This window comes from Phocoena phocoena, chromosome 12 (genome assembly GCF_963924675.1).
Source record: "Phocoena phocoena chromosome 12, mPhoPho1.1, whole genome shotgun sequence".
Lineage (NCBI taxonomy): Eukaryota > Metazoa > Chordata > Mammalia > Artiodactyla > Phocoenidae > Phocoena > Phocoena phocoena.
Window position 1 is genome coordinate 76,026,298 of NC_089230.1, and position 62,867 is coordinate 76,089,164.

The following is a 62,867-nucleotide window of genomic DNA, read 5'->3' on the forward strand; positions in this document are numbered from 1 at the left end:
ATAAGCAACTATAGCAACACTGCAGGATACAAGGTTCATATATAAATGTCAATCATTTTCCTATATAACAGCAAAGAAGAAGTGGAATTTGAAATGAAAAACACAGTGCCATTTACATTAGCAGCCCCCAAAATGAAATACTCATGTACAGATCTAACAACGTATGTACAAGGTCTATATGAGAAAAGCTACAAAACTCTGAAGAATGAAATCAAGGAAGAACTAAATAAATGGAGAAATAGTCCATGTTCTTGGACAGGAAGACTCAATACTGTCAAGATGTCAGTTCTTCCCAATTTGATCTACAGTTGGGATTCAATATAATCCCAATCAAAATTCCAGCAAGTTACTTGGGGATATTGACAAACAGATTTTAACTCTATGTGAAATGGCAAAACCCCCCACTACTGAAGGAGAAGAACAAAGTTGGAGGATTGACACCACCTGACTTCCAGACTTACTGTAAAGTGACAGTAATCAAGACAGCGTGGTATTGGTGAAGGAAAAGCTAAATTGATCAATGGAACAGAATGGACGGCCCAGAAAGAGAACTCCATAAATATAGTTAACAGATCTTTGACAAAGAAGTAAAGATCTCACTAAAGAAGGTATCAGGTGGATGGCACGTAAGTATATGAAACAATGCTCCACACATCAGCTGTCATCAGGGAAATGCAAATTAAAACAACAATGAGGGGGCTTCCCTGGTGGCGCAGCGGTTCAGAGTCCGCCTGCCGATGCAGGGGACACGGGTTCGTGCCCCAGTCCGGGAAGATCCCACATGCCGCGGAGCGGCTGGGCCCGTGAGCCATGGCCGCTGAGCCTGCGCGTCCAGAGCCTGTGCTCTGCAACCGGAGAGGCCACAACAGTGAGAGGCCCACGTACTGCAGAAAACAAAAAACAATGAGATACCACAACACATCTACTAGAGTGACCCAAATCTGACAACACCAAATGCTGGCGAGGACGTGGAGCAACAGGAACGCTCACTCACTGCGGGAGAGAACGCACAACGGCACAGCCACTGTGCAAGACCGTTGGGCAGTTTCTTACAGAGCTAGACATACTCTTACCATATAATCCATCAGTCATGCTCCTTGGAAGTCAACTCCTCTGAAGCTGAACACCACACAAAGCCCTGCACACAGATGTTTACAGCAGCTTTATTCATAATTGCCAAAAACCGGAAGCAACCAAGATGTCCTTCGGGAGGTGAATGGATAAACTGTGGTCCATCCAGACAATGGAATACCACTAGGCACTAAAAAGAAATGAGCTCTCGAGCCATGAAAAGACATGGAGGTGCATGCTACTAAGTGCACATTGCTAAGTGAAAGAAGCTAATCTGAAAGGCTACGTACTGTATAATTCCAGCTGTATGACATTCTAGAAAGGGCAAAACTATGGAAACAGCAAAAAGATCAGTGGTTCTCGGGGGTTGGGGGTAGGGGAGGGATGAATAGGTGGAGCACAGTGAATTTTTCAGGCAGTGAAGATATTCTTACAGTAGTATAATGATGGGTACATGTTATTATACATTTGTCCAAACCCCTAGAACACGCGCCGCCAAGCGTGAACTAGGTATATGTATACTATAGGCTTCGGGTGATTATCACAGTGCGCCAACGTAGGTCCCTTCCGTGTAACTAAAGTACCACTCTGGTGGTATGGGGGAGGCTGTGCATGTGTGGGGCAGGGGTCAAATGGGAAATCTCTGCACCTTCCCCTCAATTTTGCTGAGACTCTAACACTGTTTTAAAAGCTAAAGAAAAAATTGGGGAAAAGAATACTACATGGTAATATCCTTAAGTAATCTGTTCGATTCAGACTCAGAAATTTTGGGACCACATTTGTAATTACTCATTACCAAGCAAGTCGTACAATTGAGGTCATGCCCTATACAGCCTACATCTTAGAATCCAGCATGATACTCTGAACACCCAAAACAATAGATATTATGAAGAATTAAACGGAGAATTAAGAGAGCCAAGTGAAGCCCTAAAATGCTGGAGTATTATCAGTGCCATAAAACAACTGGAAATCTATTTTAGAATTTGAACACTTCGGAATTTTTTTCCCCCAAAGTTAATTTACTAAGGTCTACTCTCATGTTTCCCCTTAATCCATTTTTATTAAGAATTCTGTTGCCTCACCAACAATATATTTGCTTGAAGAAAACAGTTCTACAACTTTGACATTTTAGTGTCATTTTATACTATACAAAGCCTATTTACATAGTTCTTCAGAAAATATTTCCACTTTTCACCCACTATTCCAAGTGTGAAAATGATACCAAATAGATTAGATTTACAGGGAAGCACAAAAGAAAAAACAATTCTACAATTTAATACATACAGTGTCACTAGTGGTTTTTTACAGTTGTCTTTTGAGGATAATCCACTGAATTTTTCTGCCAATGACATTTCAGAGTGAAGTTGTCTTCAGGAGTAGATTTCCACACAGAATCAAGAGTATAACAGTCCAATGTATTTTACAGGTGATACCTGACAGTTTATGAGCTGCAAATCATTTTTTTCCCCATTTTTTTTCCAAAGTCTTGGATGATGGACAGGAATCATGACTCTCACCACCACTATAGTGCTCATATAAAGTCTGAAATTAAAAACACACATCCGATGTATAACTTTTAAAATTCAATGTATTACCATATCAGATTAACAAAGGTTTAACTCCACATCTTCTAATATGTAACAAATTTCTCCCTTGTTCTTATAATTAGGAAATTATTTTATACACTATTGGAGATAATGAAAAATTTTTAAACAGCTGGCTTGGCCTAAGAATCAGCAATCATGCGATGCAGATCAATCTTTCTGTAAGAAAAATGTAACATAGCTATTTATAAGCATATATATGCATCCTCAAGGCCTTCTGAATCTCCCTTACTTTTTCTTTTTCTTCTCTGTTTCAACAAACCTCTTTTTAAATTGTTTATTTTTATTGAAGTATAGTTGATGTACAATATTGCATAGCAAAACTCTTTTTTTAAAAATTGAAGTACAGCTGATTTATAATATTGTGTTACTGTCTGGTGTAGAGCAAAGTGATTCAGATTATATCTATATCTATATCTGTATCTGTATTTGTATCTATCTATCCCTCTCTCTATATATTGTTTTTCATGTGCTTTTTCATTATAGGTTATTACAAGATACCTTACTTTTTCTTAAATAAAGCCAGTCTTAGATAAATTCCTATACTGTAAAATACACTCATCAGGAAATATACTTTCAGCTGATATTTAAACTAAAGAATGGAAGACATTAAAAAAAAAATACAACTGCTATACAAATAAGTATAATTAGCTATATTAAAATCTACATATTTAGTAAAGGACTTAAGGCTAAGCCAACATCTAATTTATGAAGATGAAAGATATCTTTGCCATCAAGGAACACATAACCTTAGTGATAAAGGTAACCCACCTCAGTTTTATTTATAAAAGGCTTTAAACAATACACTGGTAGAAATTTAAAACATAGAGATACGAAACATAGAGAAAAATTACAAAACAAATTTTGTCCAATTTCAATTCCTAAAGCCATTGATTTAGCTATCAGAACTTGAGAAAATTTAAGAAAAAATTTACCTTATATCATATGGATACAAATATAATGGTGAATATATAGTAAATTCCTCCAAAACTGTATCCAAGTTCTTAACATCTTAGATTGGTGTTATCCCTATCCATAGAGCTAACAGTGATTTTAGTTTAAGCTCCCATAATTCTACAATAATGTTATAACTGAAATATATAACTAGTAACTGAAGTCAGTAAGCATACCTAGTGTTCTGGAAATGACTAGGTGTTTGATGTCAGTGAGATCCAAAAAATTATGATATAAAGAGGCATTGGGAGACTAAAAGAGTTGAGACATTTGCTTTGAGAAATGTACTGACTGCTATATACAGCCTCACAGAAGTCATTACATGTGACAAGTACTGTGATTTCTCTACGATGGTTTAAAAATAAAGTTGGCTAGAAAAAAATGAATTCAAAAGCTGTGTTAAAAGTGGTGTCGATTTAAGATTCCTTATTGAATTTATTCCAGTTGAGACCCAACAGCAGTCTTCTCAGTGCACCCTATATGACAATCCATTTCCAATTGTGCTGTCTGCACAATAAGAATATAAATCAAATAAATCTATATTTGTCAAAAAGTACATGTTAAGTATCTAAATACAGAACCACACTTCATAGCTGATCTGATGATTGGGCCAACTTTCCTTTGCATTACCTGTTTAAGTGTCTAACTCACTAAATTATACAAAACGATTAAAATTAGTGTAGACAAAGAATAGACATACTTTAGCAGTTTTCAAAATGGAGTTAGGAGAATTCAGGCCAACAAGTTGGCCCAGAACATATTTCATTTCTTCAGTGGTTCCCTTAGCCATCTGGTTCCCTGTAAAATAATATATATAATCAATAGCACACTGGTATCAAATAAGAAAAATATAAGTTCATATATAAATATGTATTCTGTTTAAAAGCACAATAACTGGCATTCTTATAACTTATCACTGATCATAGCCCCTTACCTAGGATAGGTAAAAATGAATGCCAGCAGGTAGAGAAAGGTGATCTCATTTATTTTAGTATTTAGCATTAAGGAATATCCTTAAGGAAGGAGGCAGGCAGGAGGAGAGCAGCCAGAAGGCTGTTTATATTAGCAATCTGGTAATAAACTTATTTTTAAAGAAGTACCTGGATGAGTTTGAATCTGAACATATGGATGTGCCAGGAGCTCAGGAATGGAGATCCTCTGTTTAGGGTCCCTTATTAAACAACACTACAAAAATAAAGATAAATTTTTTAAAAGACGAAGCAAGTTTTCTTATGCAATACTGATACAGTATTTTCCCAGACTGCATCATATTACAGAAGTTGCTTTCTAGAGAGCCTACTTAGAAATGACAAAATTATTTTACACGTCATTTTTGCAAAATCTCCAAGTATTCACAAGTTTTAAAAACCTTCAAAGTGAACTTAACACATCTTTAAAAACTAACTCAGTAAGCAATTCCTCTCAATAGACCTCTCAGTTATATCTAAGCCAGTTACATAATTCCAATCATTTCAACTATTTCTTTTTCTTTCTTTTTTCTTTTCTGGGTGTGCCATGCGGCTTGTGGGATCTTAGTTCCCTGACCAGGGATTGAACCCGGGCCATGGCAGTGAAAGTGCTGAGTCCTAACCACTGGACTGCCAGAGAACTTCCTCAGCTATTTCTTTAAGTAAACAATTAAGTACTACATGAAATATAGTTCTTCTATATGTATATACTATTAATGTTACCTTTAACACATCTTGAAGATCTTTCTCTGGAATATCAGGAAATTCAATTTCATGATTAGGGTCAATTATGGCATGTAACTTAGAAATCTGATTAATGATATGCTGAAACGGTGTTTTCCCGTAAGTCATGTAGTACAAAATGCAACCTAAGGACCAAACATCACTTTTGGGGCTTATCTAAGTTAAAAAAAAAAAAGAAGAAGAAGAAGAAGTTATTGTTATTTTAACATAAAATTAAAATATTATACACACACACCCTAATATTTAAAAGCATAACTAAACCTCAATAAATGTCCAAGCATTAGACTATGTTCATGACAAAACATCCTCTTCTCATTTTGATTACACTTGGTTATTTTATCAAAAGAAATGAACTTCCGTTTAAATCTCTCAACAAACTCATAATCAAAATATTTCAACCGAAACAAAATATTACATTCTTGTCAGCCCGTGCAAACACAAAACTAAAAACCCTAAGTGCACATTTTAAATTTACATGTTTTCCCCAAAATTACTGAATTAAAATAAGTTTTTATATAAATTCATAATATATAAATACGTATAGATTTTAAAAAGGTTATTTAAGTTGAGCTATCTTAAACTTAAGAACACAAACTATAGAGCCAGACTGGGCTGGGCTGGGCTTGAATCCTGGTCTTATCACTAGCTAGTAATTCTACATGTCTCTGTTTCCTCATCTCTAAAACAGAAATAACAAAAGTACGTTGTCATGGGCCTTAAATGATGTAACCATGAGATATGGGTAGGCATAGAGAATAGTTTCTGATATAGTAAGTACTCAATAAGTATTACTTATTATTAAATATTCTTTGTATTAAATAATCTCATTAGAAATAATGTGATACTATAACATAATTATGCTTTTGACTTTTAAAAGAACATGATTAAGACCAAACGCAGAAGTGAGCATAATAAATGAGAATGGCTAAATTCCTCTTTTAAAAGATACTCAATATGCATTAAAACAAAATGTAACCACATGCTCTACACAAAGGATTAATCTAAACCTAATGACACAGAAAGGTACAAGGAAAAAAGAAATGGACATCTATAACCAAATGCAAGAAAGAAAGAAAAAAAGGAAACGAAAGCAGAGACAGCAACATTAATATTAGAAAAAGAGAACATGGAAACATGCTTCTAACAGAAGAGAGAAAGCCATTTTACAGTGATAAAAGGTACAATCAACCAAGAAGAGATGACAGTTATGAACTTCTATGCACTGAAACTACATTTAATAGAACTACATAAAGCAAAAATTGTATTAAATTCTTTGAAGGAGGGCAGATTTAAACATGCCATTCAGAACATGACAGATAGAACAGATCCCGTTATCTGAACACAAAGAAAACTGAAAATTAATAAAAAATAACCTCCTCTTCCTCCAATTTAACCACTTGGAAATATAAGTCCATTTCTAGATACTAAATCATGAATTAGAAAAAATTTCAGATTCTGGAAAAATGGCTGTGGCCGTGTAGTTTTCAAACTCTCCAAAGCCCCAGATAAGACAGACAGAGCAGCCTGGTAGCGAAACCGTAAACATATGGAAAATATTTAAAATAAAAGCGGAACGTGAATGGAGACAAACTACCCACAGCCACAGGTCGTGCGTGGTAGAGGCATTTGAAGCAGAGAGGAGAGAGGAGTAATGAATGGGCCCAGCAGACCTCAGAACAGGAGCCCCAGATGGCCAAGCCTGTTCACCGGAAAGCAATTCGAGAACAGAGTGAGACTGGGAGGGGCTTTGAACTCTTCCATAACAAGGATTACCTCCCATGTTGGGATAAAAATTTATCTTCTATTCAGAATCACTAGTTGAGATTGACCAATACTACCTATTTAAGAACTGAGTTGATAACTGAAAAGAATCTGAACACTACATGTAGTTCAAAGTAAATTTTATTTTAAAGTAACAAAGAATGAAACAATTTTAAAACTGAAATTAGAAATTTTGGAAATTAATGAAAATAAACACTACCATAAAAGCTAGAAGTAGCAGCTAAAGTAAAACTCAAAGTAAAATTCAGTTTTAATGTTTTAATTATAAGGAAGAATACTAAAATTAAATTAGCAATTATTTAAATGCAGAAGCTGGGAGGAGAAACCTAAAGGGAATATAAATAACAAAGATAAAAGCAGAAATTAATTAGAAGACAAATGAAAATAGAATTAATAAATGAAATGAAGACCTGGTTCTTTAAAATTAACAAAACCCTGGCAAGTCTAATCAAGAAAAAGAGAAAGACAAATCTAAGTATTAAAAGAAAAGGAGAAGCTAAAGAGGTATAAAAAGAATTTTTATAAGACTATTTGGCATAATTTTATGCCAGCTATTTGAAAAGATATTTAGAAGCCACAATTTCCTAGGAAGGAAAATATAATTTAGTAAATGAAAGCACATTTATTAAGCAATTGTTTCAAGCTGGACAATGCACTAAGTGCTCTATATTCTTTCTCATTTAATCCTCGATTACTTTTAAAATAGGTACTGTGTGCAAGCCTAACTTGCAGATGAAGAAACTAGGCAAGTTAAGTCACAAAGACAGTTGATAAAGAGGCAGATCTATGACTTGAACGCAGGTACTGCACAGCGGTGTGTGCTTGCATCCATTTGAAGACACTGGTATAGAGAAAGAAGGATTAGCTTGGGAGCCAGAGGCACCATGGCAGGCAGAATGGACCCAGCAAGGGGCACCAACGAGGCTAACACAAAAGCTCACAGAGGTGGTGAAATAAGAAAAGTGGGAAGGTACCTGGGAATATTACCTACTAGAGTTGTTCTTGGAAACAGAAAATTAACAAATGAAGAAATGGTAAATAAAATTTAAGAATCAGAAAGGAAACAAAGGTTATCAGTTCACTGCTATTTAATTTAAGGTGCCCGTATCAGAGCTAATTTAGTCTTATTTTTTTTCTTTACTTTTAAAACTCAAAAAACATCCTGTGTGCATTTCTTATAGGAGCACATTGTGAGGCATCACCATATTAAAAGCACAATATTAAAAGAACAATATCAAATCAATAAAGAAAAGTGAAACTGAATCCCATGACAGTTTGCTTAATAAAGCAAGGTCTCTGTAATGGCCTAAAAAGTTTTAGAACTTAAAGAAATAACTTTTCAGTTATCCGTTAATTTCATTCAGAGACTAGCCCATTCCCTATTTGCGCCAGAGAAATGGTATGTAAATAACCTTACAGTACCTTCGATTTGGATTTCCCATTTTCTCTTGAGGAAGACATATCTTTGATTGCTTCTGGTGGCATATAATTAACCGTACCAACCTACTTGCCAAATCACAGAAAACACAGAAATCAATGAAAATACTTCATTCTGCTTTAGATTTTTTAAAACACGAATGCCAGATTTTTGGCAACTTGGATAGTTACAGGTTTCAGTTAATATATTTGAGAAACTCTAATAACTGAGAAAAATATTAAGACATAAATTTCTTCACAATTCCAGCAAAATAAATTAGATTCATAATAAAAATAATTGACTCCTTACAGAATGCTGAGCTATTTCTTATGGTGGGCAGCAACCATAAATCTTTCCGGGATAAAATTATATTAATGGCCATAAACTTTGAAGGAATTGATCAGTTGCTCATTTCTGTGCTGGAATAGACCCAGAACACTTTTTTTTTTTTTTTTTAATTTATTTTTTTTGCGCTAAGTGGGCCTCTCACTGTTGTGGCCTCTCCCGTTGCGGAGCACAGGCTCCGGACGCCCAGGCTCAGCGGCCATGGCTCACGGGCCCAGCCGCTCCGCGGCATGTGGGATCTTCCCGGACCGGGGCACAAACCCGTGTCCCCTGCATCGGCAGGCGGACTCTCAACCACTGCGCCACCAGAGAAGCCCCAGAACACATTTTTAAATAAACCAAACAACCAACCAAAAATCTAGCTTTGTCTCCCTGGGCCCATGTCCAAATAGAGATGAGATGGGTGTCTGCATTATGCAAGATTTTCCACAGCAGGAGTATGCCAACCTTACACTGCATTCATTTTATTCTAAAATGATTCTGCTTTCAAACACAGAATACCTATACTTTAGAGCCTCACCATAGACGATATCGTCAAGCTGATTTACAACTAAATGTTCAGCCATATTTTTGATATAGAAAGAAGCGATTGTCAAATAGAATTGTTTGAAGGGCATGCTGCCCATCTACTCCTAAAAGAATCCAGTTTTACTGCTAGGATTAAGGAAGATCCACGTCAGCAATCTGTATACATGAAACACGCCGTCTTGGCCCCAAGCAGGATTATTTTTAGTCATTCTTTGGTTGTCATCACCTCAGTTTTTATGGGGACAAATTTATTAAGATTGCTATTGCATATCCTATTATAAAAACGCAGTGAGTATATTTATTATGGTGTCTCCAATATGAAGGCCCAATTAAGAATTTTCTTCCAAATGTAAGTGATAGGGAAAGCTTTACTTCTCTGGAAGAGTGAAATCATTCTACCTCATGGACAATGAAAAACATGAAACTGCAATTCTCTCTTTGGTTGCTACCAGGAAACTGAGACAAAGTTTCAGGTGAACTTTAGATAATGACCGAGATGATTTCCAAGGCAGGTGTCACTGCTTCTCTACCTCAGCTATAGGAAAATCATTCCAAATTGCCGGATATATTTCTACCGGATCTTGACTTTCTATACTAAAATTGTCTTAATCATGTGATTAATTTGTTCTTTATAGTTATAATATCTGTTCTTGTAAAAAGGCTTCAAACCCTTTGAAAAATGAAGTAGGGAAAAATAAAATCCTCGTTAGCAGAATAATACCTCAAAGGTGAAAAGGAATTGAACTCTACTGTGTGGTAACCAGCCATTCATTACCTGAGAGTCTTTAACAATACTTGTTGTATCTGGTTGCATTTGGTTTGCAATTCCAAAATCAATTAGCTTTAGCATTCCATCAACTATCAGAAAGTTAGCAGGTTTCAGATCACTGTGAACAATACCTTCAAAATAAAAATCCATGATAATATTAGACCATGCTAAACATCCTAAGTACAAAAAAATTTCACAATCTGCTGAGTTGATTCCTTTAATTAGTCAATCAAATTAAATATTCACTTTTAATGTATACTACAAACGTACAGCACTTGCTACGTGCCAGGCACTATTTGAAGTTTGTCGCTTGTATTGAATCATTGAACCCTCATACCAATGCTGAGGTTAAGTACTATTATTATCCCCACTTTTAGCTGAGGAAACTAAGGCAGAGTTTAAGCAATCTGTTCAAGGTCACACAGCCTAAGTAACAGTGTCATGAGTTGAACCCAGGCAGTCTGGCTTCAGAGTTTATCCTCTTAACAACCACTGTGATTTACTGCCCAAGAGAGAGCACTGTAAATTACACTGCCAGGTGGTAGGACCCTAATGCTCCTCACATATCCATCCCTACAGCCTGATCTTCAACACTGGTGAATTATCTTTTAACTTACAGCACGGGAGACACAAGGAGACGATTTACAATTACCTACATTATCAGTTATTTAAAATAAGGAAAAGGTAAAGGCAAAGAAGCCATAAAAAGAACCAAGGCCAAGTAAGGTGAAAGCCAACCCAGAATGTAGGGCTAACAGTTAAAAAAAAAAAAGTAAAACCAACTCCCATACAAGGTACACAATACAAAACAACTAGGAGAATAAGTGAAAAAAAATCTCAGATTTTTAGGATACCTGAACCCCAGTCTCATATCTGCTATAATCCAAGTATTTGGAGACCCAGGATTATGGACTATGTTAATACTGACAAAGATACATTTCCTATTATGCATGCTTTATGGATGTGGGGATTTGAGTTCATGCACTATATCCTCTCATTAACAGCATTTTTTTTTAATTAATTAATTTATTTTTGGCTGTGTTGGGTCTTCGTTGCTGCGCGCGGGCTTTCTCTAGTTGCCGCGAGCGGAGGCTACTCTTTGTTGCGGTGCGCGGGCTTCTCATTGCCGTGGCTTCTCTTGTTGCGGAGCATGGGCCCTAGAGCGCACGGGTTTTAGTAGTTGCGGCGTGTGGACTCAGTAGTTGTGGCGCACGGGCTCAGTTGTTCCGCAGCACGTGGGATCTTCCCGGACCAGGGCTGGAACCCATGTCCCCTGCATTGGCAGGCGATTCTCAACCACTGCGCCCCAAGGGAAGTCCCTGTTAACAGCATTGTAAAGAAATGGTTTTGTCCCTTCATCTTTATTAAACTTCCAAATATTTAGTTTATCTAGCCTAAAGGTGCCAATAACCAATACCTAAAAATTATAGGTGTATTTCTCTAAGATAGCACCACTAATGAATAGTTTAATTTTACATACGAAGAGATTTTAAAATACCATGTTGATGAATCGTGTGAGCTGCCTCCAACATATTTTTCCAGTAACTCTTGCGTTCCCATGGATTGATGGATTTTTTCTTTTTAAGCCAAGTATTAAGATCAATATTTCCACATTCCATTACCATGTAGATGTACTGATCTGTGATTTCACTGCCATTAAAAACAAACAAAAACAATAAAACAATAAATGGTTAGGTTATACTACTAAGATTTACAAAGTATTTATCTTAAGAATTAGAGCCAAAAAAAGTCTTCTTTTTAAATGAAAAAAAAAAATCTTACTAATCATAAAGTCGGATGATTTTATCACTGTGTTGTTGTAGTTTATTCAGATAAGCAATTTCATTCCGGTAACTATCAATTGTTTGGCTATCTGCTTCTTCTAAGTTCACATACTTTATAGCATGTATCTGTTTCTTTCCATTCAACACCTGAAATACCTATAAAGTAGAACAAATGAAAAAGGTTAGAATACACTATTTACATACTGCCACAATATTTCTACATTAATAGATAAAATCTTAGATTAAGGATTATTGATGTGAATAATTTAAAATGTCTGGGCTTATTTTGAGTATAGAAGGAAAAAAAGCATGTTAGGAGAGTAACAGTACATTCTCAACTCCCTATGACAATGGGCATAGGTAGTTGCCCTATCTACGTATAAGAAAGGTAATTTAAATTTCATATACATTCATAACACTCTGTTAGATGTTGCAACCAGAAAAAGACATTAAAAAATGCTAAGGAAGACTAAGGGCTGTAATAAAGATAATTCATTGCACAGATGGTGTTTATTCCATTGTGCCTGGAGTTGACAATTTCATTCACGTGGTCGAGAATATTTTAAAATAGGTACTAATTGTAAGCTATCAGTATACTCGGCTGTAAAAAGTAGATCAGGTCCAATTTTCAAAATCAAGTTGACAGGAACAAGATGCTCCTGTCAGCATATTGAGGTCCAGGTCAAATTGCTCTGGCTATAATGACAGTCAACTTCTAAGCAGTATTGATGAGGTAGATCGTACATTTCGAAAACACTTCTAATGTGTCTAACTTTCAGCAAACGTGCAACGGGGATGGGGCTTCTAAAATGCAAGAATTCAGATACAAAATGCTAGTGTAAGCAAGAAAAATTACATTCATTTATCTCCTTGCACCCACCGAAGTAAAACATCATTTATTTAAAAGCCATTAACCATGACTGTCCAGCAGATACTGGCAAGAAGTGAGAAAAGAGCCAAGGCGTAGATGAGGTTCATGCATTTCAAGTGCACTGTTAAGCAGAGTCTGTCAGGTACAGCTGAGTTACCTGCATTTTAAATACAAAACTCTAACAAAGTATTACTCGTTTTACTTGCACAGAAAGCAAATTAGAGGAGGAGGGGCATAAAACAGTGATAGGGCAAGAAGCGGCAGAAAGTAGCAAGGAAGAAAAGTAATTTTAAAACAGCAGAAAGCCATTTTGTGTGAGGTAAACAGCCTTATAGTGTCAGAGTTAGAATCTGTCAGTTTCATGGAAAGTTAATGAAAGACCTAGAAAGGTTAGTGCTTTGAACATTCCCACTAGCCCCATGAATTTTCTAAATGCTCTTAATAGGGTATAAGTTGGTCACTGTCTAAACTCTAGCATAGACAGCATGAACAATTTAGTTTCATAAAGCATGTTACCCTCTTTTCCCTGAGGCGTGATGATTTTGTCAACAACGCCGTCATAATAATTAAATAATAATTCAATCGCACTAAGAAAATATGGGTCAGTTATAGCTTTATCACTTGGCCCTTGACTTAAGTAAGCTTACATTTTCATTATCCTCCAAGGAAAAAAATGTTTAAAACACTGTTAAGATTATTGTACATCTTCTGAAAACAGCTACTAAATAAATAAATATGTTGGTAAAAATCAATTCCATCGTCCTTTTATTCCCATGCCTAAAATGTAAGGCAAGGAAGAGAACAAAGGAAATGTACACAGAAATTAATATTATTGAACAACTGCTAAACATGGTAATGTATACACCTTATTTATAGTAAGTTAACAAGACATCTTAAGCAAGTCTAGTTATTGTCAGCTGGCTTAAAAAATTATAATAAAACTTAAAATGAACCAAACAGGCTGTGTTTCATGTATCATCTTTAACAACTTAAGAGTAGCAAAACAGCTGAGGAGGGCTTTTCATTCAACAAACACATCAGTGTTTGCTATTTTTCCAGCCACTGTTCTAGATAACGGAGCAAACATTGGTAAGCAAATCAGACAAACATCCCTACGCTGATGGAACTCACATTCAAGTGCAAGGGGACACAAACAACAAAACCAAATAAGTCAATTACAGAGCATATTAGCAGATGAGCTACAGAGAAAAATAAAGCCGGAGAGGGGAACGGAGCTTGCTGGCAACTGGAAGGTAGGAGTTGGGGTTGTAGAGCATGGTCAAGGAAGCACTGATTGAGAAGACACTAGAGCAAAGATGTGAGGGTATCGAGGAAAATCGACTCTTATGCTAAAATAGGCCAGGAGAGCAAGGACTGAGTCAGCGAGACTAGTTAGAGGGCGACTGTAACAGTTCAGGTGAAAAGATGAAGCTACTTTGGCCGAAGGGGTAATAGTGGAGGTGGTGAGGAACAGTCAGATTGTGGACAGACTTTGAGGTAGAACCAGTAAGACTGATGATTGGCTGGGTGAATGTCGAGAGAAAGTGCAGTCAGTGACGACCCCAGGCTGCTTGGTCCAGCAACTGGAAGGATGAAGCTGCCGTTTACTGAAATGGGAAAGACTATGAAGCAGCAGTTAGGCTTGGGACATATTAAGTTTTAAGTATCTATACTTAAAGAGATGCTGAGCAGTCAAATTGGATACGTAAGCCTGGAATTCAAAGGAGAAGTCTGAGCTGGAAATACAGATTTGGGAATTGTCAGCATGTACATGGTACATGAAACCACGAGAGTGGATGAGAACACCAAGGGAGTGAGTGAGTTTAGAGAGAGAAGAAAAGAGGCCAAGAACTGAGCTCAGGGGCTCTGCACCATTCAGATCAGGGATATGAGGAGGACAGAGAAGGAACGGTCGCTGGCCAGGAGGAACACTGAAAGAGGCCGAGTGGGAAAAAAAGCTTCAGTGAGGAAAGAAAACTCAACTGTGCCAATTGCTAGGTAACCCACACTCAAGGCTAACAATTAGTTTTGGCAAAAACATGGAGGTCATTAGTGATTTTGATAACAATTGCTTGGTGAATAGTGAAGGTAAAAGTAAAAATCTGATTTAAGTGGATTTAAGTGAACAAAATGAGAAGAATTGAAGATAGGAAGTTTAGACAACTCTTTTGAGATCCCTTCCAGCCAGAGAATTAGAACCACATACATTTAGAACTCAGATAAATTTAGGAAATGATCTACTCCAAATCTAGAAATTCATGTGTTGCTAAATTCTGTTTCTGAAAAGAAAAACTCAGAACAAAACAAAACCCATTAATCAAATACCTTGCTGAATCACCCTAGGCATAGCAGTTATTCACATCACAGTCTGACTCACTTTTAGAAAGACTCTGGTGATAATACGAAGCTGTCATTTGCCACCCCCAAGTCAACGTTAATGTTATTTAGAGAAGAAATATGGAATCATAGGACATTGGAGGGAAGAGCAGGGAACTGAAATTAAGAGGTGGGTCTAAAGAAATATGCCATTTGTTGAGGGGAGGGGATGGGGGGAAGGGATGGGAGAAGGGGATGAGAAGGAGTTTTTGGCTCAAGGGAAATACAGGCCCCTAGAAGTTAAGAAAAAAGGCCTCAAAAGGTAAAAAGACAAAGAGAGGGAAGTTTAAAATATTTTTACCCGTTCCTTAAATATTCAGGACACCTACCTTACTTGAACCTCCACTTCCTAGCTGCTTCAGGATGGAATACATTTTTCCGTTAACTGAAATGCATTCATTTGCTGAAGACGATGCTGAAATCTAAACCATTAAAATAGATAAGGATTCAAATGTTCAGAGAACATGCCTGAGAAACTAGCTTGCATTTAGTACAGTGAAATGCTTCCAATTCTGAAACTATCTGAACTCTTAATTAGATGTCACAGTAGTTCAATATTTTAAAGAAGCAATTTACATACTTTAGTCAAAAAAATAAACTTATTAAATTAATATATAGGCAAAGTTCCAAAGTCTCCCCTTCCAACTTGCCTTTACTTCTTAACATAATACATAAATAGAAAATCTAAGGGGGAAAAAAACCCTCTTAATGTCCAACACACAAACTCACAAGCTATCGCTTTTCATCTTTCTTGCCTGTTTTTTTTTCTTACACAAACCTTTTTACCTACATACTTACGTATATAAACACACAGCTTTATCTATATATTTTTTTCTCCTGGGGCATTACATTATAAAGGAAGCAGCATGCTGAGGTGCTAAGAGTTCCAGAGTCAATCAGACAAATGCAGGTTTTAGTGATGCCCCCTTTATGCTGGGTGATATTCAACAAGCTGCTTATTTTGAACTTGAGCATCTTCCTCAGCAAACTCTCAACCGATGTACTATGTACAACACGCCTCCCCTCTCTTCCCTGATGCTAGACCATCTGTGGACCTATAAACGCTCTGAACAGATGGAGTGTGTGAGGACTTACTCTGAGCTGACAAGGAAGCTGGAGACACAGAGTGCCTGATTAGCCGATTAACCAAGTTGAAACAAGGTCTGAATAAACCTCAATTCAACTAAGTCCTGCTTTACAGCCCAAATGGTAGAATCTTTCTCACGTGCCCTCCTTCTACATAACATAAAAGATAAGCCTTCTCAGAATTCAAAAACAGTCATGTATGTACCCCAATGTTCACTGCAGCACTATTCACAAGAGCCAGGACATGGAAGCACCCTAAGTGCTCATCGACAGATGAATGGATAAAGAAGATGGGGCACATATATACAATGGAATATTACTCAGCCATAAAAGGAAATGAAATTGAGTTATTTGTAGTGAGGTGGATGGTCCTAGAGTCTGTCATACAGAGTGAAGAAAGTCAGAAAGAGAAAAACAAATACCGTATGCTAACACATATATATGGAATCTAAAAAAAAAAAATGGTTCTGATGAACCATTTTAGGACAGGAATAAAGACGCAGACGTAGAGAATGGACTTGAGGACACGGGGAGGGGGAAGGGTAAGCTGGGACGAAGTGAGAGAGTGGCATGGACACATATACACTACCAAACGTAAAACAGATAGCTAGTGGGAAGCAGCCGCATAGCACAGGGAGATCAGCTTGGTGCTTTGTGACCACCTAGAGGGGTGGGATAGGGAGGGTGTGAGGGAGGCTCAAGAGGGAGGGGATATGGGGATGTATGTATACATATAGCTGATTCGCTGTGTTATACAGCAGAAACTAACACAACATTGTAAAGCAATTATACTCCAATAAAGGTGTTAAGAAAATAATAAAAGATACGGTTTCTAATTTCTTTAATCTAGGGCTGAACAACACTGTTGAGTCATGAAGTATGTTTTCTGTAAGAAAGTGTCAGGCTTTGAAACATGTACCCATTATTTGTCATTGAGTTGTAACTTCATCACAAGTCTTCACTGCTCCCTCCCCTCTCTTGCTTTTGGAGCTTCCTCTCCTACTTAAACTGAAAATTTCTGAGAGGAAAGGAAGCCCTTCAATAGCCTTTCCCCCTAGTTGCTGAAGGTTATTAGATAAAGTAATTCTGACCTATTTCGGATTCAATGCCGATGTGACATTCAGTTTCCTACACCGGACATCCCGCAAGGCGCTTAATCTAAGGTCACTTCACTTCCCTTCTCCAACCTGTGCCACGGCTTCCTATCTGTCCCTCTTGGGGCAAAACTTAAAGGGCCCAGCAGAACCCTCAGGGTCACCCCTGCCCCTTGAGGAGCTCTAGCCACACTCTGGCCTCCTTTAGTTTCCTCCCGACACTGGCCTCTTCTAGAAGGCTCCTCGACCCTTCACTCGGTCATGTCTGCTTGGCTTTCAGAGTTCAGCTCAAAACAGGCTGAACTACTACTGCATGACTAGTAGCTCAACGAATGCTTTTTGAATGAACATGTGGGCAAACCTGGTCAACCTGCTCTGTCTCCTTTATAGTTATTATACTGCTGAGTCAATCCTCAAAGCACTATTACCTCTTTCCACAGTTAGTATACTCTACTGTTGGCTAAATTTTTTATTCCATTACTTTGAAAATTATGGTAAAATTTACATAGCACAAAATGTAACATCTTAACCATTTTTAAGTATACTCTTCAGTGGGGTTGAGTACGTTCACAGTTGTGCAGCCATTACCACCACCTGCCTCCAGGACTTCTCATCACCTCATACTGAAAAAGCCCTGCACCCCTCAAACAGTAACTCCCCATTCCTCTCTCCCTCTAGCCCCTGGTACCCATTGTTCTACTTTCTGTCGTCCAGTTTTTTAATCTCTTGATTTGTTTAGTTAATCACTTGTGGTTTATTTGGGGTTTTTTTTTTTTTGCTGTTTTATTTAAACAATTGCTGCTAAATTTTATTATTTACTAAGCACCAGGCTCTGTTGTAAGAACTACGTATATATTAACTAATTTAATCTTCACAATCATCCCATGGGGTAGATAGGTTTATTACCCCCATTTTAAAGATGATGAAATGAGCACAAGAGTTTATTTAACTTGTAAAAGGTCACATAGCTGGTAAGTAGTGAGGCCGAGAGTCAAGGACAGGCAGTCTCCCTTCAAAGCCTATTCTTTCTACCAATATTAAGCTGTTTTTCAGATAGTTATTAGAAACAAATTTTAGTATTGATGTTGAGAGAGTCTCTAAATAATTTTTTTCCCAGATGGCAATACCTTACCAGCAAAAAATTTTTTACCTTGTCAATACTTTATAATAACTACTTTATAATATATTCTAGTAGTATCTCATATTGCTATTCTGATATTCTTAAAAATTTACTTGTATATTAAACAGCCAGTGAAATGAAGCTGCTTACTAACAGCTGGTTTACATTGTTAAACAGAATAAAAAATAGCCTAGATTACAGAAGAAATTTTATCTAGCTACCCAAACTAGATACTTCGGGCTAGTTAGTGAAAAAAGCTTCATTAGCTTCTTCAATAACTAACCTCTCAAAGTCATAAGGCACCTTTATGAGAATAGCAGAAAAGAGTTTTGCCTAATGGGACTAAGAATGGACAAGTCTTTAACACCATTCTTAAAAACCAGATCCTGCAAAAATAAAACCTTTGAAACTGATCATACCTTAACATGTATCATTATAAATAAAGCTTATCAAACCTGCAAATTTTGAAGTGGAGTAACGGGTATTTGCTGCTGTTGCTGCTGGAAATAGGGAAGGTGGCTATACGGTGTTGACAACTGACAAGCAGGTAGAAAGTCGTTCTTTACAACTGGAGTCCTGAAACTGGGAAAGGTATTTTTCAAAATTTAAAACATTAAAGCTTTGAAAACAAGATTCTGACTCAGATTTTGCATGGTGGATATACATTTAAATGTGTTACATCAAACAGAATCCAAATGAGTTTTCCTAGTACATCTGAATTATTTATCCTAGAGACACCATCACCAGAAATTTCATTTTGGGGCAGTTCTTTCTGAAAGTAATTTTTTGTCCCCAGACAAGAAATCCTTATTAAAATAAATAAGATGTCATTTAAAATACAGAGTTGGGGTTATTTTATAAAATTTAGCCAAGGCAAATCTCAGCCTATGGCTGATCACAGATTTTATGAGCGCTTCTTAACAATAACGTTCTACACAGCCTCCTGGAAGTATGTGAAAGCCAATTACATCAGAGGAGTTGGGCCTTTGAGCATAAAGCAGCTCAGCTCACGTTCATGCTTTGCTTGTCTTGTCCACTGTTGTATTCTCAACACCAAGAATGGTGCTTGGCACAAAGGAATTCTACAAGTATTTGTTGACAATAAATAGTCTCACAAGAAATAACTATATACCTTGTTTAGTTAGCGGTCATTCTTTAAAATATTCTAAGGATAATAAAATTAGGTAATATATAGCAAAATTGTATTAAGTAGGAAAGAGACTCGGTTATAAAACCCCAAGGCCAGTTCTAATTAAGATCAAAGATTACATTATGAAAATGAAAAGCAAAAGGCGTCATGGACTTCCGTTATCCTCTAAGACATTAAAAATATAGCCCCTAGTTATAGGATATGCCACATCCCTTTCTTTCTTTTCTTAGAAATGCCATCGATTTGCCTTTCAACATCCCTTGTGTTTCCTGTCAATCAACACCGACCAACTTCTTCACTCATCCCTCACTGCCCGCCGCTCCGGTCTTGAACACCACCAGAACTGTATGAGCTGTACCACCAGCAGAGACCAGCACACTCCAGTTAACACCTCCTTTGCTATGTAATGTATCCACACTTTACCCGCTCTAAGAATGCCAACCTTTAAAATCTCTCTCTCAATTACAGAGAGTTATCCGTGTGGCAATGCATGATTATCAAGAAGTTTTGCATACTTGGAGTATTTAAAGGTACTGCCTATAGGTAAGTATAAAAAGTATAGAGTATATGTAGTAGGTACAGATTACAATATGACAGAGACTTTCATTACAATCCTTAAAAATATATCGTAGCGGGCTTCCCTGGTGGCGCAGTGGTTGAGAGTCTGCCTACCAATGCAGGGGACACGGGTTCAAGCCCTGGTCTGGGAAGATCCCACGTGCCACGGAGCAGCTGGGCCCGTGAGCTACAAATACTGAGCTCTGCGCGTCTGGAGCCTGTGCTCCGCAGCAAGAGAGGCCGCGACAGTGAGAGGCCCGCGCACCGCGATGAAGAGTGGCCCCCGCTTGCCACAACTAGAGAAAGCCCTCGCACAGAAACGAAGACCCAACACAGCCAAAAATAAATAAATGAATAAATAAATTTATAAAAAAAAAATATATATATATCGTAGCCACCTTCCCCTCCCCTTTTACAGATGAAAAAACTGATGCTGAGAAAAATAATATGAATTTGGAAAGTCTTTAAAGTAAAAGAGCGGGATCCACCTCTAGATCTGTTTGGCCCCGAAGCCCATGCTATTTCTATTGTACCAAGCAAAGAACCAAAAGTAATTACCAGTTCATATAATCATCCAAGACACTGTTGCTGGGTGTCTTACAAATAGATTTTGGGTCAATCCATTTAGGTGTTGATATCGGTGGCGACTGCTTTGAAACCGAAAGGGCAGGTTGCTCAAAACTGGTTTGTTTCTGCTAGACCAAAATAAAAAACATCACGATTTCGGGTTTTTAAATTAGTCACCTGTTCAACAGTTTCACAAACATAACTTCTAAAAGAAAATTAACATACAAAATACAAAAGCATGCTAAAATAGGTAGACGTATGTGTTCCAGACTTTCAATAACTTTTTAGTACAGCTCTTTTACTCTAAATTTTGAAGCCTGTTATATTTTCCTCAAAGGGACTACAAGTAGAGGGAAGGTACACAGCATTGTTTAACAAAACAGGATCTAATATCCTCTCCCATTAGGGCTACTATCACTAGCATTGAACTTTTATAATCTAAGTAAGTAATTCTGTGCTTCAGAAAACTAGTCTTTAATCAGTAAGATCATTCCTTATTTTTATGTTTGGAGGGAAAATAACCAAATACTAATTACTTAGCAAACTTTGAAATGGCAAATACCTATCTAGTGTTCTTCTTTCTCCCTTGTAAAAGACATAGAGCTTGTAGAATTTATCTCATACAAATCCCAAAGCAATAATGAACATCCTCTACAGTAGAGATTGGCTGGATCTGGCCTGCTGCTTGTTTTTGCAAATAAACTTTTATTGGAACACAGCAATGTCTATTTGCCTACATCTTGTCTGTGGCTGTTTTCATGAGATAATGACAGAGTTCAAGAGTTGCAGCAGTGACCATCTGGCCTGCAAAGCTTACTAAGCTTTTGCAGAAAAAGCTTGCCAACTCCTGCAAACCACATTTTGCTTGAACGCTATTAGTGAGCGCTCACTACCTCTACTTCAATTTGGGGACAGCTTTAGCTGTTAGCAAGTATTCACAGATATTTAGGTTAAATCAGCTTCTATATTATAATTTCAACCCACTGGGTCCACATTATGCTCTGGAGATCCACAGTGGATAAATCTATACTGTTTTCTGCATTTCAATCCTTTGAGTTTTTGAAGATAGCTAGCATGGCCACTGTATCTCTTTTCCTGGGTAAATTTTCCACTTCCTTTAAGACTTCCTCATATATATATCTGGATTAGTGGTCAGGATGGTATTAAGAATCTGTGATAGTAAGATTATTAAGCAAGGAAAGTGGAAAGGTTGTACTCATAGACCGGGATGTTTGCATTTGAGATTTTGGAGATCAGAATTGAGAATATAGGAATGGGTAGCTAAGGTGACATTTAGAAAACGGGCATGAGGGAGGAAGAAGTTATGAATCTGGAGGCCAGGTGTAGGACTAATGATACATAGGGGTAAGAAGCTAACAAAAAGTGATGATAGATGTTGGGTTGAAGTTGAAAGAAGTGATCCAGAACGTAATATTTTCAAAGAATGATGGGGAGTCACTAGGATGTTCAGAGATGATGGCAACGAGCAAGACAGGAGAGCATATCCAGAAGGCAGGCGCCTCAAAAGGACAGGGTTTTGGCAAGAGAAGAAGTGGTCTGGACATAGCTTCGGGGAGCTTGTAGGTAAGTGAGATGGGAGAAAAAAACAGCCTCTACTTGAGGACTGCTGGAGAAGTAGCAACCTCAAGAAACTGCCTAGTTTTTTCCTCTTTACCTAAGGGTACAATTCAGTGGTTTTTAATATATTCACAAGAGTAGGCAATCATCACCACTATTTAATTACAGAACGTTTTCATCATCCTGAGAAGAAGCTCTGTATTAGCAGTCGCTCTCATTCCCCACTCCTCCTGGGCTCTGGCGACCACTAATTTACTTTCTGTCTCTATGGATTTGCCTATTCTAGACATTTCTTATAAAAGGGATCACAAAATATATGGCCTTTTGTGACAGGTTTCCATCATTTAGCATGTTTTCAAGGTTCATCCATGCTATAGCATTTATCAATACTTCATTACTTTTATTATTGAATAAAAAAATGAAATAATAAAATCAGAGTAACACATTTGTTTATTGACTCACCAGGTGATAGATATTTGGGTTATTTCTACTTTTTTACAATTATGAATAATGCTGCCATGAACATTCATGTACAAGTTTTTGTGTGGATATATATTTTCAATTCCCTTGAGTATATACCTAGCAGTAGAATTGCTGGATCATATGGTAACTGTATGTAACCTTTTGAGGAACTACCATACCATTTTTTTTTTTAAATTCAGGACATTCTTATTTCAAATTAAGCACAATTAGTAATTATGATAGGTGCTTTACTTTTTAATATCTTCCCCCCAAAATTCTTAGGAATTAAATATGTTATAATGAGCACTATAATTGATACAATCATAAAAAAATGCATGAATAAACATAAAATAACTAAGCGAACAAAGCAATTTTTATGAATAGCGAAACAATGCAAGTTGGTGGTTAATGAAGCAGCATATAGATACAAACCTGGAGGGCAACTAGCAGGCAGAGGAAAACTAGACCTCACATGCAACCAGGAGTAAAAGGCGGAAAATTACTAGTAGGAAATCTCTTTTAAGAAGGCACGTTTAGATTTTTTTCTTAAGTATAAATTTTCTCAACTAGCACCTCATAACAACTCTGGTAAGGTGATCACCATTTATTTAGGTCTCAGAATGGTCCTCTTCTGCCTTGACCCAAGAAGAAGCAGTGGAGGTGAGTTATACTGCTATGCCATACCATTTCAAGTGACTGCACCATTCTACGTTCTCACCAGCAGTGTATGAGGGTTCATTTATCCACATCTTCATCAACACTTATTACTGGCTCTTTTTAGTTACAGCCACCTTGGTGCGTGTGAAATGGTGTCTCACTGCAGTTTTGATTTGCATTTCCCTAATGACAGATAAACAGTTTTAAGTCCCTTTACCATTCTACCGGTTTACAAGTTTTAAAAAGAAAAAAAGAGGAGATGCTGTTTGTCCAAGGTTCAACCTGTCAGGATTCTTCTCAACTAACATTTGTTACCTACTCCATTACTTAGATCAACAGTTCTCAAAGAGTGATCTAGAAATAGCAGAAAGAGAGGGGTTCCCAAGATCTTTTCCTGGAGTCTGAGAGGTTAAAACTATTTTCATGATCATACTAGGACATTATTTGCCTTTTTCACTTTCATTCTTTCATGAATGTAAACTAGACTTTTCCCAAGGCTAGAAGGCATGTGATAGTGAAATAGATTGAATGCAAAAGTGGATACAAGGGGCTTCCCTGGTGGCGCAGTGGTTGAGAGTCTGCCTGCCAATGCAGGGGACACGGGTTCGTGTCCCGGTCCGGGAGGATCCCACATGCCGTGGAGCGGCTGCGCCCGTGAGCCATGGCCGCTGAGCCTGCGCGTCCGGAGCCTGTGCTCCACAGCGGAAGAGGCCACAGCAGTGAGAGGCCCACGTACCGCAAAAAAAAAAAAAGTGGATACAAGAAATCCAGTCTTCTGTTAAGCCAACCATTATAGAAATTGTAAAAATTATAAAACAATATCACTCTCTTCACTGTAATTATTTTGTTTTGAAAAATACTTATTTTTCAGAAGGAACATAGCTCAACATAATAAATCCATGTATGACAAGCCCACAGCGGACATCATACTCAACGGTGAAAGCTTTCCTCTAAAATCAGGAACAAGACAAGGATGCCCACTCTTCACACTGTTACTTAACATGGTATTGGAAGTCCTAGCCACAGGAATTAGACAAGAAACAGAAATAAAAGGTATCCAAATTGAAAAGGAAGAGGTAAAACTGTTACTATTTGCAGACATGATATTACATACAGAAAGCCCTAAAGACTCCACCAAAAACACCTGTTAGAAACAATCCCGTTAAAAACAATAAAATACCTAGGAACAAATTTAACCAAGTAAGTGAAACACTTGTATACTGAAAACTATAAGACACCAGTGAAAGAAACTGAAGACACAAATAAATGGAAAGATATTCTGTGTTCATGGATTGGAAGAATATTGTTAAAATGACCATAACTACCCAAAGCAATCTACAGATTCAATGCAATCCCTATCAAAATTCCAATGGCATTTCTCACAGAAATAGAACAACCCTAAAATTCATATGGAACCACAAAAGATCATGAATAGACAAAGCAACCTTGAGAAAGAAGAACAAAGCTGGAGGCATCACGCTCTCTGATTTCAAACCACATCACAAAGCTATAGTATTCAAGACAGTATGACACTGTCATAAAAACAGACACACAGATCAATGGTTTTGGGAAAACTGGACAGCCACATGCAAAAGAATGAAACTGGACTACTTTCTCATACCATACACAAAAATTAACTCAAAATGAATTAAAGACCTGAATATAAGACCTTAAAATATAAAAATTCTAGAAGAAAACATAGGTGGTAAGCTCCTTAACACAGGTCTTGGCAATGAATTTTTAGATCTGACACCTAAAGTAAAGACAAAAGCAAAAATAAACAAGTAGGACTACATCAAACTAAAAAGCTTCTGCACAGCAAAGGAAACCATCAACAGAATGAAAAGACAATCCATGGAATGGGAAAAAATATTTGCAAACCACATATCCAATAAGAGGTTAATATCCAAAATACACAAGGAGGGGCTTCCCTGGTAGCACAGTGGTTAAGAATCTGCCTGTCAATGCAGGGCACATGGGTTCGACCCCTGGCCCAGGAAGATCCCACATGCCATGGAACAACTAAGCCCATGCGTCACAACTACTGAGCCGCACTCTAGAGCCTGTGTGCTACAACTACTGAGGCCCATGCACCTAGAGCCCGTGCTCCGCGACAAGAGAAGCCACCACAATGAGAAGCCCACGCACAGCAACAAAGAGCAGCCCCTGCTCGCTGCAAACTAGAGAAAAGCCTGTGCACAGCAACAAAGACCCAACACAGCCAAAAAAAAAAAAAAACCACCACAGGGAACTCATTACAACTCAATACCAAAAATCAAATAACCAACTTATAAATGGACAGTGGAGGTGATTAGATATTTTTCCATAGAAGACATACAGATAAATAGCCAACAGATATATGAAAAGATGCTCAACATTAGGGAAATCATTAGGGAAATGCAAATCAAAATCACAATGAGATTATCACCTCACACCTGTCAGAGTGCCTATTATCAAAAAGAGAAGAAATAAGAAGTGTTGACAAGGATGTGGAGAAAATGGAAGTCTTGTGCAGTGTTGGTGAAAATGTAAATAGAACTACCATATGACCTAGCAATTCTACTTCTGGGTATTTATCCAAAGAAAAGGAAAACACTAACTTGGAAAGATATCTGTACCCTCATGTTCAAAGCATCATTATTTACAATAGCCAAGAAATGGAAACAACTTAAATATCCATTGATGGCCGAATGGACAAAGAAAATGCAATACATAAATACAACGGAATATTATTCAGCCATAAAAAGGTATGAAATCTTGCCATTTGTGACAACACCAATGGACCCTGAGGGCATTATACTAAGTGAAATAGCTAGAGAAAAACAAATACTGCATAGTATCACTTACATGTAAAATCTTACATGGGGGAAAAAAAAAACCAACAACAACAAAATACCAAGCTCACAGATAGTTTGGTGCTTGCTGGGGGTGGGGATGGGTGTGTGGGAGCGGGGCTGGGTGAAGAGGTTCAAAAGGTACAAACTTGCAGTTACAAGATAAATAAATCATGGGGATGTAATGAAAAACGTGGTGACAATAGTTAATAATACTGAATTGCATATTTGAAAGTTGCTAAGTGAGTAGACCTTAAAAATTCTCATCACAAGAAAAAAAATTTGTAGCTATGTATGGTAACGAATATTAACTAGACTTATTGTGGTGATCATTTTGCAACAGAGTTGATCTTTGAACAACTGGGAGATTAGGGGCACTAACCTCCCATGAAGTCAAAAATCCACATGTAAGTTTACAGTTGGCGCTATGTATCCACAGTTCCACATTCTCGGAATCAACCAACCAAATATCATGTAGTACTATAGTACATATTTATTGAAAAAAATCCATGCATAAGTGGACCCACACAATTCTAACCCATGTTGTACAAGGGTCAACTGTATATACAAATATACAAATATCGAATCATTATGTTGTACACCTAAAACTAATATAATGTTGTATATCAATTATATCTCAATAAAACAAAATACTTATTTTTAAGTGTATCTACATTCACATGTAAAAAATTTATTCTTGTTATTTTTAATAAATAAGTAAATATTTTTAAAATGTATTGGCTTTACTTTCTAATATAGCAAATACAGATAAACATAGCCTACGTAAACCAAAGATCTTTTTCTCCCCATTTTTGGCCATGTCGTGCAGCTTGTGGGATCTTAGTTCCCCGACGAGGGATTGAACCTGGGCCCTTGGCAGTGAAAGTACGGACTTCTAACAACTGGATTGCCAGGGAATTCCCCCAAAGCTCTTTAGGAACCTCGATAATTAAGGGTATAAAAGAAGGCACCAAGACCAAAATATTTGAGAACTGCTGAGTTAGAATACAACTGAAAAGTAATAATGACAAGAGTATGGCCATGGACTACATATAGGTACGGCTCTCTACCAGATCCTTGCTTCTGAAATGGAGCCCAGCCAGTGGGAATGATCATTCAACCTATTATGAATTCACATTATCTAGTCTATATTTTTCTATTTTATCCATGAGGATGACAATAGGAAATTGTCAAATGCTTGGTACAGCACTGCACTGGTTCAGCCATCTGCATACTGTTTTCTGTAAAAGGTAAGATAGTAAACATTTTCAGCTCTGCAGGCCAGGTGGTCTCTGCTGCAGTTACTCAGCTCTGCTGTTACAGTTCAAAAGCAAGCACAGACAGTAAGTAAATAAACAGGTATGGCTGTATTTCAATAAAATGTTGTTTACAGACAGACAGGCTGGGAACTAGATTTGGCTCCTAGGCTGTAGTTTGCTGACCCCTGCCCCAGTCTACCAGCATCCAAAAATACTACTGAAAACAGAAAAGAATTCAGCTTGACATATATTCTTACTAAACTAAACCTTTATTACTGATCATTGTTTTGTGAATTAAAAGCAAAAAAAAACAAAAAACCACACACTTGAGCAAACTGCTCCACTAAATATGGTACACAAGAATTTAATAAAAGAAGAAAACATTTAACATGATCATCACGTTATGAACAATAGCAATCCTACACTTGAAAAGGAAAGTAGCAACTTTTGAGATTACCTCTGAAATGTGCCACTGATTTGAAGATGCAGCAGGATTCTGGTTTACACATTCTGACTTTCTCTTAGATGGCCATTGTTTCTGGTTACTTTCTGGAACCTTTGGTTCTTGATGTTCTTTAGTTTCTGAAATTGTATTTGTTGTCATTAAAAGGCAAGAATATTTGATAATAACAAAATAAACCTAAATGATAGAACATGTTAAAAAACTGTATTAGCATTTTGTTCTTAAAAAACAAAGAAACTAAAAACTTTAAGCCAGCTGCTGACAATTTGCTTTTTTAGCAAGTTAATTTTTCAAAGCTGCAACAGCCATCTTCCTAGGTTGTTACCTAGAGCTTTACCAAAGACCATTCTGAATTTAAATGCTTCTGGTCTTTACCAGAAAACAAGGAAATAAATAAGTAAAAATTTAAAAACACGTATGTCTTACTAATAAAGAGAAGCTAGTTCACCACTTTTCATAGACCTCTAGCTTTTTAACAAAATTTTTACCTTAAACTAGCCTGTAATTTACTTTCTTAAGCGTCTGAACAAAAGAGCCTCAACAATAACATTGACTATTTTATGAATGTCAATATTCTGTCCCTATCATGACAGATGCAAAAATTCTAAACAAAATATTTGCAACTGATAAACAAAATATATAATAAATTAACACTTGAAAGTTAATTCAATTTGCCATAATAATAGAGGGGAAGAGTCTGTGGTCAACTCCAAAAATGCAGAAAAGGCATTTCATAAAATTCAATACCCAGTCACAAAAAAACTTTTAGTCTAGGTATAAAGCAAAACTCACCCTGTTTTGATATTTGATAAAGAACAGCTGTAAGACTCTAAGGCAATTATCATGTGAGGGTAAAATAATGAAAGTGGCTCTCTAAAATAAGGAGTGAACAAAAACGCCACCTATCATTCCTTCTATTCACCATTATGCTAGAGGTTATAAGTGCAATACAGCAAAGAAAAGAAAGTTAAAGGACTGGAAGGCAAAAAATGTTATATTATTTTCAAACAACATGAAAGAATTTATAGGAAAATATTAGAATTATTCAGTAACTTTAGCAATGTCACTGTAAATATGATAAATAGCGAAAAATCAGTTGTATTTTTACATACCAGCAACAAAGTAGAGGATAAGTATTTTTTTAAAAAAAGATCCCATTCATTATCATATCAAAAAAAAATCAGATCTCTAAGTACATCTCTAGCAAAAGATAAGCAAACTCTCTACACAGAAAAGTATTTCTTCAATAATCTTTTAAAGATTACTTAAATGAATGAAGGGATATGCCAGGTTAGTGGACTAGAAAATTCATCTGTTAAGATGTCAACCTGTCCCACTAGATCTCAATCAAAATCCCATTAAAAAAAAAAAAAAAAATGGGGCTTCCCTGGTGGTGCAGTGGTTGAGAGTTTGCCTGCTGATGCAGGGGACACGGGTTCGTGCCCCGGTCCAGGAAGATCCCACATGCCGCGGAGCGGCTGGGCCTGTGAGCCATGGCCGCTGAGCCTGCGCGTCCGGAGCCTGTGCTCCGCAACGGGAGAGGCCACAACAGTGAGAGGCCCGTGTACCGGAAAAAAAAAAAAAAAAAGGAAATCTGACAGATTCTAATATTTATATGGAAATCCAAAAGGCTTAGAATAACTAAAATAGCTTTGACAAAGAACAAAGGTGGAATTTACACTGACAGATATGAAGACTTAACTGCAGTAATTATGTCAGTATTAGCACAAAGACACAAAGGACTATGGAACAGAGAAGAATTCAAGACCAGACATCAAACACAGACTCATCTAATTTATAACAAATCACTGAGGGGAAAAAGGGTCTTTTCAATAAATGCTGCTGGATCTACTGGATATCCACATGGGGAGAAAAAAATGAATCCAGACACTTGATCTTAGCTATACACAAATATTAAATTCAAGTAGAATATAACTCTAAATGTGAAACGTAAAATGATGTCTTCTGCAATATATGGAAAGGGCGTCTTCCCTGGTGGCTCAGTGGTTAGGAATCCGCCTGCTTAACGCAGGGCACATGGGTTCGAGCCCTGGTCCGGGAAGATCACACATGCCACGGAGCAACTAAGCCCGTGTGCCTCAACTACTGAGCCTGTGCTCTAGAGCCCACGAGCCACAACTATGCAGCCCGTGCGCCACAATACTAAAGCCCGCACGCCTAGAGCCCAAACTCTGCAACAAGAGAAGCCACCGCGATGAGAAGCCCGCGCACTGCAACGGAGAGCAGCCCCCACTCGCCGCAACTAGAGAAAGCCCGCCCGCAGCAACGAAGACCCAACGCAGCCAAAAATAAATAAATAAATTTATAAAAAATAAATAAAATATATGAAAATATCTTTATGATCTTGGAGGAGGAAAAGATTTGTTTAAAGTCACAGAATACACTCACCACAAAGGAAAAGACTGATAAATTAAAGTGCATGATAATTAACAATTTCATCAAGTCTTCACCACATAATAGAAGTTACTTGTAAAATATATACCCAACAAAGGAGCTGTATCTAGACCATATTAATGTCTCCTAACATCAATGCGAGAAAGAAAGGAAACCCAATGGAAAAACTGGGGAGGCTTGAACAAGTACTTCACAAGAGGATACCCATATGGCCAATAAACACAAAAAAGCCTTCAGCATCATTAGACATCAGGGAAATGCGAATTAAAACCGCAGCGAGAGATCACTTAGCAGAATCAGAATGTTTAACATTAAAAACCAACAATAAAAACTCTTGGGAAGAATGTGGAGCAAAAGTAACATAAGTGCTGGTGAAACACAACATTTTGGAAAACCGTCCAGCACTATCGATGAGCCGAATATATACAACATCCTGTGACCCCACAGCCCCATTCGGAATACACCTGACAGAAGTGTGTGTGAAAGAAATGAAAGCATTAAATTAGGTGCCAGGTCAGTACTATAAACAAGAATTTTTGGTAAAGATGATTTTTCAATCATATCAGTTTGTAATAGGTGCCATGAAAATATAGAATATGAGTTTCCCCCAATTACTAGCAAGAGGAATCTATAGTTGGCCCTCCGTATCCACAGGTTCCACAGGGCTGACTATACCACATCAATTTACAGAAGGGACTTGAGCAACCGAGGATTTGGGCAGCCGAGGGGGATCCTGGAAACAATGCCCCGCGGATGCGAAGGGACGCTGATGTTCCCAATCAAAATAATGGCCGCCCAGTTTGCAGGGACGGAGGGCTTTCCTGTGACATAGGATTTTCCGGGCTAAAACCAGAAAAGTCCCAGTGTTCCTCTTCAGTCCAGTCAAAAGAAAAAATTACACCCAATCTGGCAAACTTTGTTTGGACAATGGTCATCCAATTCATGACCCCATTCAAAAATCTGATGGTACTCTGACATCTAAACAAATAAAAAATTTAAGCCTGACATTCTAAGTCTAACTAGTCTTATCTCCCATTTCTATACTACCTGTGTTACAGTTTTCAGTATAATTGACCATCTTTGTTCCTAGAATAGTTTTTTCTTTTGCTTATGTTACTCCCTCCATCTGAAATACTCTATCACTGCCATTTCTTCCTATTTAAATGCTAACAATGCTTCACGTTTCTTCTCCTCCACAAACTATTTCCTTATTTCCCCTAAACCAAATTAGTTCCTCAGATTTCTCCTTGCACGGAATCCTCAGAGCATTTTATTGATGTGGTTCTCATGATACTCCATATTCTACCCAGCATTGTGTTTATCAGCAGAGGTCCCACACTGCTTGGCAATCTCCTTGGGACCCTGTCTCATTCATGTATATATCCTTAGAACATGCACCATAGTACTCATATATTGGAAAAGCAAATGTTTGACAGAAGAGGAAAGGGAGAATTATCATAGAAATACAGCCTCTGCGTCCTTTCCAGAAAGTATTTATCAGGCCAACTGAGAACAATAACTCCGTGCCACGGTACTTTCCCTCCAACCTTCCTTTAATGCACCTTTTAGGCAAATAAACTTTCTTTGCTATAGAATTGAATACTTTTCATACAATCTATAAAATTTAACTGAAATACAAGATAAAGGGACACAGTCATAGTCTTACATGGCAATTGTTAGGTGGCTGGTCAACTTTCACAAGTACAAAGTGATTCTCTTAATTAAAGAAGTAGTCTGTTTTGTCACTCTTACCTTCTAATTTTGTTAGAAGGCTTGATTCACTTTTATTCTTCAGGGTGACTGAATCAGTAATAAGTTCAGAACTCTTCTCATCTGACATCGGAGGTTCCTTGGAACGAATATTTTTAACAGACTACATAAAAAGAATAAGATTTGATTTGATTTTATATAAAGTCTCATCAACAGAAGTAGTACTAATCTGTCTTAGTGTTCAGTATACTGAAGTCTCGCCTATATGAAAAGACTGCTAGGAAGATTATCTATTATACTTGCACGTGGACTCACAAACTGCCAGGAAGATAACTTCTTGAATTACTCAGCAGAGCAGAGCAACGGGAATGGCCACAACCATCAAACTGGCCAATTTACTTTCAATAGACATATTAATCAAATGATAAAATTTAGTCACTTAAAAAGAGAGGCTGGAAAATTTGAATCTAACATAAAACACACTTCATTATTTTGTTACTGTGATCATATTTTATCACCAAAAATGACAGCACTGGTCAAAATTAAGATTTGCATAAGTCTAAGACAGTATTATTCTAAATCCAGAAAATAAACTTTTGACACAACTATGCACTATTCTCTAAGATAGCTGTAAACCAGTTAAACTCATTATTTAAAAGCAAAGACCATGAAAGACAGAGATAAATTACAAGGAATCGAAAATCAGAAAGACCTACATTGCGATGCCAGGGGTTTAACTCAACTATAGTAACAATAGTGTAACCCCTAAAAATCAGTGCACCAGGGATTAAAGCTGTTTCCTGTCTTTGAAGTTCACACATCTGCCATATCAGGACGCCAGGATTATCTGAGCCCTCACCTCTGCCCCATCACAAAGCCACTCTCTCATTTTTGTCTAAGATGCCCTGCCAGGTCATATGATTAAACACACCAAGAAACAAAAGCTGGGGGGCATGGCTCGCCCCGCTATTCCCAAATCCAGGCCAACTAACCTGCTAAAACACTATATAATAATTGCTAATTCAGAGTTACCCCAGAAGATCGCTGATCATTGCCCTACCACCTCAACTGAGGAGAAACAGTTTAGGAATTATGTGCTACTTCCCATCAGTGGTCCGACATATCTTGGGGCTTCAGGAGCACTGCTGGAGATACATAAATCATGGACTCCTTTCCCGGAAAAAGCTCCATGGACCCTGGGTCAGGAACCCTTGCTTCATGGAAAGATTTAAAAATGGACATACCGTTAAATGTCTCAAGTCACTGGAATCATTTCCACTTGACTTAGATCCAGAAACGACTGTATCTCGGCATTCTGATCCAGAGATCTGTCTGTTACCCATGAAACAAAACAATTGTAATGTTTAACCTGAAATCAATCATTTCAACGAATTATTTTTTCAATTTTAAAGTTGACATTTTAACAATATGTACACCTTTTAATTGGAAAAATCACTTGGAAAGATTTTTTTAAATAAATGTATGTATGTATGTATGTATTTTTGGCTGTGTTGGGTCTTCGTTGCTGCGTGCAGACTTTCTCTAGTTGCGGCGAGCGGGGGCTACCCTTCGTTGTGGTGCGTGGGCTTCTCATTGCGGTGGCTTCTCTTTGTTGCAGAGCACGGGCTCTAGGCATGCAGTCTTCAGTAGTTGTGGCACACGGGCTCAGTAGCTGTGGCACACGGGCTTAGTTGCTCCGCGGCATGTGGGATCTTCCCGGACCAGGGCTCAAACCCGTGTCCCCTGCACTGGCGGGAGGATTCTTAACCACTGCGCCATCAGGGAAGTCCCCTGGAAAGATATTTTTAGAAATAACAAGATTCCAGTATAAACGTGACTAAAGTGCTGGGCAGTGATAAAAGTGAGAGAGATGAGTAGTAAGTAGGTGATTGCCTACCCTGTTATGTAATAAGTAACAGCTGGAGTCAAGGTATGAATGTGGGAAAGGACAAGGGAACAGCAGTATGTAGATCAAACTACACTTCAGGTTGCAAATAGCTTAAGGATAAGAACTAGGGTGTAGGCCCTCCTATGGGAAACTGCCTAGCTCACAATCTATCAAAACAAGCACCAAGAAAATGGCTGGTTTGTTTATTTTTTTGAGTGGGAGAAAATCTCCTAAGCTAGCACTTGAAATGGAGATGACAAGAAAATAGTCATAAGATTTTGGAGCTTAACCTTGACATCCAAAATGCTCTTTAATATCAATGTTCAGTCAAGCCCTAAGTATAATAAGAATTTAAGTATAGAAGACACCAGCTAAAAACAAACGGTTATATTTCTAAAGTTTACTTGCAAAATGATTTTCTAGCATCCAAGGAGCCTTTCCCATTAGAAATAATGTAATGAATAGTGGTTATAGTTAAAAATAGAGTAGAAAAATGAGGTCCCTTAGCTAAGCTGGAATATGAGATTCTCAGGTTTCAAGTTGAAGGAAGGAGAACACATTAGATGTGGTGAACAATACTTCATCTCTACCTACCCTGCCCCACTTCTTGAAGCCCTAGGCTCAGAAGCAAATGAGTGGGGACTTCCCTGGTGGGCCAGCGGTTAAGACTCCCTCCCAATGCAAGGGTTCAATCCCTGGTCAGGGAACTAAGATCCCACATACTGTAACTAAGCCTGCACGCCACAACTACTGAGCCCATGCGTTGCAACTAGGGAAGCCTGCATGCCGCAATGAAGACCCAGCGCAGCCAAAATAAATAAATTTAAAAAAAAAAAGGAAGGGCTATGCTGACTGTAAAGTGAGGTGCACATGTAAAACAAAAAGGAGCAAGTGAGTGAGTTAATCATCTCTCCCACTGATAGCTGCCCCTTTCCTTGAACTACCTGCAAAAGAAATTGTTCCCAGACCTCCCTTCACCCCTATGGAGACTTCCATACCCACTAAAAAGAGTCTTACCAGAGAGGCTACCATAAGGGAGAAATGTTCAAACATCAGGAGTTTTTACCCCAGGGCTGTTTGCATAGTCTTTTTAAGCTTCGTGTTGACTTAATCTTTTTTCCTCGGTGTTTCCTAATTCTTTAATAGTTCTTTTAATGAATATTTTAATGATATTAAAGCAAAATAAAGTCATATCTCCCACTCATTCCTCATACTAAATAAAAATGTAACCATAATTACTTTCACATAGTAAAAGACTTTAAGATCATTCTGCCATCAATCTTCAAGTTTTGAAACCAAATTAAAAAATTAAAACTCAAACATACCTTTTAGTAAAAGGTGGTGCAACTGAAGCATCTGTCTTCTCACGGTAATCCGGGCTACTTAGAAGGTTAACTGGGACTCTTCCGAACGGGCATGACTAAAAATGTTTTGAAAGATTAAGTAACTAACTAGGAAATAAGTATAGACCTCACCACTACCATTTTAATCAGAGTTAAAAATAACTTACTCGTTTAGCTTTGTTTGTTTGTTTCAAAGGATTTCGATGGCCTATCTCTGCATCTTGAGGGGGTATGTTCTCCCTAAACAGAAAGAAAATACTCCTGATTTTTAAAAGAATAATATTGACACATGCATTTTCATCAACTGTTAAACATTGTTATTGTAACATGAAAATATATATGCAGATGTATAAATAATATAAATGTAGGACGAGCATTTAAAAAATGGATTCAGTTTCCTTACCCATACAAAAACCTGGCTTTAGTCTGTGCTCTGGAATCACAACTGATGTTCCTATTCGGTAAATGTCCAAGTGTACTGGGGAACGGTTCTTGCACATTTGATACTGTAGATGCTGTAAACATTTGAAATTGTAATTAAATTTATAAGGACATAAGAAATACACAAAAAAGTAATCTCATAAATAAGAATGTTTTAAAAGTCAATTCATAGTAAATATTTGTCCCCAAATAAGATATGCAGACGTGAAGATGTTATGAAGATAATTCTCTAACTATACTTGAAAACTATTCCATAATTATATAACTGTTTACTCAAGAGTAAAGACACATTCCTTATATCTAATAGCAAAAAGTCATTCTCTCGCCTAGATAAGTTTTTCTGTTTGTTTGTTTTTAACTGAAGTATAGTTGATTTACAATGCTGTAATAGTTTCTGGTGTACAGCAAAGTAATTTATATATATATATTCTTTTTCATATTCTTTTCCATTATTGTTTATTACAGGATATTGAATACAGTTCCCTGTACTATACAGTGGGACCTTATTGTTTTAGATCAAGCTGTTTTTAATGTGTTACCAATTAGAGTTTGATTAGGGAAAAAAAATTCCAACAAGAAAGTAATGACTTTCTTACTTCTAAAAGTCTTACCTCCTTTACATCTAAAACTTAATCTTAGATTTTGATCATTCTAAGTAAATGATATTTCTCTATAAAATATTATCCTGAATCCTTTTTTGCAGGACAAAACACCACAGAAAAGTATTAGCACACACTAACGTATTTACCTGATAAACTCTTCTTTTCTTCCTCTGAAAGCAGCTGCTTTTTTTGAAGGTTTAAATTCCGAATGGCAATTTCCAGCATTTCTAGGGGTACTGCTCCACTTTCCACAGCTTTATGAAGAAGTTGCTTACTTTTCTTGAAATTACCTAACAAAGTAAAAAATAATCGTCATTTTAATGCAGCAACCTTTACTCCCCAGAGGCGTATTCATCAGGACCTAGGAAAAAAATTTAGAAGTCTTAGGCAAAAATGTTTACTCCAAGGCTCACGCACATTACTCATAAAAAAATAAGCAATTTCTCACTTCTGATAACAAGTCATGTCAAACAGTTTACTTGTGTAAGATGTAACTGATGTGATTATGTATTGGTTTATTGCCACGGTCCATTTTCACAAGTAAAAGAAATGTTAGCAAAGCAGTTACAAAATGGGGGCAGCAAAGGTCAACTCAAACAGAAACTTGAGAGAATTTAGTAAAAGGGAAAACTAAGCCTTAGATGTTGCAACAGTCTCAAGAGCATCAATCTGTTACAACACAGCATAATAGTTATCATTTATAATAACATTTAGTCATTAAGGTTGACATCTTTTGCTAAAGGGAATTCCCATCAAAAGGATTCATGTGAAAAAAATGTAACAATAAAGATTAATCTTTAGCTACCAGACTTAGCTACACCACCCCCAAAATGCAAAATAACTGAGAAACTACCAAAATCACCTTTTGACTACAGATAAATTACCAAACAAATTTTCTTTCAACTGCAAACTTACCCAATACATTTAGTTTAGAATTTCATTTATAAATATTAAATGTATACGTCATGTATGTTATGAAATGCGTTAGCATTTTGGGGAGCCACTAGGCTATACTATGCACTTGGCATTTGGGTGTAAAAATGGTTAAGAGTCAGCCTCTAGCTTCTCACAGTTTACAAAATTTAAGAACATAAACATATTTGATAGAGACTAAGACTGTATTTATTCAGAGTACTGAGATTTCATATATTGAGCATTTCAGGATAGCAAAAGAAGAAAGGCTTGGACAGGAACTAGTAACTAGGGAGCTTACTAAGGTCATAGACCCCTTTGAGAATCCGATAAAAACTATGGAATGTCCTCCACCCCTACAAAAATACACATACACACCAAAAGCACATAGGACTTTGGGAATTTTGCATTTTTCCTGAAAGCCTATTCATCAACCTTGTTCAAAATAATCACAATTTGGACCTTGAGGTTACTACTACATCCCGGTGGTACCAATGAGGTTTATTTCTTATTTACAGATAATATAATTTGAGATTTTCAAAATTTGTATTCTAAAGATATAAGTTTATAGCTGCTGTGGATAGGCCATAACACCTCAAAAATTTTTTAAAGTAGAATGAAGGAGAGATAGATGATCTTAAAGGCCTGGCCATACTCTAACGAGCAGTGAGGCAGTTCTCCTAGGCAGGAAAGGGACGATTTTTTTTTTTAAGTCACCTGATAGTGCACAGGATAGATCAGAGAAGATGATTCAGATAACTAGGACTCAGAAGTCATCTGCATAAGTAGAAGTTCAGGATTTGAGTTTATACAGTGCTTTTCTCCAACCTCGGTCTTGGTGAACACTCTCTAAGGAGTTAGCCCCGCTTTGGACATGACTACAAGGATTCTGGCTGAGCCAAAAAGAAAAAATGGTGATAATATGTGTATTACTGGTGGGAAATGGGATCAGGGTTGGAGCAGCAACAAGGCAAATGGAAAAACAGGAAAACGTGGCCGGAGGGCCAGCAGGATAGATCCAAAGGCCCCAGAAAATGAAGAGAAAAGGCTAATGGCCAGGCTAAAAATGTCTGAGGAAGAGACTGCCCTTGTTCTATCTAAAATGTCCAGACTAGGTAGAACCAAGTGAGCAGGAAATAAAAGCTTCTACAGCAGTTTACTTTTTTTTAATTGAACTACCAATTAATGCTACAATTATATTCTGCTGTATATTTTGGTGCTATGACACCATGGCACAAGATAAACTTATCTAAGCTCTGGTTTAAATATCTTATATCCTCATCCCAGAAATACTCAGTAAAGAAGCCACTTTCCTTTAGATGTTTCCTGAATCTAATAGCACACACGTGATGTTCATGCTTATCTTCCTGGGTTACTCCTCACAAGTGGAAGGGCCAGTATGACAAATATTCTCCACAGGTACACTTAGGTAGCATTCTTCCCCCATATTCTCATCTGACGTTTCGCCTCATACTTCTATTTCATACACATGATTTAATATTCGAATGTACGTTACAGTAGGAAGTTATCTTCTCCTCAAAACGCGGACTTGACATTTTCAGATTACCTTGTGATAGTTCAAACTGTGCAAAAGATATATGCACGAAAGCAAACTTCTTGCAGTTTGCTCTGGCCATCTGAAAGTAGTCGCGTGCGTCATCTGGCTCTTGAATACTGAAATAAAGATTTCAGAGTCAAGTTTCAAGAAAAGGGACACATTTGCCTAAGTTTGATAACTCCTCATTCTATTTTCCAAAAGACACAGCATATTGTTCTTTTTTCTGTATGTAAAATTAAATAAGTTAAGTTTTACAATCTTTTTAGGCAGAGTCTAGAGGACGTAACTTTGTGGAAATATGCACATAGTAAAGATAAAGAAGGTTTACATTACTCACTTGTTAATTATAAACAAAAGGATTTCGTGAAAAAATATTAAATTTCTTACAAGTAATTCTGACAACATGTTTTCATTTTACCTTGTGGTGATGTAGTTATGTGTTATGTAATGTAGTTAGCTAAATGCAGTTAAAATGGTAATACTTACGCTTTTAATTCAGCAAATCTCACTTGAATTCTAGCAAAACTCTCATTTTGGCCATATTTATCTGGAGGAAGTGCTTCAATTGCTTGATTGTAACGACCAATCAATTTATTTAAAAGGGCATCATTTAAAGGGACACTGTTTTTCTCTAGTTTGAGCAACAAGTTCAACCAGTCCTCTGGGTTGTTTGCCATCATCATAATTTGGTTAACAGTTCCCGAGTTATCTGAACAGGGGACAAAATATACCACAACAGAGGAAAGACATAAAACAAATGTCAAATTGCACTTTTCTTTCAAATTACAGTTAATCACTGATACTCTCAGTATGAACATACACAAACTCCCTAAAATACTTTTTTAAAACTTTAACAACTCATGTAAATATAAGCAAACTTATTTACTGTATATATATTTTTATGATGGTATACTGTACTACAAAAAGCTATATATTTTGAAGGAAAAAAAAACTTGGAAATAAATGTCTATGAGGAGCTTTAGAAAACCATATGTAGTCTAAGAATATTGTATGCTCTAGCAGCATAATTCTATCTTAGCATCCTAACGATGCAGAGAAAACCTCTCACCACCACCAGTACCAACTTTCTTGGAAAATTCTTCATGCCTATTCATTAAAAATTTAGAAACTTACTGCCCTAGTCCTAACATAACCTTTACAACCTTACTGATCCAACATTATATCCATATTCCTCAAACTTAGTTTTAAACCGGTCAAACAAAACCAATTTACAAAAGATAAGCAACTAGTATGGTCATTTTCCTCTCCCTCCAATTTACCCACATTTCTCCAAAATTTTCATGTTGTTAATCTATTTTTAACCTTCTTTAGTGTTACTAGTTGTCCTGTTCAGGATGTTTTAGTCCTTATTAAACATTATTAAATTTAGATTTCTCAGAGAAACTATCGTTCCTTCTATTAGTTTCAGTTACCTTCAACAAGGGTTAATTATTTGCTTTTACAAACAAAATTACTGTTTCTGCTTTTTACTAAAAAAAAAAAACCAAAAACCAAAAAAACAGATTCATAACTTTGTTTTTACCCTTAAATTTAATTTGGTCTGATCTTAACTTCATTTTCAGTTTTACCTCCCATCGCCTTCCTAACAAGTTAGCCTTCAAGGTGTCTAAAAAAAGGTCTTTGAAGATGTATTTCTCATACCCCATTCTCCCTCTGTTAAAACCTTAAAGCATCCTGTCTTATTGGGTTAGTATTCATTCGATGTCAAACATATGTTACAATGTAGCATAGTAGATACTAAATTCTTCTCATCTAGAAACCACGGTTTTAATCTTCCTCAGTATCATGTCTTACATCCCAATTATCAATATATGTTAAGTATTCACAGTTTTGAGCAACTAAAGATTTTAAATAAGGACTTATCTACCTTGGCGTACAAGCTTTGTTACCACTGTTTAAATACACAAAGTGTGGTGATAGAATATCACCATATTAAGAATTTGTTTAACACCAAAATGATCAGTTTCTAAGTGGTTTCAGGTGCATATGACCTGCCATCATGACTAGTTATAGGTTCTTCCATTTGCTTTCAATCCCTCCTCCACTTAATGATTAGTACAGATACAACAAACTTATCCAAAGGTCACTTTTCAAAAATCTCAACAATCTGAAATATAGTAAAGAATTCGGCTTCTGAGCTAATACTTTTCATAAAACTAGGGCACTAGTTCATTAAACTTTGGGCACTTTCACTCATTCATCATTCAATAAACATTTAAGTACCTACTACTTGCTAGGCACCAGTCTTAGTTCTGCAGACACAACACAACAGATAAAAGCCACACCCTCAGAGAGCTCACTTTCTAGTGGAGGAGAGAGACAATAAACACACGAGTAAATGAGATATAAAGTGATTAGTGCTATAGAGAAAAATAATACAGGGAAAGGAAACAGGGGACACACACCCAACCCCACAGTTGCTATTTTGAATAGGTGGGTTAGGGAAGGCCTCGATGAGATGACATTTGAACAAAGACTTGAAGGAGGTAAGAGTGGGCAGGTAGCTGGGGAGCGGTGTTCCAGGCAGAGAGCAAGGACGAAGGCACTGGGATAGGAGCTGGTCCAGCACACAGGAGGCATAGCAAGGAAGCTGCTGTGAGCAAGGGAGAATAGAAAAGGCCAGGAGAGTAACAGGAAGATTCTTCAAATCAAATACTGAGTGTTTAACCTTAAACCTGTACATCCTTTTATTGAGATTGGTGAGGTTTTCTCAGTTTGCAGCAAAAAAAGGAATGGAAAAAAAAATGGCATACCTATTGATGGCAGGCATATCAGCAGAAATGAGAGCTGCCAATAATGGAAGAGTTATGAAAATTACCTCTGAGCACACTGTAATATGTGATGTTAAGTGTCCTTTCTTAAGGAAGTGGAAAATTGTGGGAATATTTCCACACAAAAGGGTTAAAACATAAAATGTTTGTGCTCTAACTGGTGAGCGTCAATTACTGAGGAAAGTACACCATGTGAACACCCAGTGGTTAACCCTTCCTTTACCGCAGAGGTATTCAAAACAAGGGAACTCACCTGTAGTATCAGCAGAGACTTTATTCAAGCTTAGCTCATCAGTAAGGTCTTCGTTTTTAAATTTATTTTTAATATCTCTCACTTTGTTCATTATGGAATCAATTGTCAATTCTCTGCCACTTAAATCCTCAGCCTCCATTTCTAAGGAAAAAAAAAAAAATCGAACTATTCAGAATTCCTATTTTTACTAGCATTAAAGAAAAAAATGTTGCAACTAGCCTTTTAGAACCCAGGAGACTAAAGCGTTATAAATATGAATATCTCCACACAGATATTATCAGGGTAGTATTTATGAAGCTATGTGCACAAAAACAACAGCATGTCTTTGTAATCTGCCCAGCAAGGATTCCAACACGTAAGTCCACCTCTTCTTTCCACCAGAACGTCAATGAAGCCATTGCACAACACAGAAGTTGCTGCCCCCTTTCAAACTTTCCATTTTTCTTCTCTGCCTTCCTTTCACTCTTTTTCCAGAATTATTTTCTCTGGGCCATCTGCAAATTCAGTCGTTTAAAAAAAAATGTGATGGTATGTTTGCTTGGATTCTGGTAGTGACATATAGGCATAAAAAAACCCTTTTGGTAGTGAGAATAACCATTCATTTATTCATCTGCTTTATGTCAGTAAACCTGCACATTGCAAGTGCTTTCAAAGCATGATACATACAACATCACTGCCCTTTATTGATAAATGGGGTATCAGCAGCTTGTTCTTGTGCATATCTGGCAGAAACATGACGTGCTTCCTTAATCATTCTAATACCAAGAATCTACTGTATTAGTACAGTACTGAGCACTTGCTCATCTGCATGGTGTTGATGTTTAGTCCGCAAAGTGTCCGCAGTCTTTCTTCCTGTCAGTCTCATCTTTGTGATTCTCAAACCCATCAATCCAGTAACCCAGGGCCACTGATATCAATGGCGCCCCAGATCTCGAGCGTAACAATGAAAAAGGGGGATAAAGCGGGCATCTAGGTATCACCCCTTGAAGCCAGGTTCCAAAGGTAACTGTCAGAATCACGGCCACCATCTCCTCTCCCTGTTCTAAAACACCAGACAAGAGAGGGAGTCTCCCCAGATGCCCTGCTAGGCCCTCTCTCCAGCCAAGTCCACATCTACCTCTCGTTTCCCGGGTTCTCAACAAAAAAAAATCTCCGGCACTACCGGGAGGATTGGAGGGGCAGAGAGCCCTCCCCTCCCCCTCCAGCCCGTTGAGCCGCACCCTACGTCTTCTGCCAGGCTGTGAGCCCTCCCCGCCTCGCCCCCACCGCTCACCGGCCCGCGCGGCGCGGCTAAAGAGCTCACACACCGGCCGCCGCCGTCCCTCCGTGCGCCGGCAAGGTCGGACTCTCCGCCGCAAAGCTGAGTTGAGAACAAAAGGTGGAATCCCAGCCCCTCTCCGCAAACACTTTTGAATTTCCCCGCCGCGGCCGCCGCGGCCGCCTATTGGCCAGTGCTAGCTACGTGAACACGTCTGCCGTGATTGGTTCGTGTTCCCTGGCACCGCCCCTTCTACTGCGGCCCACGAGCCCAGCCCCGCGGGGTCTTCCGGTCTGACTCTGCCCGCTCGGCGCCGGGAGTCAAAGGGATGCTGGCTGTCGGCGGGTGTCCCCGGGGCGCCGGTAGACTGGCTTTCCTGCACCTTCCCGTTTAACCAGGCCATAGTTTTGCCCGAGAGGTAGCCACTCCCGGGCAGAGTGACCCGGTGCAAGGAAAATAGGAGTGCGGACGCTGCTCCCAGCATCAGGACCTAAAAGGGGCCGTGTAAGTCGGCCCTTCCCCGCCACCGCCCCCTCACTCCTCGGTTCTTCAGGCTCCTCACTGCCCGACTTAGGGAGGATGCGGCCAGGAAGGATCGTTCACAGCGCCAACTCAAGAATCTCAGTGCTTTTTGTCCTTGAGCTTCCACTAGCCTTAGTTCTTCCACTATACTTAAATGACCGTATGCCTCGTCTTCAAGCCAAGGCCCTCCCCTTTGTCAGAATTCTGCGCAAAACTCACACGCCCATCACTATTGCTATTTCTGAACTCACCTTGTTAGCCCCCCTCCCTCCGGGCCTGTCCCACTTTAGAGCTCAAGTGCCCTCGGGGGAAGGGCACCTCCCTGGTTATTACGCGAGGGCGAAGCTCTGCGGCTAAGTGGCTTTGTGGTCCAAGGCAGTGCTTCTCTTCATTTGCGAAACGAGATGCCTGTTGTACCGGCATTATGACATATGCTCTGTGGCAGGACAGGTTGGTTAGTTTTGTGTACGTGTAGGAAACTAACTGCAGCTGTCGCTTGTTAACTCCAAAGCTGTCCTTAGAACCCTCGCATTCCCAGCTCTGACTAGCCCCCCGGTCAGCCTGAAAGCCCTTCCTCACCGAATACATCTTTCCATACCTTCTGGCTCTGTATTTTTTGCTTCAGCACAGCAAAATGATTTGCTATACCTGGTTGGCTAATCACTACCTTTGCATCATTGAGCCTAACACTGCTTTTAATTGGAGGAATATACTATTCCACCAATTCTTGTTGATCTCTTTGGGGCCTGATCTCAAAACTTGCATTTTGAAACGCATTTTGAAAATTGCATTTTCCTGAAAATTCTGCTACTAACTCTTCTTTCTGTACACTCACTCCTTTGGTGAGCTCTTCCAATCTTACTTTTTTCTTTTTTTGGGGGGTGCCGCACTCTGTGGCATGCGGAACTTCCCTCACCAGAGATCGAACCTGTGCCCCCTGCATTGGAAGCAGGGGAGTCTTAACCACTAGACCACCAGGGAAGTCCTCAAATCTTACCTTTTAAAATACCATCGTTGGGGACTTCCCTGGTGGTCCAGAGGTTAAGAATCTGCCTTCCAATGCAGGGGATGTGGGTTCGATCCCTGGGCAGGAACTAAGATCCCACAGGCTGCGGGGCAACTAAGCCTGTGTGCCACAAGTGCGCTACAGCTGGAGAGCTGGGGGACCCCAACGAAAGGTCCCATGTGCCGCAACCAAGACCAACACCTGACGCAGCCAAAAATAAATAAATATTTTATAAAATAAAATACTATCTATGTGTTAATGATTCCCAAATGTACAACCCCAGCAGAACTGTCTCTCCTGAACCCCAGACTCAAATATCCACTGTCTACTTAACGTCTCCACTTAACTGTCTCATAGGTATTTTAAACTCAAAATGTTCAAAACATCCCCTGATCTCCCCACTCCCAATATACTTCCTACAAAATCTTCTCTGTAAAAGACATTCCTTGTTCCATTTTTAAGCCCAAAATCTTGGTGTCATTCCTGACCCCACATCTAATCTGTAAGCAGATTGTGTCAGGTCCAACAAGGTAGTCCTGGAATCCTACCACCTTTCTCCACCTCTACTGCTACTGCCCTAGTACCGAGCACCTTCCTCACTCACCAGGCTTATTGCAGTAGCCTCCTGGCTGGTCTCTTTGCTTCTGCCTTCACCTCAATTTGTTCTCCAGCACAGCTGAGTAATCTTCAATGAGATCATGTCACTCCTTTGCTCAAAACCCTTCAGAGCTCAGAATAAAAGTCAAAAGTCCTTACAGTGGTCTAGAACTGCACTATTTAATATGGTAGCTATTAGCCACATAGGGCAATCGTGCACTTGAACTGTGGCTACTGCAACTGAAGAACTGAATTTCTTAATTAGTTAATTTAAATTTAAAAACGGATAGTGCAATTATTGGAAGAATTTTAAGTATATTGGAACAACTGGAGAATGTGAATCTACTTTTTCAACTAAATTTTGTGAGCTCTAAATGCAGATGAAGTACTTCCAATGAAAGTGTCTGAGTTTAATTTGTGTTGTAAGTATACACACTCGATTTTGAAGACTTAGTATGAAAAAATAATGTAAAATACATTATTGATAATTTTTAAAATATTGATCAGTTTTAAATGATGTTTTGATATATTGTGTTAAAATATATTATTAAAATTAATATCCCCAGTCACAGACCAGAAGAGACTAAGACTTGACAAATAAAAGCAAGGTAGTATCATGGATTGGATCCTGGAACAAAAAGTGAACATTAATGGAAAAACTGATGAAACCCAAGTAATAGAGGGTTAGTTAATAGTGATGTACCAGCGTTAGTTTCTTAATTTTGACAAAGGTACCACAGTACATATGATCTTAATAATAGGGAAGGTGAGAGAAGAGTGCACATCAACTCCCTGCATTTTTGCAGCACTTGTGTAATCAAAAATTACTCCAAAATAAAAAATGTCTTAAAATTTGGAATTTTCAAAGGAAAGGTAGTAGAACTAAAGAATGTGTTTGAAGGAAATATGGCCAAAAATTGTCCAAATATGGTAAAAGCTATAAACCAACAGACTGAAGAATCTTAACGAACCCCAATCACAAGAAACTTTACAAAAATTACATGTAGGCACATAATTAAATTGCTCAAAACTGGTGATACATATATACAATGGAATATTACTCAGCTATAAAAAGAAACGAAATTGAGTTATTTGTAGTGAGGTGGATGGACCTAGAGTCTGTCATACAGAGTGAAGTAAGTCAGAAAGAGAAAAACAAATACCGTATGCTAACACATATATATGGAATCTAAAAAACGGTACTGATGAACCTAGTGGCATGGCAGGAATAAAGATGCAGATGTAGAAAATGGACTTGAGGACACAGGAGGGGAAGGGGAAGCTGGGACGAAGTGAGAGAGTAGCATTGACATATGTACACTACCAAATGTAAAATGGATGGCTAGTGGGAAGCTGCTGCATAGCACAGGGAGATCAGCTCAGTGCTTTGTGATGACCTAGACGGGTGGGATAGGGAGGGTGGGAGGGAAGCTCAAGAAAGAGGGGATATGGGGATATATGTATACTTATAGCTGATTCACTTTGTTGTACAACAGAAACTAACACAACATTGTAAAGCAATTATACTCCAATAAAGATATAAAAAATAAATAAATAACTCAAAAAATAAAAATTGCTTTTATCATGAGTCATCATTTTTTAGCTCCTTTTAAAAAAAATCTTGGATGTGATAGACTACGCTTTGGCTTTAACTTTACTCATTTATTTATCCTCACTCTCCACACTCCCTGGGCACTCAAACAATTTTAATACATATAATTATGTTCACATTTTAGAATATGGAATACAGCAATGTTTTGTTTATTACAAATATTTTAATTTACAGGTTTGTATAAGTTTATTAAGAATATTTTAATTTACAGGTTTGTTCCACGTAAGTAACTTAATTAACCTACAAGTGAGAGAGAAGGAGGTAGAAGAAATCTTTTGGTCTCTGCATTTATAAATGCAGCTATAAAGCCCACAGGCTTGTGACAGGGCTCACTTGGAGGCCGAGATGACTAGCTTCTCTTTACATGCGGTCTTTCATCTTAAAAGAAGCTAAATGGGCCCCTTCATGGGACCATAGCATCATTCTAAGAATGGTGAGTGGCAAGCCCAGGTCTAAGAGCATGAATGCCTGGGTATGGTTGGCCTACCACGGTGACTAGGAATGAACATAATCCATTAGGTTTTGCTAACCTTCTAATTTTCCTTAAGTAGCCAAATATCTAGATGCAGAGTCTCTTAGTGATTATTATTATGATTCTGACTTGGCAGTTAGAGATATTTGTGACATTTCAAGTAAATTGTACTATTTGGCGATCTAAAGCCTCAACATAAAAACACTTACCAAGCATCTGTTTGTATCATGTCTGCTGATGTCCCCATGGGCCAATGCTGACACATGGCCAAATCCAGAGTTGATTCGGAAGGGGATCCACAAGGGCACAGATACTGGGAAGAATGATTCATGGGGCTTTAATGTGGCAATCACCACAAGATCATTGAAAATTGTAATGTATAATTTTCTTAATTATTTAAGTGGGAGCATATTTTGTCAATTAAAGATATCAACCTCAGTGCATGGATTTCATTTTCCATATTTAGTATTTGAATTTAATTACTTCCTTTAACTAGTTCGTTTTATTATCAATATCCTTTTGTGTTTCATTGAATTCATAGATTTTTTTTTTAAACAGCATTGCTATTCTTTTCTCACATTATTCTGCTCTGGATTTCTTTGAATGTAATCAATTAACAATATAGTCATAACAATTATATGGAGAGTCAAGTGTTTTCGTGTTTTTAAATTTTTTCTTTAGTAAAGAAAGTTTAGCATATCAACAGATCAAAAGAAGGTTAATATTTCTGAAGTATTTTTATGGATGAGGTTCCAACGGTAAAATACTATGACAAACAAACAACAGCAACAAACAAGAACTATATATGCCACACAAAACACATCTATAGATCGACTTGGGCCCAAGAGCTATCAGTTTGCAAACTCTGCTCAAACTAAAAGTAAATGATAAAATTAATATTTTAGCATAACAAGCCCTTTTTTTTTTTTTTTTTTTTTTTGCAGTACGCGGGCCTCTCACTGTTGTGGCCTCTCCCGTTGCAGAGCACAGGCTCCAGACGCGCAGGCCCAGTGGCCATTGCTCACGGGCCCAGCCACTCCGCAGCATGTGGGATCTTCCCGGACCGGGGCACGAACCCGTGTCCCCTGCATCGGCAGGCGGACTCTCAACCACTGCGCCACCAGGGAAGCCCCAACAAGCCCAATTTTTGCTCCATGCTATGTGGTCCAGATAGGTCTTAAGAGAATTTAGAATGTTAATGTTTTCCACCATCTGCCATTTTCAGAATGAAATCCTCAATCTAATTTGGAGAAAAGATCTGCCATACAGCAGACTGTTACAGAGTTTTATATATATTCATTAGTGATAAGCATAAAATCAGTTTAATTTATAGTTAAAATGCTATTCAAGAAAACTTGAATGCAAGTCTTTCAGCCAGAACAATTTTAATTTCATGACAATTGATAAAAGTTGGCTAAATTAGGCCTATTTTACCAGTAATCACTGGTCATCACTTTGTTTGTGGGGACAGAAATGGGATGTGTAGGACCCTCAAAAGTGTGGTCTGTAGACCAACATCAGCATCACCTAGGAACTCCTTAGAAATGCAAAATCTTGGGTGCCACGCCCAACATACTGAATTGGAAGATCCCCAGGGGCCTGTGTACGAGTTAAAGTTTGAGAGGCACTGGCCTGGGATACATTTCTTGATTAAGTGGTGTCTTGTTCAAAACCACCAGGACGGACCTCATCAGTGAGCTTTTGTTGGGAGATGAGAAGCATGATCGCTTGGGGCAGGGCCCTGGCTCTGGCCATCCTGAGACAGAAATATTTGAATTGGCTCCAGAGCCCCATGGACATTTTGCTATGGGCCCCGTGCAGAAATGTAGGGGTAGCATACTACCGCTTCTCCAGCAGCTGAGAACTGTTTCTATATGAATGCTGGTTTTCTGAGGGGACACACAGTCTCCCAGAAATACTTGCTGTCAGTACATTTTGCTCACGCCCACTCCTAAAACTTTCACCCACACTTCGTTTTATGACTCAACCTAATAGTTCCCCTGAGAGCCTAGTGAAAAGGAGCCATGGAGCCACTTGCCCTTCTAGAGACACATTGCCATGGAGTATTACATATGCAGTGGCCTTTTCAGTGCCTCACTTCAGAAGGCATATGGCATCAGTCTGTCCCATTACTGGTCATATTAACATGATCATTTTGTTAAGGTGCTATCTGCCAGTTTTCCACTGTAAAACTTCCTTTTCTCACAGAGGTTCGGGAGAGAAGTATTTGTTGTGAGGGGACAGATAAAAATTCTAAAGAAAACTTATATTGTCTTTTCCCAGTATATCCCTCTGTGAGAGAGAAAATGTTAACAAATATCTAATCAAAGATTAGAGAATATAGTTCATGTTATTCTTTTTAAGAACAATAAAAACAGTTAACAATGCTAAGTTATCTAAATTACACTTGTGGTGGCCAAATCTATATAATCCTTTTAAATTACCTTGGTATTGGGGGTGGTTTTTTCAACATGAGAATACACTATAGAATATCCATATTTTTCCCCATGGGAAGAAATAACGATGGTTATTTCCTTTTTGTACTTACAAAGTAAAATTCAGAACATTATATATGGTTACTTAATTCAATTATTAATGAAAAGATATATCACAATAGCTTTTTTAAAATAAATTTTATGTATTTATTTATTTTTGGCAGTGTTGGGTCTTTGTTGCTGCATGTGGGCTTTCTCTAGTTGCGGCGAGCAGGGACTACTCTTCATTGTGGTGCACGGGCTTCTCATTGAGGTGATTTCTCTTGTTGCAGAGCATGGGCTCTAGGCATGCGGGCTTCAGTAGTTGTGGCACGCGGGCTCTAGAGCGCAGGCTCAGTAGCTGTGGCTCACGGCCTTAGTTGTTCTGCGGCATGTGGGATCTTCCCAGACCAGGGCTCGAACCCGTGTCCCCTGCATTGGTAGATGGATTCTTAACCACTGCGTCACCAGGAAAGCCCCACAAAGCTTTTAAAAAATCTTTTCAATATCCACTAAAGAACTTACTCTCTTTAAAGTAAATTTATGGGTAACAACTTCAGTGGTTAAAATGCCATGCTTTTTTTTTTTTTTGGCCAAGACAAGACACTCAGTTTTACTCTTCTTTCAGTGGCAAAAACATATAATCAACATGAATTATTACATGACATTTGGGCATGTAAAAATATTTTTCTAAATAAAGTTAAATCTAATACTGACTCCATCCTCCTGGACTTTGGAATTAAGTACAAAATTTTTTTTTTTTCCTTTTTTAAGACTTCATTTTGTTTTAGAGCAGTTTTGGGTTAGAGAGATTTCCCATATACCCCCTGGGCCCACATATGTATAGATTTCTCTATTATCAACTTCTCCCACTAGAGTGGTATGCTTGTTACAACTGATGAACCCATGTTAACACATCATAATCACCCAAAGTCCATAGACACCTTAGGGTTCATTCTTGGTATTATACATTCTATGGGTTTAGACATGCATAATGGCATATATCCATCATTATGGTGTTATACTATTTTCACTGGCCAAAAAATAAAAATGCCATGCTTTAACTATACTTTAATCGTCATTAACTCATTTGACCCACACGACAATTATATGAAGAAGATAGGGAATGCATTATCTTCATTTAACAGGTAAGGAGAACCTTAAAGAGACCAGTGATTTGCCCATGCCCACACATGTTAGGGCCAGAAATAAAAATAGAACTGAGGTCTCCTGATTCCTGGACCAGGATGTTTTCCATTATAACATAGTATTTATCTCCTTAGTTGCTCTTAAAATCTATGATCTGGGGCTTCCCTGGTGGCGCAGTGGTTGAGAGTCCGCCTGCTGATGCAGGGGACACGGGTTCATGCCCTAGTCCAGGAAGATCCCACATGCCGCAGAGCGGCTGGGCCCGTGAGCCATGGCCTCTGGGCCTGCGCGTCCGGAGCCTGTGCTCCGCAACGGGAGAGGCCTCAACAGTGAGAGGTCCGCGTACTGCAAAAAAAAAAAAAAAAAAAGATATACCATATGATTGAAATTATTGCAAAAGGCTATAATTATTTTTCACATTTTATTTATTTATGATTTTAAAAATAATCTTTATGCTTTAGAACAGTTTGAATTTAAATGAAAATTGCAAAGTACAGGGTTCCCGTGTATTCCACACATTTTCCCTTATTATGAATATCTTACATTCATATGGCACGTTTGTCACAATTATTAAACCAATATTGAGTCAGTAGTTTATTCAGACTTCCTTAGTTTTTACCTAGTGTTTTTTTCCATTCCAGGATCCCATCCAGGATACTATATTACTTTTAGTTTTCATGTGTCCTTAGGCTCCTCTTGGTTATGACAGTTTATCAGACTTTCCTTGCTTTTGATGAACTTAGCTTTGTGGAGAACTACTTAGATATTTTGTAGAATATTCCTCAATTGGAAACCATCTAATGTTTTTCACATGATTAGGCTGGGGTTATGGGTTTGGGGGAGAAAGACCATGGAGGTAAAATGCCATCTTTATCACATCAGAGCAAGGGTACATATTATCAATATTTCTTATCACCATTGTTGTTGACCTTGATCACCTGGCTGAGGTAGTGTTTGTCAGATTTATCCACCCTAAAGTTACTGTTTTTCTTCCCATTCCACATTGTACTCTTTGGAAAGAAGTCACTACATGCAGCCCTTACTTAAGGAGCAGGCTGTTATGCCCCACCCCCTTGAGCGTGGAGTAGCTACCTAATTATTTAGAATTCTTCTGCAAGAGATACTTATCTCTTCTTCCCCATGTATTCATTCATTCAATCACTTATTTCTATCCATATGGACTCATGGGTATTATTTTACACTTCAGGTTACAGTTCAATGCTACTTTATTTTTTTGCTCAAAGTGTTCCAGCTCTGGGCATTGGGAGCTTTTCCAGTTGTTTCCTGTGTCCCTTCTCCATAACCTACACCAATTTGCAGGTTTTTTCTTTGAGCACTTTTTTACTTCTTGGTACTAAAAGATGTTCTGGGATCCTCTTATACTTTCCTGCCCCAGTCCTAGAATCAGTCATTTTTCCAAGGATCCCTTGTTTACTTTGGTTGGAGAATAGTGTTAGAAACCAAAATCTGGGTACTCAGTGTGCTTGTTGCCAGTAGGGTGTCTATGCTTCTAAACCCTCTCAGCTGACAGATCAAAGACATATGTGTGCATATAATAACCTGTGTATATACACATATCTATACGGAACCATCTGTATCTAAATTAACCTAAACATGACATTATACTTGTGTCTCCAATTCTGATCTATTGCCACATGGATTACTCTAGCCTCCTTTCGTTGCTTACCTATAAACTTCCACTTCAACAGTGAGAAACCTGCCTCATACTATTTGCCATCGATCCAGTTACTTAATTGCTCAGTTCCAGCAGATTCATAGAACAATATCAGAATTGTTGACTTGTACACCTGTGGGAAACAACCTTATAAACTAGAGTACATTGCCCATGTGCGGTCCCTTTTGCCTTTAGTCTTACAGACTCTACTCATTTCCAAATCTACTAGGTCAGCAAATTTCACCCTGACCTTCTTAAATACATTTTATAATACAATTGGATTCTTTTGTCACAGTCTGTATTCCATCCTGGTATTCCCCAACTTCCTAAATGGATAAAAAAATTTCATATGTTAAGGCTCACTCTTTGCAGAAAAGGTCTATGGATTGTGAAAAATGCTTAATGCTGTTTATCTACTATTACAACTGTCATACAGAATAGTTACATCACCCTACAAAATTTCCCGTACTAGACATATTCAGCCTCTTCCCATCTCCCTAAGCCCCTGGAAACCACAGATCTTTTTACTATCTCTATAGTTTTACCTTTTCAGAAATATCAAATAATTGGAATCATATAGTATGTAGCCCTTTCACACTAGTTTCTTTCACTTAGCAATATACATTTCAGTTTCATCCATGTCTTTCACGGCTTGCTAGCTTATTTCTTTGTATTGCTGAATAATATTCCATTGTATGGATGCACCACAATTTCTGTATCCATTCATCTATTGAAGAGCAGATTGGTTGCTTTCAGTGTTTGGTGATTATGAAAAAGCTGCTATACATATCCATGTGCAGCTTTTTGTGTAGACATAAGTTTTCAGATTTGTTGAGTAAATATCCATGAGTACAATTTCTGGGTTGTATGGTAAGGCTATGTTTAGCATTGTAAGAAACTGCTGAACTGCTTTCCAAAGTGGCTGTACCATTTTGCATTTCTGCTATCAGTAAACGAGAGTTCCTGCTGACCTGTAACTTCACCAGCAACTGGTACTGTCAAGGTTTTTAAAATTTGTTTTTATTTTTAATTTAGCCATTCTAATAGGCATGTAGAGGTATCTTGTTGTTTTAATTTGCTGTTCTCTGATGATACGTGACGTTGAACCTCTCGCATGTTTATTTTTTATTTTTTTTTTAACTTTTTATTTTATATTGGAGTATAGTTGATCAACAGTGTTGTGATAGCTTCAGGTGTACAGCAAAGCGATTCAGTTATACATATACATGTATCTATTCTTTTTCATATTATTTTCCCATTTAGGTTTTTACATAATATTGATCAGAGTTTCCTGTGCTATACAGTAGGTCCTTGTCGGTTATCCGTTTTACATATAGCAATGTGTAGATGTCAATCCCAAACTCCCTAACTACCCCTTTCCCTCACCCTTCCCCCACCCCTGTGTAACCATAAGTTCATTCTTTAAGTCTGTGAGTCTGTTTCTGTTTATTTGCCATCTGTATATTTTCTTTGGTGAGGTGTCCAGATCTCTTGTTTATTTTTAAACTGAGTTTTTTTTTTATTGTTGTTGAATACTAAGTCTTCTTTGTATATTTTGGATACAAGTCTTTATCAGAAAAATGTTTTGCAAATATTTTCTCTAAGTCTGTGGCTTGTTTTTTCATTTTCTAAACAGTCTCTAACAGAGCAGAAGTTTTTAATTTTAATGACTTATCAATTCTTTTTTCATGAATCATGACTTTGGTGTTGTATCTAAGAACTCATCACCAAAACCAAGATCACCTAGATTTTATCCTATGTTTTCATCTAGAAGTTTTATTATTTTGCATTTTACATTTAGGCCTGTGATTCAATTTGAGTTAATCATGGTGAAAGATACATGGTCTCTGTCTAGGTTTTTGTTTTGTTTTGTATATGGACATACAATTTTTTCCAGAACGATCTGTTGAAAAGACTACCCCTTTTCCATTGAATTGCCTGTGTACCTTTGTCAAAGATCAGTTGACTATATATGTGTGGGTCTATTTCTGGGCTCTATAATTTTTCTATTTTACTGTGTGTTCATCCTTTCCACAATATCACACTGTCCTGATTGCTATGGCTTTACAGCAAGTCCTGAAATCAAGCAGTGTAAGTTCCCCCATTTAGTTCTTTTTCAGTATTGTGTTAACTATTCTAGGTCTTTTTTTAAAATTGAAGTATAATTGACCTACAATTATGTTCCACAACATAGTGATTCAATACATCTATACATTACAAAATGATCACCAGGATGTCTAGTGACCATCTGTCACCATACGAAGCTGTTACGATATTAATGACTGTATTCCCTATGCTGTACATTTCATCCTGTGACTCATTTTTTTTGTAACCAGAAATTTATCTCCCTCACCTGTTTCACTCATCCCCCCCATGCCTCTCCCTTCTGGCAACCACCTGTTTGCTCTCTGTATGTATGACTTTGTTTCTGTTTTATTGTTTGTTCATTTGTTTTGTTTTTTATATTCCACATATAAGTGAAATCATATGGAATTTGTCTTTCTCCATCTGACTTATTTCACTTAGCATAATACACTCTAGGTCCATCCATGTTGTCACAAATGTCAAGATTTCATTCTTTTTTATGGCTGAGTAATAAATCCATATATATATATATACGTATATATACATATATATATACACCACATCTTCTTTACTCATTCATCTATTGATGGTATTTAGGTTGCTTCAATATCTTGGCTATTGTAAATAATGCTGCAATAAAACTAGTGTTTTATTTTCTTCGGAAAAATACCCAGAAGTGGGACTGCTGGGTCACATGGCAGCTCTATTTTGAATTTTTTGAGGAATCTCCATTCTGTTTTCCACAGTGGTCGCACCAATTTACATTCCCACCAACAGTGCACAAGGGTTCCCTTTTCTCTACATGCTCGCCAACACGTTATTTCTTGTCTTTTTTAGAATAGCCATTCTCACAGGTGTAGGGTGATATCTCATTGTGGTTTTCATTTGCATTTCCCTGATGATAGTATGTTGAGCATCTTTTCATGTGTCTGTTGGCCATTTGTATGTCTTCTTCAGAAAAAATGTCTATTCAGGTCCTCTGCTCATTTCTTAGTCAGGTTGGTTGTTTTTTTTTTTTTTTGATACTGAGTTCTTTGTATATTTTGGTTATCAACTCCTTATCAGATATATCATTTGCCATGATCTGATGGGCAATTTTAAAAGAGTACTTAAACTGCACTGTGTGGAGGAAAGAAATGGGTGCAGAGAGACCAGTTAAGGGGTAGTTGAGGTGATCATGGTGAGAAGGTGATGGAGGCTTAAGTTAAAGTGTATGCAGTGGAGCTGAGAGAAGTGGAAGGCGTCAAGATATGTTTTTTAAAATAAATTTATTTATGTATTTATTTATTTATTTTTGGCTGCATTGGGTCTTCATTGCTGCCCGCGGGCTTTCTCTAGTTGCGGCGAGCGGGGGCTACTCTTCGTTGCGGTTCACGGGCCTCTCATTACGGTCGCTTCTCTTGTTTCGACCTCTAGGCACGTGGACTTCAGTAGTTGTGGCTCGTGGGCTCAGTAGTTGTGGTTCACAGGCTCTAGAGCGCAGGCTCAGTAGTTGTGGCACACGGGCTTACTTCCTCCCCAGCACGTGGGATCTTCCTGGACCAGGGCTCGAACCCATGTCTCCTGCATTGGCAGGCAGATTCTTAACCACTGTGCTACCAGGGAAACCCCCAAGATATGTTTTGCAGGAGAATTGATTAGAGTTGGTCATGGATTGGATGTGGGTGGTAAGGGAGGATAAAGTGTCAGTGATGGCTTGGGGCACATGTAGTAATGGAAGAATATGAAGGAAGCACAGTTGTGGGGGGAATATGTTCTAAGATCTCAGATTCAGATGCCTGAGGCCCATCAAAGACAAAATACCACACAAGCTGTGAGATATACGAGCTTGAAAGAAGGATGTAAGCTGGAGATACACACTTGGGAGTTATAAATAGATGGCAACCCATGGCATGAGGATGGATCACATAATTTAAGTAGGACGTATAATATAAGAAAAAAACTAGAAAGCAACCAGAAAGAATTCTGACATTCAAGGGTCAGAAATAAGAGGAGCTGGTGAAGAAGAATGAGAAAGGGGGACCAGATATAAATGACGGTATAGAAGCCAAGACTTCGCTTAAGTTATTTCCTTCAGGGTCAAGGCTGTTTCTCCAAGATCCGAGGGAGGTCATTCATTTTTGTGTAGTTGTTCATCTCACGTGAGTGTCCCACTCACAGCTGCTGGGCCCCAAACACTGCAGTTCATTACTAGCAACTTTCTTTAAATTTAATTACAAATGGCCATTTCCCTGAAGGCATCCCCAGGATATCAGGATGGCTGGTGAAAGACGGCTCTTGGAGTCAGCTAAATGCTGGCCTGGGACAAAGAGTCAGGCTTTTTACTGAGTCCTTGAAATACAGCCAGTTTCTTTCTTTGTCATGTGAATCAGTTTTCTCTCAGGGGTCCCTTTTGTCTTCTATGATGACAATGACATGAAATTAGGGTGACCTTCAGTAACGGGAGGATGAGAGCAGGGTGAAGAGTTGTTCCCCTTAACACTTTCCATTTATTATCAGATTTCTTGGTCAAGGTTGATATCACTGGTGAAGATGGAGATATTATAGGATGTAGTAAATGAAGGAACTGGAAACCCAGAAATACTCAATTGAGTGTGATAGAACTTTTCTGTGTGTAACCAAGCCAGGAAGAACTGGGAGTGATACCATGGTTTGGCACTCATCACTACGCCATTGAATGCACAACTTGGCCTTGAAGTATGGCTATGTGAGGAGAGGTTGGACCAATGGCATTGATCTATAAAACAGAAAGAGTCTAGACTGGGTGTACATACTGGGGACCTCAAAATAATGAATACCCAATGCAAGATATTTGTAGTTGAGATTCTTGGGAATGGATAGCATATGCTCCTAGAAGTGTAGATCAGAACTGCCAGAGGTTACACAGATTGAAAAAGACCATTCTGACACATAATTCTGGCAGAGATGGTGATGAGTGAGGCTAACCTAACCCTAGTCTCCAATATGCCCAGTTAAAAATTATTATCATAAATCCAGTAAAACACAAATAAACTGGAAAAATACATTTGCAACATATATAGCAAATTGTTAATAACGTTATTATGTAAAATCCCTGATGAATCTGTAAGAAAAATAGATACAACTAATAGAATGTGTGCAACGAATACAGGCAGGCGATTCTCAAAAGAAAGAAGCTAAAATGCCAATAAACATGATAAACTGTCAAGCAACAATAAATATCGTTATCTGCCTATCTGATCCGTAATGATTATAAAGCATAATTAAATTCAGTAAGAAGAGTGGGGTGTAAAGAAATGAGCACACTTTCATAGATTTTGTTGGAATTGTGAATTGATGTATTTCTGGATGATGTAACCAATCATGTACCAAAAATTTTAAGTTAAAGCTCCCTGACCCAGAAATTTCCCTTGTAGAAATTTATGCTAAGAATTTAATTAGACAAATTCACAAAATTGTGTATACTGGGGTACTAATAGTTAAATTGATATAATAGCTTAAATTAGAAACAAGCTAAATTGTAGTGGCTAAATAAATTATGGAATATCCATATAATGCAATATTAAGTAGTCAGTATTTTTACATAGAAAAGTACTCCTGATGTATTGTTAAGTTTTTAGAAACAGATTATAGAATAGCATTAAAATAAATAAACATTTGTGTAAAGCAAAGAGAGCTTATATTGGCATATAAAAATCTGGAAAAATTAAGTGAGATGAGGTTATGGGGGATTTTCACTTCACTGTATTATTTGTTACTTTTTCAATACTCATGAATTATCAGGAGAATCTATATCCACTTAATATAATAAAAATAATTGTATATGAGATAACAAAAAAGTAAATACCTTAAAATTTTTAAATGAAATATGCATTAAGGCAAAGATTGTACTTCCAAACTAGTTAAGAACCTGTACTATGTCATGGGTACTACATATTTTTTAACCTTTATGGAGTAAGGGCAAAATGGTGAGTGGAATTAAACAGAAGACTGGAACTTATAGACAGCAATTACTATTACCATTGATTTTCTGCATTTTCTGTAAGTATTATCCACTTGGCAAAATTTACTTCTGTAAGATTTAAGGTCTCTCTATAGCTCTTCTTTATCAGACGGCTTCCTTGCACCTATTTTTTTAATAAATACATATTTATTTTTGGCTGCGTTGGGTCTTCGTTGCTGCGCATGGGCTTTCTCTAATTGCGGCAAATGGGGGCTACTCTTCGTTGCGGTGCACAGGCTTCTCATAGCGGTGGCTTCTCTTGCTGCTGAGCACAGGCTCTAGGTGCATGGGCTTCAGTAGTTGTAGCACGCGGGCTCAGTAGTTGTGGCTCATGGGCTCTAGGGCACAGGCTCAGTAGCTGGGGCGCACAGGTTTAGCTTCTCCGCGGCATGGGGGATCTTCCTGGACTAGGTCTCGAACCTGTGTCCCCTGCATTGGCAGGCGGATTCTTAACCACCGTGCCACCAGGGAAGCCCTCCCTTTCACTTCTGATTCAACAGATTCCTAGGTTCACCTTGAAAGCACAGGTAGCTGATGATATTGACAACATGGAAAGGTTGAAACACTAGGAAAAAAATTGATAGCTTGATTTATGTTGTTAACTCTGTATGGGCTGTAAGACATTTACAAATATTTTGCGGATTAAACTGAAGATGGCAGAATAGAAGGACGTGCGCTCAGCCCCTCTTACGAAGCACTGGAATCACAACTAACTGCTGAACAATCATCAACAGGAAGACACTGGAACTCACCAAAAAAGATACCCTACACCCAAAGACAAAGGGGAAGCCACAGTGAGATAGGAGGGGTGCAATCACAATAAAATCAAATACCATAACTGCTGGGTGGGTGACTCACAAACTAGAGAACAATTATACCACAAAAGTCCACCCACGGGGATGAAGGTTCTGAGCCCCATGTCAGGCTTCCCAACCTGGGGGTCCAGCAGAGGGAGGAGAAATTCCCAGAGGATCAGACTTTGAAGGCTAGTAGGATTTGATTGCAGGACTTCGACAGGACTGGGGGAAACAGAGACTCCACTCTTGGAGGGCACACACAAAGTAATGTGTGCATCAGGACCCAGGGGGAGGGAACAGTGACCCCATAGGAAACTGAACCAGACCTACCTGCTAGTGTTAGAGGGTCTCCTGCAGAGGCGGGGGGTGGCTGTGGCTCACCGTGGGGACAAGGACACTGGCAGGAGAAGTTCTGGGATGTGCTCCTTGGCGTGAGCCCTCCCAGAATCTGCCATTAGCCCCACCAAAGAGCTGGGTAGGCTCCAGTGCTGGGTCGCCTCAGGCCAAACAACCAACAGGGAGGGCACTCAGTCCCAGACTGCATCAGACAAGCACATTAAAGTTTTACTGAGCTCTGCCCATCAAAGCAACACCCAGCTCTACCCACCACCAGTCCCTTCCATCAGGAAACTTGCACAAGCCTCTTAGCCTCATCCACCAGAGGGCAGACAGCAGAAGCAAGACCTACAATCCTGCAGCCTGTGGAACAAAAACCACATTCATAGAAAGACAAGATGAAAAGGCAGAGGTCTATGTACCAGATGAAGGAACAAGATAAAACCCCAGAAAAACAATGAAATGAAGTAGAGCTAGGAACCTTCCAGATAAAGCATTCAGACTGATGATAGTAAAGCTGATACAGGACCTCAGAAAAAGAATGTTGGCAAATATCAAGAAGACGCAACAAATGTTTAACAAAGACCTAGAAGAATTAAAGTACAAACAGAGATGAACAATACAATAACTGAAAGATACACTAGAAGAAATCAATAGCAGAATAACTGAGGCAGAAGAACGGATAAGTGACCTGGAAGACAGAATGGTAGAAATCACTGTCACAGGACAGAATAAAGAAAAAAGAATGAAAAGAAATGAAGACAGCCTAAGAGACCTCTGGGACAACATTAAATGCACCAACATTCGCACTGTAGGGGTCCCATAAGGAGAAGAGAGAGAGAAATGACCCGAGAAAATGATTGAAGAGATAATAGTCGAAAACTTTCCTAATATGGGAAAGGAAATACCCACCCAAGTCCAGGAAGCACAGAGAGTCCAAGGCAGGATAAATCCAAGGATAAAAATGCCAAGAAACATAGTAATTGAATAGACAGAAATTAAAGACAAAGAAAAATTATTAAGAGCAAAAAGGGAAAAATGATAAAAAAAACATACAAGGGAAGTCCCATAAGGTTAACAGCTGATTTCTCAGTGGAAACTCTACAAACCAGAAGGGAGTGGCACAATATATTTAAAGTGATGAAAGGGAAGAACCTACAACCAACATTACTCTACCTGGCAAGGATCTCATTCAGATTTGATGGAGAAATCAAAAGTTTTACAGACAAGCATAAGGTAAGAGAATTCAGCACCACCAATGCAGCTCTACAACAAAGGCTAAAGGAACTTCTCTAAGTGGGAAACACAAGAGAAGAAAAGGACCTACAAAAACAACCCAAAACAATTAAGAAAGTGGTAATAGGAACATACGTATTGATAATTACTTTAAATGTGAATGGATTAAATGCTCCAACCAAAAGACACAGGCTTGCTGAATGGGTACAAAAACAAGACCGGTATATATGCTGCCTACAAGAGATCCACTTCAGACCTAGGGACACATACAGACTGAAAGTGAGGGGATGGAAAAAGATATTCCATGCAAATGGAAATCAAAAGAAAGCTGGAGTAGCAATATTCATATCAGATAAATAGACTTTAAAGTAAAGACTGTTACAAGAGACAAGAAAGGACACTACATAATGACCAAGGGATTAATCCAAGAAGAAGGTATAACAATAAAATATATATGCACCCAACATAGGAGCATCTCAATACATAAGGCAAATACTAACAGCTCTAAAAGAGGAAATTGACAGTAACATGATAATACTGAGGGATTTTAACACCTCACTTACACCAATTGACAGATCATCCAGATGGAAAATTAATAAGGAAACACAAGCTTTAAATGACACAATAGACCAGACAGATTTAATTGATATTTATAGGACATTCCCTCTGAAAAGGGCAGATTACACTTTCTTCTGAAGTGCACATGGAACATTCTCCAGGACAGATCACATCTTGGGTCACAAATCAAGCCTCAGTAAATTTAAGAAAACTGAAATCATATCAAACATCTTTTCCGAGCACAATACCATGAGATTAGAAATCAATTACAGGGAAAAAAACTTATAAAACACAAAAAGATGGAGGCTAAACAATACATTACTGAATAACCAAGAGATCACTGAAGAAATCAAGAGGAAATAAAAAACTAGCTAGAGGGACTTCCCTGGTGGCATAGTGGTTAAGAATCTGCCTGCCAAAGCAGGGGACACGGGTTCGAGCCCTGGATCAGGAAGATCCCACATGCCATGTAGCAGCTAAGCCCAGGCGCCACAACCACCGAGCCTGTGCTCTAGAGCCCGCGAGCCACAACTACTGAAGCCTGCGCGCCTACAGCCCATGCTCCACAAGAGAAGCCACTGCAATAAGAAGCTAGCGCACCACAACGAAGAGTAGCCCCCACTCGCCGCAACTAGAGAAAGCCTGCCCACAGCAACGAAGATCCAATGTCGCCAAAAACAAATAAATAAATAAAAATTATTTTAAAAAAAAACTACCTAGAGACAAATGACAATGAAAACACGATGATCAAAAACCTATGGGATGGGGCTTCCCTGGTGGCGCAGTGGTTGCGAGTCCGCCTGCCGATGCAGGGGACATGGGTTCGTGCCCCGGTCCGGGAAGATCCCGCATGCCGCGGGGCGGCTGGGCCCGTGAGCCATGGCCGCTGCCCCTGAGCGTCTGGAGCCTGTGCTCCGCGGCGGGAGAGGCCACAGCAGTGAGAGGCCCGCGTACTGAAAAAAAAAAAAAAAAAAAAAAAAACCTATGGGATGCAGCAAAAGGGGTTCTAAAAGGGAAGTTTATAGCAATACAATCCTACCTCAAGAAAGAAGAAAAATCTCAAATAAATAATCTAACCTTATGCCTAAAGGAACTAGAGAAAGAAGAACAAACAAAACCCAAAGTTAGTAGAAGAAAAGAAATTATAAAGATC

The 62,867-nt window shown here is 38.2% G+C and overlaps 1 protein-coding gene across 1 annotated transcript; it reads right to left on the minus strand.

Annotated features, from left to right (window-relative positions):
- Positions 1–2,526: 2,526 nt before the first annotated feature.
- On the minus strand, positions 2,527–42,094 carry TTK (TTK protein kinase). Its single transcript, XM_065888993.1, has 22 exons — positions 41,956–42,094; positions 39,397–39,619; positions 38,920–39,026; positions 36,587–36,730; positions 35,801–35,912; positions 35,565–35,637; positions 35,380–35,474; positions 33,411–33,498; positions 32,209–32,329; positions 28,024–28,160; positions 26,661–26,669; positions 20,780–20,916; positions 18,969–19,095; positions 15,543–15,635; positions 11,965–12,122; positions 11,681–11,832; positions 10,189–10,313; positions 8,546–8,626; positions 5,321–5,497; positions 4,730–4,814; positions 4,330–4,427; positions 2,527–2,613 (listed from the first exon to the last, which is right to left on the minus strand). The coding sequence occupies exons 1-22, from the start codon at positions 42,092–42,094 to the stop codon at positions 2,527–2,529; spliced, it is 2,568 nt and encodes an 855-aa protein (XP_065745065.1).
- Positions 42,095–62,867: the final 20,773 nt, after the last annotated feature.

Excerpts from the sequence above, each read along its gene's own strand:
- TTK (XM_065888993.1), bottom strand. The coding sequence starts at position 42,094 with ATGGAGGCTGAGGATTTAAGTGGCAGAGAATTGACAATTGATTCCATA. Across the intron at positions 35,913-36,586 it reads AGAAAAGAAGAGTTTATCAG|CATCTACAGTATCAAATGTG; the intron begins GTAAATACGTTA and ends AAATGTTTACAG. Across the intron at positions 19,096-20,779 it reads TTGGATGATTATATGAACTG|TTTCAGGACTCCAGTTGTAA; the intron begins GTAATTACTTTT and ends TACCTTTCCCAG.